At 42.0% G+C, this 72,089-nt stretch overlaps 1 protein-coding gene and 1 pseudogene across 1 annotated transcript; both read left to right on the top strand.

Moving 5' to 3' along the window:
- Window positions 1–27,195: 27,195 nt before the first annotated feature.
- Qrfpr (pyroglutamylated RFamide peptide receptor) lies at window positions 27,196–70,045 on the top strand. The gene is made up of 6 exons (NM_198192.2): window positions 27,196–27,571; window positions 59,861–60,019; window positions 61,254–61,315; window positions 66,782–67,017; window positions 68,429–68,526; window positions 69,176–70,045. Exons 1-6 carry the CDS (start codon window positions 27,232–27,234, stop codon window positions 69,580–69,582), a joined length of 1,302 nt encoding a protein of 433 aa, NP_937835.1. The 5' UTR covers window positions 27,196–27,231; the 3' UTR covers window positions 69,583–70,045.
- Gm18893 (predicted gene, 18893) lies at window positions 34,722–35,659 on the top strand (annotated as a pseudogene).
- Window positions 70,046–72,089: the final 2,044 nt, after the last annotated feature.

The raw sequence follows: 72,089 nt of genomic DNA, 5'->3' as shown, positions 1-72,089 counted from the left end.
CAAATGCTAGTTCTATTTTGTGTTTTTAATTCTGTTTATATGAAAGATAGTCATTATGTAAAAAGCATCTCCCTGTGTTCACATCGTTGCTAACACCCATTGTCTTTTTAAAAAAATAATTGTCTTTCTAACATAGGGCATGTGACACCTTATTATTTGGTTCATTTGTATTTTCCTAATTATTAATCACATTGAACATCTTTTCATACACTTGTTGGACATTCTCATAGTCTTTGCAAAAAAAATTTAAAAAATCATTTGCTTATTTTTAAGAAGATATTGTATTGTTAAAATGTTGAGATTTTAGTATATTCAAGTTATAAGCCTATGAGATATATAATTTTCAAATAATTCTCCTCTTACACAGTTTGTCTTCCTTTGACTGGATTCTTTGATACAGAGAAGTTTTAAGCTTTTAGGTACTCTAATTTACCCATTTCAGACATTATTACCAGTACTTTTAGTATTGTAAGACTCTGATGAGCCTAAGCTACCAAGGACCCCCGCAACCCCCCTCCCCCGAGTGAAACACACGGAGCCAGAGATTGATGCAAAAGCAGGAGGAGTTTATTATTCCAGTGCACTGGGGCTGTCCTGCACCCAAAGAAGAGGCAGCGACCCTGGGCAGCTCGATCTGGCAAGGTTTTATACAGTTTCTAGGGGCCAGATAGAGCAACAGCAACCAGGCACAATATGATTGGCAGAGCAGTGTGACCTTTAAACTGAGGTAGTAAGGGCTTCCCATATCTGCAGGTGGCTTTCAGTCTGTCTGCCCTTAGGTTTTTCTGAGGAATGTAAACAACCTCTCCCTTCCAGGAAGGGAGGGGTGCCTATGTGTTCCATCCACCTCTCCCTTCCAGGAAGGGAGGGGCCTGTCCTTGCCCTGAGCTAGGTCCTCTCCCTGGGAGCCAGGCCACTTTGACTAGGGTTTGGAGGTAAGATGTATGGAAATGTGGAGTGGTGGCAAGGAGAGCCTATAGTTCGGTGACTGTTTAGGTGCTGAGGCCATAGGGGAGAGGGTAGGGTCTACCCTGCTTTAATCCCTTCAGGGTCAATTACATAGAAGCTGCTTATAATACTAGTATAGCTCTGTGGCCCTTTGCTCAGTCACTGAGGTTTGATTTCTCATCCTCTTTCCCCATCATCACACTCTTCCCAGGAATTAGCAAGAGGGGTGAAATCTTTCTTAATCATGGTAAAGTATTAGCCTTCCATCTCCTCCCTTAGGTTCTGCCCCTGTCCCCCTTTCTTAAAGCCTCTACATTTTACGTCACTGATTGCCTTGTGTCCTTCTAAGACTTTTTTTTAATTAGCTCTCATCCTCCAGCTGTGGGCCCTTATAGACACTAACCATCATACCCTAAGGATAGGAGGAAACACCCTGAGTTCAGTGGTTCTTTGCCATTGGACTTTAACTCGAAGGTATCAGTAGAGTGGGGATCAAACCAGTACAATCTAGCTTCCTCTAGACCTTGAGGCACTACAAGCAGTCATTCTTGAATGGTGTCTTACTCCACAGCTACCTGAAATGGGTGGATTAGTGGCAAGGCTGGGGTAAAATTAGGAGACAGAAGTCCTTATTTGTCAGTTTTATTTTGTCAGTAGACCACAGCATCTGAACTCCCTCCATTGCTGAATAAGTATTTTTCCTGCATTATGAGATAAACGTATGGTAGACATTTCTTTTTAAAGACCCCGAGATAAATGTTTTCCTGCCTTGGTTACCTTTCCTTTCCCCTTTAAAAGGAATTAGCTATAGAACTGCTTTGTAATGATGCTTCTTGATATTTTACTCTTGTTCCTTCCCCCAACCATTCCAACTTCCCCTTTTTTCTAGAAGGCATAACCCTTCTCTCCACAGCCCCTATCCCACTCATCCTAGGCTCCCTTCCTTTCCATCAAGATCTTCATTAGCTTATGATATTTGCTGCCGAGATGTTATAACAAGGACTCATTCATGCATATAAGTTATTTCTTGATCCATTTAAAAGGAATTGTACATTGTGTAGAAAAAAAAAAATGAAAAGGAGAGGAAAAAAGCCCTAGCCATGGATATTGTGAATAGATAGATAGATAGATAGATAGATAGATAGATAGATAAGATAGATATTACCCTGAAGGCCCACAGGAGTTTAGAAAAAGAGACTCAAAGGCATCATGGAGTCCAGAGTGCCGAGCAGAGGTGTAACTTGTCTTCAAAATTGTCTGGATTATTCCTTCCAGTGGTACTGTCAGCTGTCAGGGTCGTGCCTTTGGCTGATGGAGGAGGGAATTGTTCATCAATCCTTGTGCCCCTGGGGTCCTGGTGGAATTTTCCAAAGCCCTGATCTGACCTCTTCAGTATCATATTAAAGAGACCATTTTTATATCCAATCACATAAATATTTTTCCAGTTTTTTTTTCTTTTAAGAACTTTATGATTTTATTTTAGATGGTTTGGATTTTTTTTTTCAATCCAATTTTCTTGTATGACTGAGAGGCTAAACCTACTCCATCTTGGAACTGGCCTCCATCTTAGAGAAAGAAAAAGAAAAGCCTGAGAACTTGACCTGCAGGAAGAACCCCATAGTTAGTACCTAGCAACAGTTAATCAGAGATTCGTCTGATTTTTTTCAGACATGCTTTCAGACCATTAGTGACTGTACATAGTCTTGCTTCAGATCACTCACCTGTTGGTATACAATAGACATTCAGTTAAATGCTTGCCAGGCTAGACACCCCATCACTTGCTCCCAGTTTCCTAGAAAACCCTGTCCCAATGAAAAGTCAGGGCTGCTTCACCAAACTGTCCTGTGGATTAGCAGTGGGTAAGCCCAAACTCAAGACTGTAATAAAAGGAAACAAAACTTTACATTGAGTCACCTCCTTGGTGGTCTTTTGGGGTCCACAAATGCCTCCTGGCACAACATGACTTCAATATATTTTTTTTACAAGTAGGTATCTAGCTTCCCACAAACACATCAAAATACTGCCCTTATTCTGTTAAATGGTCCTGGCATCCTCACAAAAGTCACTTGATGACATATATGTGGCTTTATTTCCGGGGTTAAATTTTATTCTGTTTGTATCTGTCTGTCTTTGTGAATATGCCATGTTATTTTGATTATTGTTTCTGTAATACATTTTTTAAAAATAAGACAATGTTAGCTATCCAATTTTGTTCTTCTTCATAGAATTATTTTGGCTTCAAGAGCCTTGGGAATTCCATACAAATTTTTATTTGTGTGTATGTGTGCATACATGTTCATATTTGTGCAGGCATGTGTGCATGTGTGTGTGGGGGGGTGTGCGCCTGTACACATGGAAGCTAGAGGTCGATGTCACCTGTCATTAACAGATAACTTCTCTACCCTTCTTCTTTTAAGTCTTGTATTGAAGTTGGAACACATCAGATTAGCTAGACTGGCTGGGTTGGGAGTCCCATGAAATTTGCTTCTACCACTCCAGCACTGGGTCATAGCTGGGTGCTGCCAGGCCTGGCTCCTATCTGGGGCCTGGGGCTCCAAACGCAGGCCCTCATTCTTGCACAGTACTCAGTTCACTGAGTGATCACCCTCCCCTCAGACTGAGGTTCCATGTAGATTTTAAGACAGCATTTTCTAATTCCTGAATAGAACAGCAATGGCTTGTGCTGTAAGATTGAGAATTGACAAATGGGATATCATGAAACTGCAAAGCTTCTGCAAGGCAAAAGACACCGTCAATAAGACAAAAAGACCACCAACAGATTGGGAAAGGATCTTTACCTATCCTAAATCAGATAGGGGACTAATATCCAATATATATAAAGAACTCAAGAAGGTGGACTCCAGAAAAACAAATAACCCCATTAAAAAATGAGGCTCAGAGCTAAATAAAGAATTCTCACCTGAGGAATACTGAATGGCTGAGAAGCACCTGAAAAAATGTTCAGCATCCTTAATCATCAGAGAAATGCAAATCAAAACAACCCTGAGATTCCATCTCACACCAGTCAAAATGGCTAAGATCAAAAATTCAGGTGACAGCAGATGCTGGCGAGGATGTGGAGAAAGAGGAACACTCCCTCATTGTTGGTGGGATTGCAAGCTTGTACAACCACTCTGGAAATCAGTCTGGCGGTTCCTCAGAAAATTGGACATAGTACTACCGGAGGATCCCGCAATACCTCTCCTGGGCATATATCCAGAAGATGTCCCAACCGGTAAGAAGGACACATACTCCACTATGTTCATAGCAGCCTTATTTATAATAGCCAGAAGCTGGAAAGAACCCAGATGCCCCTCAACAGAGGAATGGATACAAAAAAATGTGGTACATTTACACAATGGAGTACTACTCAGCTATTAAAAAGAATGAATTTATGAAATTCCTAGGCAAATGGTTGGACCTGGAGGGCATCATCCTGAGTGAGGTAACACAATCACAAAAGAACTCAAATGATATGTACTAACTGATAAGTGGATATTAGCCCAGAAACTTAGTATACCCAAGATATAAGAGACAATTTATAAAACACATGAAACTGAAGAAGAACGAAGACCAAAGTGTGGACACTTTGCCCCTTCTTAGAATTGGAAACAATCACCCATGGACGGAGTTACAGAGACAAAGTTTGGAGCTGAGACAAAAGGATAGACCATCTAGAGACTGCCATATCCAGGGTTCCATCCCATAATTAGCCTCCAAACGATGACACCATTGCATACACTAGCAAGCGTTTGCTGAAAGGACCCTGATATAGCTGTCTCTTGTGAGTCTAGGCCGGGGCCTAGCAAACACAGAAGTGGATGCTCACAGTCAGCTATTGGATGGATCACAGGGCCCCCAATGGAAGAGCTAGAGAAAGTATCCAAGGAGCTAAAGAGATCTGTAACCCTGCAGGTGCAACAACATTATGAACTAATCAGTACCCCGGAGCTCTTGACTCTAGCTGCATATGTATCAAAAGATGGCCTAGTAGGCCATCACTGGAAAGAGAGGCCCATTGGACACGCAAACTTTATATGCCCCAGTACAGGGGAATGCCAGGGCCAAAAAGGGGGAATGGGTGGGTAGGGGAGTGCGGGGGAGGGTATGGGGGACTTTTGGGATAGCATTGGAAATGTAATTGAGGAAAATACATAATAAAAAAAATTTTAATTAAAAAAAAAAGACAGCATTTTCTAATTCTGGAAAAGGCTGCAACGATTTTGACAAGGATCCCCTTAAGTCTATAGCTCATTTTGAATATTATTCACGTCTCAACAATATTACATTGTCTAATTTATAAATACACTATGTCATCTCATTTTTTTGTCTTCTTGTAACTTTCTCAAACAAAATTTTTAGTTGCCTCTACATTTTCCCCTTCTTGGTAAACTATACTATTGTGTATCTTCCTCCTCCTCCTCCTCCTCCTCCCCCCTCCTTCTTCTTCCTCCTCCTCCTCTTCCTCCTCCTCTTCATCTTCATCTTCCTCCTCCTCCTCCTCCTCCTCCTCCTCCTCCTCCTCCTCCTCCTCCTCCTCCTCCTCCTCTTCTTCTTCTTCTTCTTCTTCTTCTTCTTCTTCTTCTTCTTCTTCTTCTTCTTCTTCTTCTTCTTCTTCTTCTTCTTCTATATTCTTGTATTATTATAATATATTATGTTGTGTCCGGCCAGCAGACCACAACCTGGGTTCTAGCCTGGAAAGGCATTTTGGAAACCTGGAAGAGAAGAGGGGCTAGGTGGCGAGAGAAAAGAATGTAGCCAAGACAGTTACTCTGATCAAGGCTCAAATTTTATTGTTGTGACACTAGTTATGAAGGAAGGGGGAGGGGACCCGATTCCCGCCGAATAATCTCTGGTCCAGTAGAAAGGTGCACGTGTGTGGCTCCGCAGGTTCCAGCAGTGGGCGTGGCAGAACGAATGAGCAGGAAGCTCCACCCCTGAGCAAGCAGGTTTCAGGCTAGGGGAGGGGAGACTACAATATTATTTCAATATTCTTGTATCTGTTCAAGCCTGTTTTTGTGACCAATTATATGGTTAATTATATAGCACAATGAGATGCTGAGAAGAAGGCATACTCTTTTGTTTTAAGAGATATATGTTAAATCCATTTGGTTCATAACTTCAGTTAGTTTCACTCTGTGTTTAGTTTCAATATCCATCATCTCTCACTTGTTGAGTGGGAGGTTGAAGTCTCCCACTATGATTGCTCTCCTCCTCCTCCTCCTCCTCCTCCTCCTCCTCCTCCTCCTCCTCCTCCTCCTCCTCCTCTTCCTCCTCCTCCTCCTTCTCGTCCTCCTGCTTCTCCTTCTCCTCCTGCCCCTCTCTTCTTTTTATTTATTTTTTAATTAGGTATTTTCTTCATTTACATTTCCAATGCTATCCCAAAAGTTCCCCATACCCTCCCCCCTCTCCCCTACCCACCTACTCCCACTTCTTGGCCCTGGCATTTCCCCTGTACTGAGGCATATAAAGTTTGCAAGACCAAGGGGCCTCTCTTCCCAATGATGGCCGACTACACCATCTTCTGCTACATATGCAGCTAGAGACATGAGCTCCGAGAGTACTGGTTAGTTCATATTGTTGTTCTACCTATAGGGCTGCAGACCCCTTTAGCTCCTTGGGTGCTTTCTCTAGCTCCTCCAGTGGGGGCCCTGTGATCCATCCAATAGCTCACTGTGAGCATCCACTTCTGTGTTTGCCAGGCCCCAGCATAGCCTCACAAGAGACAGCTATATCACAGGATCCTTTCAGCAAAATCTTGCTGGTGTACGCAATGGTGTCAGCATTTGGAGGTTGATTATGGGATGAATCCCTGGGTATGGCAATCTCTAGATGGTGCATCTTTTCATCTCAGCTCCAAACTTTGTCTCTGTAACTCCTTCCATGGGTGTTCTGTTCCCAATTCTAAGAAGGGGCAAAGTGTCCACACTTTGGTCTTCGTTCTTCAGTTTCATGTGTTTTGCAAATTGTATCTTGTATCTTGGGTATTCTAAGTTTCTGGGCTAATATCCACTTATCAGTGAGTACATATTGTGTGAGTTCTTTTGTGATTGGGTTACCTCACTCAGGATGATGTCCTCCAGGTCCGTCCATTTGCCTAGGAATTTCATAAATTCATTCTTTTTAATAGCTGAGTAGTACCCCGTTGTGTAAATGTACCACATTTTCTGTATCCATTCCTCTGTTGATGGACATCTGGGTTCTTTTCAGCTTCTAGCTATTATAAATAAGGCTGCTATGAACATAGTGGAGCATGTGTCCTTCTTACCAGTTGGGGCATCTTCTGGATATATGCCCAGGAGAGGTATTACTGGATCTTCCGGTAGTACTATGTCCAATTTTCTGAGGAACCGCCAGACTGATTTCCAGAGTGGTTGTACAAGCTTGCAATCCCACCAACAATGGAGGAGTGTTCCTCTTTCTCCACAACCTCACCAGCATCTGCTGTCACCTGAATTTTTGATCTTAGCCGTTCTGACTTGTGTGAGGTGGAATCTCAGGGCTGTTTTGATTTGCATTTCCCTCATGATTAATGATGCTGAACATTTTTTCAGGTGCTTCTCAGCCATTCGGTATTCCTCAGGGGAGAATTCTTTGTTTAGCTCTGAGCCCCATTTTTTAATGTGCCCCCCTCTTCTTCATTTTATTTACTTAATGTATGAGTGTTCTGCTGCATATACATTCTCAGGCCAGAAGAAGGCATCAGATCCCCCTTATAAATGGCTGAGAGCCACCATGTGGTTGCTCAAAATTGAGCTCAGGACCTCTGGGAGACCAGTCAGTGTGCTCTTAACTGCTGAGACATCTCACTTGTCCTGTGTGTATTGTGTTTCTGATGCTATTGTAAATGGAACTACTATCCAAATATTCCTTTTTGGTTAATGTTTTATCCTGCAACTTTGCTGGATTCATTTATTAATTCTAACATACAGCTTTTAGGTATGATAATTTTAAGGATACATTAGTTCCAAACATCTCATATGGATATTAGTAGGGATATAAAATCTTTTAAACAAGTACATAATCCTCTCTTTGTGGATGCACTTTTCACAGAAATTTTGTAGTCCATCCTGAAGCCACTACGCTGCCATGTGCCCGTATCTGTTCATGTGTAAGTGTGACTTTTCTAGAATTAAATGAGCATCCTGTATCTATGTATTTACACAGCGACTGAGGCTGCTCCCTTTGCTCCACTTCCTGATGATACTCTGGTGGTACACTGTCAGAAGCTTAACTCGTACAGCTCACTGCCATCTTATGTAGGCACCTGTTTTAGAGACTCTAGACATAAAACAATGTGTCTATTTTTCTAACCATCATTGCCTTGGCTTCCAGAAGCTTCTTATCTGAGGATGTGTGAAACGACCAGTGCTTCCCCACCTGGAGATGGCAGCAGAATCTTCTCAGACGCTCTTCAGTCCCATCTCCCCAGCCCTTTCCACATTACCCACAGTTCAGAACAGAGAGCTAATTCTCCCAAGCCCTTACATTTTCTTATACACAGTTCCAATCAAACGTTGCTTCAACACAGCACTATTTCAACAAACAGTTTCTGCTTTGGCACCATGGGCCTCTTCAGATGTTCCAGGCTCCTAGAGTAGCTCTCTGCTTCTCCCCCCTCCCTGGTTCCCTGGGCCAGTTTTGAAGAGGTTTGAGTGTACAGGTTCCATGTGTTGACTTCAGCACTCCTCTGTCCACTGTGTCTACGAAGCACGAGTGGATAGTGCCCATTCTACATTGAGCTGGCCTTTAGGAAAGACCTAAATGTTCTATAAGACATCTTCTGTCAATAAGAAACAAAATTCTCCCCCCCCCCCTCCGCATCCCCATGGAATAAGAGATAATTTGTTTTAAGCCAGATATGAGTAATGAGAGCTTGAGGACATGCATTCAGGTTGTCTCAAAGACTTTTTTTTTAACTTGGGGGGGGGGTAAGTTACATGATATTTAATTAGGTGCAAAAATAAAGTTATTAATCAAGGTATTTATCAAATACAACAAAGGGGGTGGGGCATGTTGGAAAGGTGGCCCCATGGTTCAGAGCAAAAGCTGCTCTTGCAGAGGACTCAAGTTTCATTCCCAGCACCCATGTCGGGCCCCTCACCACTGCCTATGCCTTCAGCTCCTCAGGGGTCCTACACTTCTGCCGCCCTGGGCACCTGAGGATGTGTTTTTGTAAATAAGACATTGGGGACATGCACGTAGGCGATTGGAGCAAAGCAAGGGAACCTGTGCTATAGACCTCAGGGACTATCTGATAAAATTCTTAGCAATCGTGGAATCTCGTGGTCTCTAAAACATTAAAGCCCAGAGCCTCTAAATCAACTGTGTAAAGATCACATGGACTCACAGAAACTGAAGCAGCAAGCACGGGGCCTACATGGGTCTGCACCAGGTCCTCAGCATATATGTTACATCTTTCATGTTAGTATTCTTATGGGACTCCTGAATGTGCAAAAGGGAGGGTCTCTTATTCTTGTGCTTAGCTGTTGTCTCTTAAAAGAGAGACAGAGAGAGAGAGTGAATCCCAGAGGGGTGGGGAAGTGAGGAGGTAGAGGAAAGAAGAGCCAAAACGGGGATATGGTGTATGAGAAAAAAAAGTCTATCTTTCAATAAAAAGGGGGGAGCTATACTCCCAGTACTCAGAAGTAGAGAAAGGAAGAACAAGAATCGAAGGGCATCCTCAGCTATATAATGAATTCAAGGCTAGTCTAAGCTACAGGGCTCATGAATTATACACACACATACTCACATACAAATACACACACACATCACACATTAAGGGATGTACCCTATAATCACAAGATATCAGGTTAAATATATGGGTAGACAAAAAATGCTTATTTAGTGGATTAAAGATTGTTTAAAATAATTTGACTATTAACCTGCAACATTTTAAGTCCCCACAATTAAATTTTTTAATCAGTCATTCAGCCTTGTATAGTTGTCTGCCTCTGTGTGTGTGTGTGTGTGTGTATGTTCTGAAAAGTTTAATTAGCAATTCACTCACCCTGATGTCCATCGTCATATTTTGTGCATGTAATTGCCTAATGTTGTTTTGTGTCCTATAGAACTAGGAATACTCATTTCTTACTTTCTTTTTTTTTCCATTTTTTTATTAGGTATTTATTTCATTTACATTTCCAATGCTATCCCAAAAGGCCCCCACACGCTCCCCCACCCACTCCCCCACCCACCCACTCCTACTTCTTGGCCCGGGCGTTCCCCTGTACTGGGGCATATAAAGTTTGTACGACCAATGGGCCTCTCTTTCCACTGATGGCCGGCTAGGCCATCTTCTGATACATATGCAGCTAGAGACATGAGCTCCGGGGGGTACTGGGTAGTTCATGTAGTTGTTCCACCTATAGGGTTGCAGATCTCCCCAGCTCCTTGGGTATTTTCTCTAGCTCCTCCATTGGGGGCCCTGTGATCCATCCAATAGCTCACTGTGAGCATCCACTTCTGTGTTTGCTAGGCCCATAGTCTCACAAGAGACAGCTATATCTGAGTCCTTTCAGCAAAATCTTGCTAGTGTATGCAATGGTGTCAGCGATTGGAAGCTGATTATGGGATGGATCCCTGGATATGGCAATCACTAGATGGTCCATCCTTTCGACAAAGCTCCAAACTTTGTCTCTGTAACTCCTTCCATGGGTGTTCTGTTCCCAGTTCTACGAAGGGGCAAAGTGTCCACACTTTGGTCTTCTCTTCTTGAGTTTCATGTGTTTTGCAAATTGTATCTTATATCTTGGGTATTCTAAGTTTCTGAGCTAATATCCACTTATCAGTGAGTACATATTGTGTGAGTTCTTTTGTGATTGGGTTACCTCACTCAGGATGATGTCCTTCAGGTCCATCCATTTGCCTAGGAATTTCATAAATTCATTCTTTTTAATAGCTGAGTAGTACCCCGTTATGTAAATGTACCACATTTTCTGTATCCATTCCTCTGTTGAGGGACATCTGGGTTCTTTCCAGCTTCTGGCTATTATAAATAAGGCTGCTATGAACATAGTGGAGCATGGGTCCTTCTTACCAGTTGGAACATCTTCTGGGTATATGCCCAGGAGAGGTATTGCGGGATCCTCCGGTAGTACTATGTCCAATTTTCTGAGGAACCACCAGACTGATTTCCAGAGTGGAGTTACATGCTTGCAATTCCACCAACAATGGAGGAGTGTTCCTCTTTCTCCACAACCTCGCCAGCATCTGCTGTCACCTGAATTTTTGATCTTAGCCATTCTGACTGGTGTGAGGTGGAATCTCAGGGTTGTTTTGATTTGCATTTCCCTCATGATTAATGATGCTGAACATTTTTTTCAGGTGCTTCTCAGCCATTCGGTATTCCTCAGGTGAAAATTCTTTGTTTAGCTCTGAGCCCCATTTTTTAATGGGATTATTTGATTTTCTGGAGTGTACCTTCTTGGGTTCTTTATACATATTGGATATTAGTCCCCATCTGATTTAGGATAGGTAAAGATCCTTTCCCAATCTGTTGGTAGCCTTTTTGTCTTATTGACGGTGTCTTTTGCCTTACAGAAGCTTTGCAATTTTATGAGGTCCCATTTGTCGATTCTCAATCTTACAGCACAAGCCATTGCTGTTCTATTCAGGAATTTTTTCCCCTGTGCCTATATCTTCGAGGCTTTTCCCCACTTTCTCCTCTATAAGTTTCAGTGTCTCTGGTTTTATGTGGAGTTCCTTAATCCACTTAGATTTGACCTTAGTACAAGGAGATAGGAATGGATCAATTCACATTCTTCCACATGACAACCACCAGTTGTGCCAGCACCATTTGTTGAAAATGCTGTCTTTTTTCCACTGGATAGTTTTAGCTCCCTTGTTGAAGATCAAGTGACCATAGGTGTGTGGGTTCATTTCTGGGTCTTCAATTCTATTCCATTGGTCTACTTGTCTGTCACTATCCCAGTACCATGCAGTTTTGATCACAATTGCTCTGTAGTACAGCTTTAGGTCAGGCATGGTGATTCCACCAGAGGTTTTTTTTTTTTATCCTTGAGAAGAGTTTTTGCTATCCTAAGTTTTTGTTATTGCAGATGAATTTGCAGATTGCCCTTTCTATTTGGATGAAGAATTGAGTTGGAATTTTGATTGGGATTGCATTGCATCTGTAGATTGCTTTTGGCAAGATAGCCATTTTTACTATATTGATCCTGCCAATCCATGAGCATGGGAGATCTGTCCATCTTCTCAGATCTTCTTTAATTTCTTTCTTCAGAGATTTGAAGTTCTTATCATACAGATCTTTCACTTCCTTAGTTAGAGTCACACCAAGGTATTTTATATTATTTGTGACTATTGAGAAGGGTGTTGTTTCCCTAATTTCTTTCTCAGACTGTTTATCCTTTGTGTACAGAAAGGCCATTGACTTGTTTGAGTTAATTTTATATCCAGCTACTTCATTGAAGCTGTTTATCAGGTTTAGGAGTTCTCTTGTGGAATTTTTAGGGTCACTTATATATACTATCATATCATCTGCAAAAAGTGATATTTTGACTTCTTCATTTCCAATTTGTATTCCCTTGATCTCCTTTTGTTGTCGAATTGCTCTGGCTAGGACTTCGAGTACAATGTTGAATAGGTAGGAAGAAAGTGGGCAGCCTTGTCTAGTCCCTGATTTTAGTGGGATTGCTTCCAGCTTCTCACCATTTACTTTGATGTTGGCTACTGCTTTGCTGTAAATTGCTTTTATCATGTTTAGGTATGGGCCTTGAATTCCTGATCTTTCCAAGACTTTTATCATGAATGGGTGTTGGATTTTGTCAAATGCTTTCTCTACATCTAACGAGATGATCATGTGGTTTTTGTCTTTGAGTTTGTTTATATAGTGGATTATGTTGATGGATTTCCATATATTAAACCATCCCTGTATCCCTGGAATGAAACCTACTTGATCATGATGGATGATTGTTTTGATGTGTTCTTGGATTCAGTTTGTGAGAATTTTATTGAGTATTTTTGCATCAATATTCATAAGGGAAATTGGTCTGAAGTTCTCTATCTTTGTTGGGTCTTTCTGTGGTTTAGGTATCAGAGTAATTGTGGCTTCATAGAATGAGTTGGCTAAGATACCTTCTCCTTCTGTTTTGTGGAATAGTTTGTGAAGAACTGGAATTAGATCTTCTTTGAAGGTCTGATAGAACTCTGCACTAAACCCATTTAGTACTGGGATTTTTTTGGTTAGGAGACTATTAATGACTGCTTCTATTTCCTTAGGGGATATAGGACTGTTTAGATCATTAACCTGATCCTGATTTAGAAACGTGTACCTGGTATCTGTCTAGAAACGTGTCCTTTTCATCCAGGTTCTCCAGTTTTGTTGAGTATAGCCTTTTGTAGAAGGATCTGATGGTGTTTTGGATTTCTTCAGGATCTGTTGTTATGTCTCCCTTTCCATTTCTGATTTTATTAATTAGGATGCTGTCCCTGTGCCCTCTAGTGAATCTGGCTAAGGGTTTATCTATCTTGTTGATTTTCTCAAAGAACCAGCTCCTCTTTTGGTTGATTCTTTGAATAGTTCTTCTTGTTTCCACTTGGTTGATTTCGCCCTTGAGTTTATTTCCTGCCATCTACTCCTCTTGGGTGAATTTGCTTCCTTTTATTCTAGAGCTTTTAGGTGTGTTGTCAAGCTGCTAGTGTGTGCTCTCTCTAATTTCTTTTTGCAGGCACTCAGAGCTATGAGTTTTCCTCTTCGAAATGCTTTCATTGTGTCCCATAGGTTTGAGTATGTTCTGGCTTCATTTTCATTAAACTCTAAAAAGTCTTTAATTTCTTTCTTTATCCCTTCCTTGACCAAGGTATCATTGAGAAGGGTGTTGTTACGTTTCCACATGAATGTTGGCTTTCTATTATTTATGTTGTTATTGAAGATCAGCCTTAGTCCATGGTGTTATGACAGGGTGCATGGGACAATTTCAATATTTTTGTATCTGTTGAGGCCTGTTTTGTGACCAGTTATATGGTCAATTTTGGAGAAGGTACCATGAGGTGCTGGGAAGAAGGTATATCCTTTCATTTTAGGATAAAATGTTCTGTAGATATCTGTTAAGCCCATTTCTTTCATAACTTCTGTTAGTTTCACTGTGTCCCTGTTTGGTTTCTGTTTCCATGATCTGTCCATTGATGAAAGTGGTGTGTTGAAGTCTCCCACTATTATTGTGTGAGGTGCAATGTGTGCTTTGAGCTTTACTAAAGTCTTTTTAATGAATGTGGCTGCCCTTGCATTTGGAGCATAGATATTCAGAATTGAGAGTTCCTCTTGGAAGATTTTACCTTTGATGAGTATGAAGTGTCCCTCCTTGTCTTTTCTGATGACTTTGGGTTGGAAGTCGATTTATTTGATATTAGAATGGCTACTCCAGCTTGTTTCTTCAGACCACTTGCTTGGAAAATTGTTTTCCAGCCTTTCATTCTGAGGTAGTGTCTGTCTTTTTCCCTGAGATGGGTTTTCTGTAAGCAGCAGAATGTTGGGTCCTGTTTGTGTAGTGAGTCTGTTAGTCTATGTCTTTTTATTGGGGAGTTGAGTCCATTGATATTAAGAGATATTAAGGAAAAGTAATTGTTGCTTCCTATTAATTTTGTTGTTAAAGTTGGCATTCTGTTCTTGTGGCTGTCGTCTTTTAGATTTGTTGAAGGATTACTTTCTTGCTTTTTCTAGTACATTTTTTCAGTCCTTGTATTGTTTTTTTCTGTTATTATCCTTTGAAGGGCTGGATTTGTGGAAAGATAATGTGTGAATTTGGTTTTGTCGTGGAATACTTTGGTTTCTCCATCTACGGTAATTGAAAGTTTGGCTGAGTATAGTAGCCTGGGCTGGCATTTGTGTTCTCTTAGTGTCTGTATAACATCTGTCCAGGCTCTTCTGGCTTTCATAGTCTCTGGTGAAAAGTCTGGTGTAATTCTGATAGGTCTACCTTTATATGTTACTTGACCTTTTTCCCTTACTGCTTTTAGTATTCTATCTTTATTTAGTGCATTTGTTGTTCTGATTATTATGTGTTGGGAGGAATTTCTTTTCTGGTCCAGTCTATTTAGAGTTCTGTAGGCTTCTTGTATGTTCATGGGCATCTCTTTCTTTATGTTTGGGAAGTTTTCTTCTATTATTTTGTTGAAGATCTTAGCTGGCCCTTTAAGTTGAAAATCTTCATTCTCATCCACTCCTATTATCCGTAGGTTTGGTCTTCTCATTGTGTCCTGGATTTCCTGGATATTTTGAGTTAGGATCTTTTTGCATTTTGCATTTTCTTTGATTGTTGTGCTGATGTTCTCTATGGAATCTTCTGCACCTGAGATTCTCTCTTCCATCTCTTGTATTCTGTTGCTGATGCTCGCATCTATGGTTCCAGATTTCTTTCCTAGGGTTTCTATCTCCAGCGTTGCCTCACTTTGGGTTTTCTTTATTGTGTCTACTTCCCTTTTTAGGTCTAGTATGGTTTTGTTCATTTCCATCACCTGTTTGGATGTGTTTTCCTGTTTTTCTTTAAGGACGTCTACCCATTTGTTTGTGTTTTCCTGTTTTTCTTTAAGGACTTGTAACTCTTTAGCAGTGTTCTCCTGTATTTCTTTAAGTGAGTTATTAAACTCCTTCTTGATGTCTTCTACCATCATCAAGAGATATGCCTTTAAATCCGGGTCTAACATTTCGGGTGTGTTGGGGTGCCAGGACTGGCTGAGTTGGGAGTGCTGGGTTCTGATGATGGTGAGTGGTCTTGGTTTCTGTTAGTAAGATTCTTATGTCTGCCTTTCGTTATCTGGTAATCTCTGGGGTCAGTTGTTATAGTTGTCTCTAGTTAGAGCTTGTTCCTCTCGTGATTCTGTTATTCTCTACCAGCAGACCTGGGAGACTAGCTCTCTCCTGAGTTTCAGTGGTCAGAGCACTCTCTGCAGGCAAGCTCTCCTCTTTCAGGGAAGGTGCACAGATATCTGGCTTTCGGCATTGCCTCCTGGCAGAAGATGAAGGCCCAAAACAGGGCCTGTCCCAGAAGTTGTTAGCTTCTGTAGTCCACACTCTCACCTGTGAAGACTAGTCTCAGCAGGATCCAGGAACCAAGATGTCTCCCGCAGTTGCTCCTACAACTCCCTCCTGTGCTGGGGGGACACCTCTCCTCTGGCAGGGAAGGTTCCTTTATGTCTGGAGCCCAAAACAGGGACTGTCTCAGAAGCTCTGTGGCTCCCGCCTGTCCCAGAAGGTGTTCGCTTCTGTAGTCCACACTCTCACCTGTGGAGACTAGTCTTGGTGGAATCCGGGAACTAAGATGTCTCCCACAGATTGGAATACTTATTTCTAGCATCTGATAAAGATGGGGCTGCTGTAGGCAGAAATGATTGTTTGGTCTTTAAGGCTGAAGTCCCCCCTCATCATGTCTCTGTGACTAGTCTTCATGATGTAGATTCTGCTTGTTTATCCTTTGTAGCTGGCATCACATTTTATATGCAGCATGGAGCATCACCAGAGGAATGTCATCTCTGAGTTACCAAGAACTCTGCCTTAAAGCAAAGATCAAGGGTGAAAGGGGAGAGACTGACTGAGAACTCTGCCCTAAAGCAAAGGTCGAGGGTACAAGGGAGGGGCCGGAGCAGGGTCATCTGCATGTCATCAGCTCCCTCACCAGGCTGCCTGTGACCTTCTGCTCCGTGTCTGCAGTCACTGTACTCTATGAAATAGTTTATTTGATGCTTGGAGTGTTTGGAATAATTTATTGATATTTTAATTTTAGAGACTTTTGACTGTTTTGTAGTCATGATTTCACGAGGGGTGGCTCGTTCTGGTTTAGAAATCTTTATTCGTAGCTAATATTTTCACGTTGTTTGTTACCTAGGTGTTCCATCAGATTCTAGTACAGGGAGACAGTTGGATAGTCACACTACAGAAGAAATCAAATAAATATGTGGTATCGTTTTGAATGTCTTTTTAATAAAATTGCCCTTTTGCCAAATATTATTAGTGGCAGCTATAGAAACACAGGGCCACATTTATGATAAATCAGGATTCACTCCATTTCTAGAGCCTAACTAAATCTTTCTTCACATTAAGAAAGGAAAATGTGACTCACTGGAAATACTGATCCCCTATTTGCCACTGTCAAGATTCAAATGTGACATTTAGACCACTGCTGTGTAGCAATTTCTTAGTTGAACAATTCTCTCCTAGAGGGAGGACCACAGCAAGGGGGACTCTGGAAGTAAACAAACTAACCTTAACGGGTTCTCGGGACCCTTCTCTCCCCCAGGCCTAGATAAGCAATGGGAACTGCTGGGGGAGAGATTCCTCACCTTGACCTGTCATGTCGCCTGTAAGGGTGCAGGGGGAGGTGGGCTTTTCAGTGATGCCGCTGCCTGAGCTTGTACAAAGCAGACTGTGGTCTGTCGCTGGTGTCTGACATGGGGTGAATAAAGGTTCGTTACAATTTTCTCCAGGAAAAGTCACACAAAGCTCCAGTAACTGTACTTTCTGATACCTCAGAGAAGGTTTAATTTGTAAATGAGTTATTAGGGTATAGTCTCTTAGGCTACAAGTTACCTTTTTTGAAATAGCATTATCTGAGTATTCTATTATGGTTCACTTTTTAAGGGACTTTTAAAATTACTTTTGAAGAGCTAGAGAGCTTCAAATTCTTATTCTAGTACTTAAACCTATAGAAAAGCCTCTTCTGCTCCGGTGTTTGGGAAATTTTGATAAAAAGCACTATGTGCGTTGTCATTGGAGACTGATTGCTTTTATGTAATTTATTTAAAAGAGTCCTCTGTAGAGTCAGAGTTACTCCAAGCTAGACTGAAGTCTGAGTAGCTCACAAGAATTCTCAGAGCCTTTTCAGCCTGATGGCGGTACCTCATTGTAACTTTTTTAGTTTAAAATAGAAAATAATTTGTGTGAGTGTTTTGCATGCATGTGAATCTGTGCCTCAGGTGCATGAAATGTTCACAGAAGCCAGAAAAAGCACATCAGAACCCCTGCGTAGAAGACAGGTATGAGCCATCGCATGCGTGCTGGGAATTGAGCCCAGGTCCTTGCAACCTTTGAGCCATCTCTCTGGCCTAGCAGCACAGTAAACTAACTGGTTGTACTGGGGCATTATATTTTTAGTAGATGTTATATTGGTTTTTGGCTGTAGGAATTTAGATCTGAGATAAAGGGACTCCCCAAATGAGTTCCTTTTTGGGAGATTAAAAAATAGTACTCGGCTAGTCTAAATTCTGGAGTTTTTATCTAATATACTGAACAATAAGATCATTTTATGAGAGCAATGAAAAAATGCAACTTTCTAATCAAGATGCCTCAGTTTAGGTAAAATAGAAGGTCTAGCCTACATGTGTCATCCTAACTACAGCATGGAGGACCTGAGTTGGTTTCCAGCTCCCACATGGTAGCTCACAACCATTCCTAACTCCAGCTCCAGCAGATCTGGTACCCTTTTTCTGCTCCCCTTAGGCACTATAAATGCACAGTGCACATACGTACACCCAGGCAAAACACCCATACACATTAAACAAATAAGTAAGTGAAATAAAATGTTTTAAATTTAAAGAGTGACTAATGAGAGGATGCAGTGTCACCTGCATTTGCACTTTGGATGGGTGGAGACTTGTATTCTGTTAAGAATGCATTTTAAAGGTTTTACTTTGTGGCCACAGGATGCTAAATCAGACACAAGGGTGGGCGACACATGACTGTTAAGAGGATCAGAAATAGCTCATGATAATTGACCTGTGGGCCATTAACATTCCAAATCTCTACAATTATAAACTTCTAGTGTGTCATTTAATCTTATATAATCTTTAATACTGGTGTCCTGGCTAGTTCTGTGCCAACTTGAATAAAACCTAGAGTCATCTGAAAGGAGGGAACCTCACTTGAGAAGATGCTTTCATAAGACCCAGCAGTAAGGCATTTATCTTAACTAGTGATGGATGAAAAATGGCCCACCCTATTGTGGGTGGTGTCATCCCTGGACTGGCAGTCCTGGAAAGCAGGCTGAGTAAGCCATGGGAAGCAAGCCAGTAAGCAGAACCCATCCATGGCTGTGTATCAGGTCCTGCGTCCAGGTTCCTGCCCTGTTTGAGTTCCTGCCCTGGCTTTCTTCTATGATGATCAGTGCTGTGGCAATGTAGTGCAAATAAATCCTTTCTTCTTCAACTTGCTTTTTGGTCATGGTGTTTTGTTGCAGCAATAGAAACCCTAAGACAACTAGGATGCTGTTTATCCCACTGAGAACTTTAGCTAGAACTTCTCTGTGTCACTAATGGATAGGATTGGGCTTGAAGCTACACTACTTGTCTTTCTTGATCCCAACACAAGGGCCAGAGAGAGGGGGGAGGAAGCATTCTTTCCAGACTTCCTGTGCCATTTGACAGCTGATCTCTCAGACCCAAACCTTCCATCCCAGCCAGAGAACCGAGGTCACAATTGTGAGTCATCACTCCTATAAGGGAGAAAGGCTGGGCTACATCCATCAGGGCTTCAGCTTCCTTCAATCGTTATAATATCTTTTATTTATTTTTTCTCCTTTAGAAAGTCAGAGAGTGCTTTAAATAATGAAAACCTGCATTTCCATATGAGGAGATTTTATCATGTTTTATAATAACATGTGATTACATGTAGGGGTTGGGTGTAGATAAATCCATTTTTATGCCGCATGTGGATGTCAGAAATAGATTTCAGAAATATTTAAATTCTATGCATAAGTAATATAACATTTGTAGTTTCCAACTCATATATTATCTGAAAAAGTAAATGAAAACAAGATGTATGGGTCTAGAGGATTAATTAATCAAAGAAGGGATTGGAGCAAACTTATAAACCTGTGGCTACGTTCGTCCGCTTGGACAACCATAACAAAGCGCTGTGCTTGATGGGTTAAACCATAGGCACTTTCTCAGAGTTCTGCCAGTGAGAGGTTCAAGACCAGTGTTCCCAGTGGCTTGCATGCTGGCTTGCCCTCCCATGGCTGCTTCTCCATGGCTTGCCTGTGGCTGCTTCTCCGTGTGTCTCCTTTGCCCTTTCCCTGGTGCAGGGAGAGAAATAAGGAGGGAGGAAGAAGAAAGATTTCTGCGGAGTTCTAAAACTAGTCTTAATGCATTCCAACCCACCCTTAAAACTTACTCGGTTTATCCAGCAGGGGTGGTGCTCGCTTTTGATCACTGCACTCAAGAGTCAAAACTGTGAGTTCTAGACCAGGATGTAGATCTGACATAGTTCCAAGACAGCCAAGGCTACACAGACAAACCCTGTCTTGAAAAACAAAACAAAACAAAACAAAACAAAACAACAACAACAAAACCCTCCCTCCTCTTTTCCTTGGAGAGCCCCCTCCAAGACGGTCCTGTGGGAGTTGCACTTCCTATATGAACCCCGAGACACAGAATAGTCCTATCAATCATACGGCAGTGATAATGGTGACAGGGCCGTGAATAGGATGTGAATAATTTTATATGAAATTTCATTTTTCTCTTTCCAAGTATCTGGAGACATCACCTTGAAATGGAAAAGAAAAAACAAACAAACACACTTCTATCGAAATAGGCAAAGGCGTAAACTGCGAACCTCTGATGTTGCTAGGCTTCTCCTCATCTAACAGCAACTCGCGTTGTCCTTTCTTCCCCAGCTAGGCAGCCGTGGGAGTAAGAAAAGTCACAAGAACCAAATTAGTTCAAAGTAAACTCAGACCCTAAGACTTCAGATTCCCAAAAAATGTAGCAAAATGAACCACACTTAGAGAGAAATTGGGGATGTGTCCTAAGTGTTGTCCAAGGTCTGTTGCCTTGACATAGATACCTAGGGCCACGTGATCAAACCTCCGCACATTTTGTTTCACTCGCTTCTCATGATGTACCCACACTAGCCTTGAACGTCTGTTCTTCCTGCCTCATCTTCTTCAACATTTGTTTACTGGTGCGTATCACAGCCATGTAAACTTGCAGTTGATTTGACAGAAAATGCTTTGCATCTTTGTCTCTTTCTTCCATGAAGCATCGCGCTTGACTGGCCCTTTGGAACTGAACGGTTTGTTTGTATGGCAAAAGTTTAGTTTCAACCCAAAGCATTTCATGCTTGTAGTTCTTTTAAACCGTTGTGTAGCAACCAACACTGTCATCTAGTGTTTTTTATTTAATTATTGTTATTTCTCTTGTTAAGTTCTCTTGTAAAAAGACTGTTTATTCTGTGTGGAGTGTGTTCCCAAACCTTTGCTTGGGGAAGAACTTGAGTAAAGGCATTTGTAAAGCACTGCCATCTCGTTCATATGTCTGTTCTTCTGATGGATTAATAACCTGGCTTTTCAAATAAAAAAATAAACGAGTGATAATAAACATATTTTAAATATACCAGACAGAAAGTCCTAGTTTAAAAAAAAAATAGAGGCTATAAAGAAAAACCAAGGGGTTCGTGGCATAGCAAGGTAGTAGGACACTAGTTCAGCATATACAGAGCCCTGGGGTTGATTCTCAGCATGGAGAAAAACAAACAAGCAAGCAAGCAAACAAACAAACAAACAAACAAACCAACTTTAACCAGGCAGCCTGCACACTCACAATCTTATCACTTGGAAAGATGAGGTAGGAAGACTGTAATTTCAAGACCAGGATGGGTTACACAGTAAATTCCACCCCGGCCTAAGCTACATCGTGAGATACATCGGAGAACAAAAAGAAACTCTTGAGTTGAAAATACAATAACCAAAATGTACAACTCAATAAATGGCGTCAACACCAGGAAGTAGAAAACAGGAAAGAATCAGTGAACCATTTGAGTATAGAATTATTCAATCTAAGTAAAAGAAGGAAAATTGACCCTATACTCTCAAAATGGACAGAGAGACTTGAGTACCTGGGTAACCATATCGAAACAGCTGACCTTCGTGTTGTCCTGAGTCTGAGCAGGCAGAAAGTTAGACCTGAGAGAAAGAACCAAGAGACTGTACTGTACCTATGTGTTGGTAATTCTGTCTCCTGAAGGTAGACTGCTGCCCCTTAGTGGATAAACACCCTTGAAGCTGGAATTAGATCACTTCCAGTCTATCATAAAACCAGGCAACAAGCCAGCTTTCCCAATTGCCACACAAACACACTAATGAACATCTTGTCTTAGTCATCGTTGTATTGCTGTGAGGAGACCTCATGACCAAAGCAACTCTTACAAAAGGAAGCATTTCATTGCTTACAGTTTCAGAAGTTAGTCTATTATCATCATGCCAAAAAGCATGTCAGTATGAGGGCAGGCATGGGGCAGGAGAAGTAGCTGAGAGTTTTACATCCTGATATTCAGGTGGAGGGGGTGGGGTGGGGATGAATGGAGGGTTGGGAAGAGAGAGTGGGATGGAGAGGGAGGGGAGAGTGGGAGGGGAGAGTGGGAGGGGAGAGGGAGAGGGAGAGGGAGAGGGAGAGGGAGAGGGAGAGGGAGAGGGAGAGGGAGAGGGAGAGGGAGAGGGAGAGGGAGAGTCTGGGCCTAGCATGGGTTTTTCAAACCTTAAAATCCACCCTCCCCCTTAGTGACATACTTCCTCCAACAAGGCCACGCCCCCTTATTTTTCTAATCCTTCCAAAGAGTTCCTCTCCCTGGTGCCTATGGAGTCAACTCTCATTCAAAACACCGGAAGTCTGCATCTTCAGAATGCCTCAACTTCACTAAAATATCTTTTTTTTTTTTCTGGTGGTCTTGACCACTCCTTCTATGGGCTCTTCATTATCATGGCTAAAAGTACTCATCATGACCTGGGAAAGACCAAGGGTCACCTTACTTCCATGAATAACCACCTACCTCGTACCTCGTGAAGATTCATAAAAATTATTACACACACACACACACACGCCATCCTACTCTGAGTCAGCTTACTCCAAGACCTCTGGAGTGTGCTGTTGTTGGGCTAAATAAACTTCTGCTCAAACTGTCTGCATCTCTTAGACGAATTCCTTCCCTCAAGAAGACAAGAGGGGAAATTTGTAGTCTTATAACAACTAAGATGCCAGAGGAGAGGAGAAGGGAGGCAGGATTAAACCTCCGTGAGAAGAAATAAAGATTGGAACATTTCCAAGGTGTGTAGAAGACAAGGCCGAGAATTCAAGATGCTCAGGAAAACCCAAAGGATAAGCCAAAAATATCAACCCAAAGACTCATTATAGCAAATTTGCAAAATCAAAGATAACAAAGAAACCACCACCACCACCACCATCAGCATCAGCATCATCATCATCATCATCATCATCATCATGATGAAGAAACTATTTGAATGGTGATAGACTTCACATTAGAGACCATGGAAGACAAAATAAAGTTGTGGCACACTTAATAAACAACGAAAAACAAATAACAAAATCCAACAAATCTTTCAAATCAGAATTTGATAACCAAGTGAAAATGTTCTGCAGTGATAAAGGGGAAATCAAGACATTTTCTGGAAAAGAAAAAAAAATGACTTCATTGGCTGTATCTCAGAAAGGAGATAAAATCCTTATAAATCAAATAGAACTATCAGAAAAGGAAGTATCAAGAAGAAGCATCAGTAAAAAAAAGAACAGTAGGGAGAGTAATATATAAGTAAATACACCAGACTTTCCTTCAAACCGTCGAAGATAAAGTTATAGCAATGAGCGTTACTATTCCAAATGCAGAGGCAATGTTTACGGGAATAAATTTAGACAAGATTAAAGGAGCACAAAAGGAGGTAAGCTATCTACACTCCTCTCAACCTGGTAAATACTGACCCCAGTAGACTGTGGTAAGTTATGTACAGATAAGATAAGAAGCATACAAAGCAAGCTACTAAAGATAAACCCAGAAGAATTGTTACAATGTTTATATAATGTTAAAATGTTTATATAACTCAAAGGAAGACGTGAAAAGAAATCAGGTAAATTAATAACAGAACAAAGAGAAAACAAAGGCATCCTGAAATCCTAATTTAGCAGTAATTAAAATGTAACTTAAATATATTATTAAAAGACAGAGACTTGAGGGTTAGAATCAAAATAAACAAACCAATCATGACCCAAAGCTACGCTGTATATCATAAAGTCACTTAAAACTATATTTCTGTTGGAAGTAAAATGTGGAGAGGACATGCCAGGAAAACACTGATCCAAAGAAGTCAGGACTCTTATGTTGTTTGGAGAGCAATCCTTAAAACAAGTGAATCATTGGCACACAGAGAGGCACAATACCACTTCAATGTGTGCATTCATAAAGCAAATTCTACAGACGATATGGAGCAAATGCTCACAGAGTTGAAAGTAGGTAGATCTCCATTTAGAGTCGAATACCCCAATATTAGAAGCAGCTTGATGAATACTCAGGAGCTTTTGAAAGTACAAAGATAGGTCCTCTAACTTAAAGATCTCAGCGTTGTGGTTGCTCCTACACACCCAACACACTTGGGAGACACTCATAAAAGGCTTTGGGGAGCACCAAGATTGCCATTTTAGGTAAAAGAGTATTAAGTTTGTACTCAAAGTCTTAGCTGGACCACAAAGACAAGAGAAAGAAAGAAAATGGATGCAAGTGAGAAAGGTAGAAGCCAAAGTACTTTTGCAGATGACAGGATCCTTAAAAGTGCCTTAACAGATCTCTAGAAAACTTAGTCTGATATACACTTTCAACAAAGTAGCAGGATGCAAAACTGACCTACAAAAATCTGCGGCCTTTCCATATGCTAACCTTGAACTCATTGAGAAAGAAGTTAATGGATGGGGGAAACCTCCAGAAAATAGAACCAATCTAGATGACCATTGATCGATGAATGGACAAGGAAAAATGTGTCTTTCGTTGGAAGAAATACACAAGTGGAGTTTTCCTAGCTATCAAGATAAAAGAAAAAGAATATGTCAGGAAAACAAGCATAACTGGAGGTCTTGCTAAATGAAATAAACCAGACTCAGAAATACTGCATGATTTCCTCCATTCACAGGAGTGTGTGTGTTTGTGCATATGTGTGTGTGGTATGAGTGTGTGTTTGTGTGTGTATAGTATGCGTGGTATATGTGTATGTGTGTGGTGTGGTGTGGTGTGTGTGTGTGTGGTGTGAGTGTGTTTGTGTGTGTATAGTATGCGTGGTATATGTGTATGTGTGTGGTGTGGTGTGGTGTGTGTGTGTGTGGTGTGAGTGTGTGTTTGTGTGTGTGTAGTGTGTGTAGTATGTCTGGTATGTGTGTATGTCTGTGGTGTGGTGTGAGTGTGTATATGTGTGGTGTGGTGTGTGTGTGGTGTGTGAGTGTGTGTTTGTGTGTGTATAGTATGTGTGGTATTTGTGTATGTGTGTGGTGTGTTGTGTGTGTGTGGGTGTGAGTGTGTATGTGGGTGGTGTGGCGTGTGTGTGTACTGAGGGTCATGAAAGGGGGCAGCAGAGGTCTTCAGGAGAAAGAAAATAGAATACATGTGACATAGAAGCAAAGGGGATCTGTCTGTGCACAGGAAGAAGCGAAATATGAAGGAGTAAGGAGAGCAGGGGTGGGGGGCAGCGATGGAGGGGAACGAGTAAGAAAAACCATAAAGACACATGCTATGAAAATGAAACCCATTGTTTGATATGCCAAAGCTAAAAATTCATCAGTAAGAAAGCAAAGAACAAAATTAATGGCTAGTTATGAACTACAGAATTTAATGCAAAGTCAACGCAATCAACATTTAAAATATATTCTGGGGCTGGTTTAAAAAAAAAAAAAAACAACTGAGCTGCAAACTGTAAGAAAATTACTTGCAAATTACCTCCTTGATAAAGAACTTGAGTGTATAACCTAAATGAGCCCCTAAACACATATAAAGTGAATAGTTCAATTAGAAAATGGGCAAATCATGTAGAAACATTTCAGTGGAGGAGAAACTGGGCCAGTGGAGTAAGCACAAGAGAATTCATTGTCATTGGGCCTTTGGAAAGTCCAGCGACCCCACTGAGATCACCACAGGTCCATTAGCACCGCTAGGGTTTTAACTAGATGGGCTGTGTGGGTAAGACAGCTTCATTTGCAATCAAGAGGGTCAGGGTTAACCAAAGAATCTACATAAGAAGCAAGCCATGCCTCTGTCCAACACCCCTCCCCTACACTGTGCTTAAAGACAAACCACTCCTTGGGATCTCAAGGGCTGGATGGACTGCCAGCCTGGGAAACACAGCAGCCTAGGGGCCAGTGAGAGAGTCTATCTCAACCCAGTAAGTTGAAAAGTGATAGGAAAATACGTTACTTTTGCTTTGGCCTCTTTATACATGCACACTCATGTGCAAGCACCACACACGCGTGCAAACACACACAAATAATAACAATAAACACTAACAAAATCAAATGCTGGCAAAGCTGAGAGGAAAATTCAGGCTCATGCATTGTCACTAGAAATATAAAATGAAACCTTGGAAAATAACTCGGGGATCTCCTTACAAATTAAATATACAATCATCTGTAGCAACTTCTTAAGTAATCTAACAAAATATCCAGCAATTGGCCAGTGGTTACATAAACAGGTAGGGCTCAGCAGAGTGTGACTTCAAATGGGAAGAAAATGGTCGCTAGGGCTAACACACACACACACACACACACACACACACACACACACACACACCACACGCACGCACGCACACGTACACGCACGCACACAGACACACACACACACACACATGCACGTGCGCGCACATACACACACACTGAGACAGAAAGACAGAGAGAGACAGAGACAGAGAGAGACAGAGACAGAGAGACAGAGAGACAGAGAGACAGAGAGACAGAGAGACAGAGAGACAGAGAGACAGAGAGAGAGTCAAGTCCCTGGATCTGTGTTGCTGCATATTTAAGATACAATGGAGCTAAGCGGAGTGAGGGGTACAAGGGACCACTGAGCTATAATTGCAAGTTCCTCTTGTGTGGTTTTATTTTAAATTCCGTTGGGTAGCCGTGGCTCACATTATTTCTCAAGAGGAGACTCGATGAGAAATGGAAAACTCAATCACAGTTTCAACCTAACAAGACCATGGGCTAAGAGAAGCTGATAGCAGGTGGGTGGCTGCTCTGCCCCAATCCTCACCAGCCTTAGGCGGCTCTCCAGACTTAAGGATGCAACTGTACGCCCAGAGAGGACAGAGTCAGAAGCACTGGGGCTCAGATGTTCCCACCTATAGCAGAACTTTTGAGAACTTCAAACATTTGTTGAGAGAGATCTCCTGGCCCCGCCTCCTGCAGGCAAGTTAAATCTGGGCGCCGCCTCGCTTCTCCTGAGCTCTGCACTGTCACCAGAGCCTTAGACTTGGAACAGCCAGAGCAGGAGGCTGGCAGGACTCTGCGCACAGCATGCAGGCGCTCAACATCACCGCGGAGCAGTTTTCCCGGCTGCTGAGCGCGCACAACCTGACTCGGGAACAGTTCATTCATCGCTATGGGCTGCGACCGCTGGTCTACACTCCGGAGCTGCCCGCGCGCGCTAAACTGGCCTTTGCGCTGGCTGGAGCACTCATTTTTGCCCTGGCGCTCTTTGGCAACTCTCTGGTCATCTATGTGGTGACCCGCAGCAAGGCCATGCGCACCGTCACCAACATCTTCATCTGCTCTCTGGCACTCAGTGATCTGCTCATTGCCTTCTTCTGCATCCCCGTCACGATGCTCCAGAACATCTCCGACAAGTGGCTGGGTGGTAAGACAGCGATTACGCGTGCACACTCACGGACACGCACACACACAAATGTGTTTACACTTCTGATCCTCTCTCTCTCTCTCTCTCTCTCTCTCTCTCTCTCTCTCTCTCTCTGTCGAATTGAATCCTGTGCCCTTCTTGAAAATGCCCTACCTGGTAACCCTGTAGACAAAAACTGTGGTGGGGGATGGGGGTTTGCCCTTACAGTTCAGTCACTTCATGGGTTGAAGTGAGAAGAATAATAGTTCAGGGAGCCTGTGCCTCCAACTGATTTCAACCCTTTCCCATAATTACAAGGTAAGAGTTGCCTTTATTTTTAATGAAATAATAATAACAATAACCCAGCTAAAAATCTTTTTTCATTTTCCAACTTCCAGATTTGCGTACCAGTTACTTGTGTTGCTTCCAGATAAGAGCTTGTAATATAAGTACTTGTAATAAATGTTTTCTCTCTCTCTCTTTAACAACAAATAACATATTTGCAACAAAAAAGTACCCTGGACAAGTCCTTTGTAGAAACTGTAATAACAGAGTCATGTAGAGAGGGCAGCAGATAGCGCTTCACCTCTTGACTTCTAAGAAGGAGATGAGACCTGCCCCCACCTCCTTTGAAGAGGGTTAGAAACACGAAGAAACCCTGGAGAGGGTCCGTAAGCTTGGAACAGTGTGTGCACACTGGAAGTTAGACTTTCTAGTCTTCTCCCAGACACACAGCTAGTGTCTGTGGACTTGTGTGCTGTGCTCTTCCCACTGGTTCATGGCCCTTCGGGAGGGTGTGCAACCTCTCTGTGTTTTCATAAAGAAGTGTGTTCTTGTGACCACATTTTAAAGAAGTGATTTTAAGTAAGGGAGGTGGCTTTTTCTGCTGTGATGGGCTGTCATCTCCACCCTCCTACTGGTGTCGTTCTAACGCATGAGTGATGTTTTTTCCCAGCCTGCCATTGCCCACTGTGTATCGCTAGTTTATTGCTCCACCACTGCTGTTTCCCACGGATTTGTCCTGAGTTTATTTCAGCGAGTGAGTCTGCTAAGCTGTTGGCTCTCATCTCATCTATCATGCATTTCTAAGGCATGAGAAGCTACTGGGCATGTGTCATTGACCTGTTGGTAGTGATGTCACAGTTCACAGATGACACTTTCTCACACTGCCGAGTGAAATCACTGCAGTTGAGATTCAAGAGTCACCCACAGGTCTTAAGAGCTTACTACATCTGAATGTTTAGATTTAGAAAGCAATTGTATTCCACTTTAAAGGGGACATATGCAATGTGGGATCATTGGAGTAGTCCAAAGACTAGATTGCCCCTGAGCTCTAACACAAGCTAATTGGGTATGCTTGGGCTTCAGTTTTTCAATAAAGTATTGAGGAGTAGAGAAGAGGAATAGAAAAGATCATTTGCCCCCAGCCAGAGGGAGGTGTGGTTCCCAGGGAGGTCCGGGCACCTGCAGAGAACATAGGTAAGGACGGCCAAGGTTGGCTTCATGCTTCCTGCCTCCTTTCTCCTTTGCATCCTGCTTTACAAGGGATATTTCACTTTAGCTTCTAAATGCTAAAAAGAGAGGGAAATATGCTACAGGATTAGTGTGAGAAAACGTAAAGGTGTTTTAAGAAATGATTCTATCAGGCATGGTCACATATCTGTAATCTAGTATGTTAGTAGCAGGAGGATGGCAAGTTTTTGTCAGACCTGGGCTACATTGTGAGTTTACATAAGGAGAGCCTGTATCACAGAAACAAAATGGGGGTAGGGTGTTCATGCCATGAACATATATGGCTAACTCTATTCATAGCTGTTTGTTAGGTTGGAGGTGGCTTATATTTATACAGGACTAGATGGTTTATAAGTTGAGTTTACAACAGCAAAATTAGTTAAGATGAGAAGAAAAAGCCCAAGGAAGACCTGCAGATAGGTATAGGGAGAATTAACTTGCAGGCTGTAAGTAGGATAATAACCATGATATATTATCAAAGGGGAGCTCATGAGAATGTAAAAGATGAGAAAGAATTCATTAGTTACTTGACAAACCTATTGAAAAATCTTCTATGTGACAAATTATCACCTTGGGAAGACAAAAAGTAAAAAAACAAAAAACAAACAAACAAACAAACAAAAAAACACCCTGAAGTCTTTGAGGGATCTCAGAGAATGCAAGAAGTCCCAAAATAAAAAAAATTAAAATGTGGTAGATGAGGGCCCTCTCTGTCGCTGGAACACTCCAAGAAAGTGGTGTCCAAGAACACTTGCCACTCTAAGTTTGGAGAGAGAAAAAATGCTGTAATTTGGAAGACTGTATAAAGCATTTCAATCGATTTTATCAAACAGAGAATGATGGGAAGAGACAGAAAAGCAGGTCACTGCAACTAAAGAAGGAAATGTGTTGTGTAAAAGCCAAAAATAAGGAGACCTGTGATCAGGGTTGGGGAGGAATACAAAGCGTCCCTGTGGAGTTCAGCAGGAGGGAATGCTGGCCCAAACTAGCTGCTTCCCGGACGGATGGACGGGCAGGATGGCTGCCTGGATTGTCACATCCTCTTCTGTTGCGACTGCTACTGCTGTTCCCCAAGAGAAACCAAGAATGTGGATTTTATGACTTTGACATGTAACTCAAATTAAAAAGCAAAACACAATGGGGTAAAAAACAAAAACAAACAAACAAAAAACCCACATCTCTATGGCTCAGGTCATAAATAATTCACACTTCTAGTTAGTGAGCTTTCTAACAAGCCACTGTCCCAAATATTCCAGGTAGTAGGAGGTGAGCAACTGCTTTTTCTTTCAATCCACTGCTTCCCCTGAGAAGGACCAGCATCACCTACTAAATCAGCACATTCATTTTAACAAGGTCCCCAGATGATAAATATTGCAAATTAAAATCTGGTGATCAGTGGTTCTCAAACACCCCCCACTCCAGCATACGTGCGCACACACACACACACCCCACAACCCTTCCAAAGGGCTCTGAGAAATGGCCTTAGACAGTCTGGAGTCCAGTGACAGGACTCGCTGGGACTAGGAGTCCCCTGCAAGTGCCAGATGGAGTCCATGGTCCTCACTTCCATCCAGGGCTGGCTTCAGAGATGTCACGCTGTTAGTTTGTAATATGTTCTAGGGTGGCACTACAGAAATCAACAGCAACAATTGATGCCTGGAAAGCAAACAGGTCATTTTGTCTTTCCAGAGCACCACAGAGCAGATGACTACTTCTTCTTCTTCTTCTTCTTCTTCTTCTTCTTCTTCTTCTTCTTCTTCTTCTTCTTCTTCTTCTTCTTCTTCTTCTTCTTCTCCTTTTTCTTCTTCTTCTTCCTCCTCCTCCTCCTCATTGACCTCCTCCTCCTCTTCTTCTTCTTTCCCCTCCCCTTTCCCTTCCCCTTCTCTCCTTCTCCTCCCTCTCCCTCTCCTTCTCCTTCTTTTCTGATATCTTACTTTTCTATTACTGTGATAAAACACAGTGACCAAGGCAATTTATGAAAGAAAGCATTCAGTTTGGCTTATGGCTTAGGAAGCTTAGAACTGGTGATCTTGTAGTGAAGGGTCACATGCTGAGACACAGCCATGTGGCAGAGAACACACCGGGAATCCCACAAGCCACATGAAGCCTTAATGACCACCCTCAGTGACGCAGTTCCTTCAACAAGGCCATGTTTCCTAAATAGCTTCCCAAACTGCTCCAACCAACTGAGGACTAAGTATTCAAATATGTGAGCCTCTGGGAGCCATTCCCATTTGAATCTCCATATCCCATAAAAGACGGGTAAAAAAAATATATCCACAGACACTGAATTTATTTACTCAACTACACTCCAGTCAGTACATTATTCTGTACATACATTAATCTGTAGCATCTACAAGTTGCCCAGGAGATGGCAAGTTAATATGGAGGCTTTTTATCCCTCTCTCTTCCTGTCTTACTTACTTTTCTATTGCTGTGAAGAGACACTATGACCGAAACAACTTATAAAAAAACACAAGCATTTAATTGAGGGCTTGATTATAGTGTCAGAGAGAGCTCATGACCACCATGGTGAAGACCATGGCAGTAGGCAGACAGGCAAGGTGCTGGAGCAGTAGCTGAGAAATTACAACTGATCCAGAAGCCCAAGGCATGTGTGTGTGTGTGTGTGTGTGTGTGTGTGTGTGTGTGTGCGCGTGTGCGTGCGTGTGTGTGTGTGTGTGTGTGTGTGTGTGTGTGTGTGTTTCAAACCACCACACTTGCCTTCCTTTTTGTCAGGTTTCCTTTCTTTTAAAATTTTCCTTCCCCCACCCCCCCCCATTTTCAGTTATTGTCCAAAGTAACAGGTTTAATTTTGATATCTTCATACATCTATAAAATGTTGAAATTTGATCAGATTCACCCTTCATATCCTTTTTCTTTCTTCCCCCCACCTCATGCTGGACCCCTTTTTTCTCTCAAATATTCCATGGTCTGTTTTCATGTCTTATTTTATGTATCTATATATTCCACATAGGAGGGAAAATGTGTAACATTTTCTCATTCCTTCTGTTAACCCTTTCTCCTCATTCCCTTTCCCCTCTCTCTGCATTCCTTCTCTCCCCCTTCAACATCCATTTCAGAGAAAATATGAAATGTTTGTCTTTCTTACTTGTCTTCTTGAGTCTGAATTATTTTGTATAATATTACCACCTCCAGCCTGCACATAACAATCTTATCATTCTTTATAGCTGAATAGAAGTGTGTGTGTCTGTGTGTGCATGTACATCTCTGTGTGTGTCTCTGTGCGTACATCTGTGTTTATGTGTCTGTGTTTGCATGCATAAGTTTGTGTGTTTGCATCTGTATGTATGTATCTGTATGTGTCTATGTCTTTGTGTGTGTGTTGTGCATGTCTGTCTGTGTGTGTCTGTGTGTATATGTGCATCTGTGTGTGTCTGTGTGTGTACTCTCGAGAATGTCTGTTTGTGAGTCACACATTTTCTTTATGAACTTAATCTATTGATGGTCACCTAGGCTGGTTCCATATTTTAAGCTATTGTGATTGGTATAGCATTAAACATAGATATGTAAATATCTCTTTGGTTTGTTGACCTAGAATCCTTCAGTTATAGACCCAAGTATAGTTCAGCTGGATCATGTAGGACATGTATTTTCGTTTTTGAATGTCCCTCCATACTGATTTCTGAGGTGGCTATATATACCAGTTTGCATCTCTTCAGAAGTAATGATGTAATGATGTCTCTTGCCCCACATCCCTTACCTGGTCAGGGATGGAATCCCAAAGCACTTTCAAATTATATTCCCTGATGGCTAATGCTATTGAACTCTTCCCCACTCCCACCCCGCCCCCACCCCGCCCCCCTCCACCCCGCCCCATCCCACCCCAACCCCCAGGTATCTGTTGGCCATTGGTATCTTCAGCTTTTCTTTGACTCACATCTAGGAATTCTCGGGTGCAGGAGCGGGAATTCTCACTGAGTATGCGCTTAGGACTTCTCTTTTCCTGGTGCAGGGTCGCTGTAGCTTTCAGAAACGGGACCTGCGAGCTCTGTCTCTGTCCTCCCCTCTGATTTCTCTGTCCTCCCCTCTGATTTGTTTTGCGAAATGTCAACATTGACTTGCCTTTTGCTGTCCTGCAGTCATTGAATTTACCTGTCCTGGTGGACAGTTTTCTCATTTTGCCTGTTTCTTCCTCTTTTTAACTTTTTCTGATGTCTAAAAGCCTCCTCTGAATTCCCCGACCGTGCTGTTTCTAGGTAATTCAGAACAGCTGATTTTTCTCCAATCAAGAGCAATGTTCTCTCTTCTCCAGGCTCCCTTTTTCTTCATATACCTCTTTAAATCTTTTGTACTTTGGTGGTTATTACACTTCTCTCACTTTGTAAAGTCTTTTCTTTCGTTGTTCATTTCTGCATCGAGAGACTGTGGTCAGAACTTTCATGTTTGATGGATGGGTGACCTCGAACTTTAATTATAGTCTGAAGACACGGTCTTTCACCTGACCCGAAGACTATGCAGCATAGCAGTGTAATACTTTTTATTTTTCTATTACTCCTCATAAATCCCCATATATAAAAACTGATGTGAAATCTTAACGATATCCACTGATCTCTAATCTCTCATCATATCTTGCCTCCTACCCAAGGTCTAAATTGTGGTCAATAGTGCTATCACAGACCGACCAATCATGGCTGTAGTCAGCATTTCCTGGATAACTTGTCAGGTATTAAGATTTCACAGGTGTTGAGAATGTTGTGTCCTTATAGAGTAGCTGGTTTATAGTTAAATCAAGAAGGGAAGGAAGTATTCAGCAAAATGATAGAGCATGCAGGGGTGTGGGGGGGGATTTGTAACTGTAGGGGGTTCCAGAATATACTGTGAAGTATGAAGAGCTTGGGTATGGATGGGGGACAGGTGAGGATTCTGGGGTGCCTAAGAGACAGTGGGACTTGGGTGACTGAATGGAAACTTAGGGCATAGAATCTGAAGATCCAGAAGGAAATAATAAATTCTAATTCTACCCTCCTTTATGATTCTAATCATTGGTAAACTAAAATGGAAGTGTTTCTAGCAGTGGTTCTCACCTTCCTAATGCTATGATCCTCTAATACAGTTCCTCATGTTTTGGTGACTTCCAGCCATAAAATTATTTTTGTTGTGACCTCATAACCATAATTTTGCTACTGTTAAGAATCATAATGTAAATGTCTGTGTTTTCTGATGGTCATAGGAGACAACCCACCCTCCCTCCCCCCGTGAAAGAGTTGTTTGACACAAAGGGGTCGCGACCCTCAGGTTGAGAACCATAGCCCGTAGCAGCTTTGCTGGGAGATCCCCAAACTGCCTATTTTTCGTCCTGCTAGGGGTACAGGCTCTGCCTTGGAAAGAGAGTCTCCTCTAGTTCTCATTCGCAATCCTGTGATGGGCAGTGAGAAGAATGTTTTACTGGTGAATAGCAAAATGACTAAGAGCAATTCCCAGGAAAAGCTCCCAGAGTATCTCAAGTAATGACAGTGTCTTCAAGAAAAGTGCATATCTACACACACTCACTATTCTTGAAAAACATTTACCCAGCAAGAAGATGGAGAAAATTAATTTTTCCATAGTTGATATAAAAAATACTTCTGTATCCCCCTAGGTGAACCCTGCTTCCATCAGGCCCGAGCTTGGCGTGCCTGTCTTCCCCACAGTGGTACATCTAGCTTGAGACTTTGCCCTCTCATCCCCACCATGAGTGAGGATGGGTCAGGAGGGCTGGAGCTAGGCTGGTGGACCCTCAGACCTGACTTAGCATCCAAGACCCTCCTAGTGGGCCAACCAAGGCTCAGAGATCTTGGGGATTTCCCAATGTCCCCTGTTGTATGAGAGCTGTGGACTAGTGGCATACTGTGGATTTCAGGCTGGAGTGGATCTAAAGCCACAATTTGGCCAGGAGAGTTTATAGCCTAAGGGCCAGGCAGGAGCTGGAGTAAAGAGTAACTTGGAAGCGGCCTCTCCTGGGCCCAGAGTCGAGACAGTGGAGAAGAGGGAATAAGTCCAGAGGACTCCCAAGACATGAAAAGCCTGCAGAAAGGACTAGCTCAGACAGCAGAGAATCCCGGGCAATGCGGGGCTCGTCTTGGGCATTCTCTTCGGAAAGGTTCAGCTAGCTGACCATTTGCAACTTGGAGGACCTGCAGCTCAGTTTCAAGAGCATGTGTAAGCCGTGGCTTCTGCTGCAGAAGTGTTGGGGAAGCTGACAACAACCTTCAGGAGATATTCAGAGCAGAGACCCTGATGCAGACCCAGAAAAGAAACAAGAGGAGAACGGAGCTTGAGAGGGAGTACGGAGAACTTATTTCTGCAGTGCTCAAAGTCCACCCCGGGGCAGATCAGCATCATCGCAGAGCAGCTTGAGCTGGGGAAGGGTGTGGTCCCAGCATGGTTATGTAACCATAGCCAGAAGGGCAAACAATTAAGTATTGATGATTTCAAACAAGAGGGTTGCAGCATCTCCCTTCCCAGGGGCAGCCGGGCTGTATCTTTTCCTCTGCCCCAGACCCCGTTTTGTTGCCCAGGGCTGTAAAAGCCCCCACTTCACCCCTTTCCTGAGGGTGAACTTTTCACTCGGTACCTGTAACTGCTCTGGGCTCTCTGACCAGGGATGGGGAAAGCCAAGGGAACGGGAAGGAGGTAGACCAAGAGAACCTGGAGCCTGTGTCAGCAGGGCTTTGGGATTAAGTTCTTCGCTTACTGAGGAGGGGTTGCCAGCATAAAGGGTTGGGCCAGAGAAGCGATGAAGATCAAGTGTTCAGTGATGCTGTTGATTGTGAGCCCATCACATCATTTTGTTCTCAAAGAAGCCTTAGACCAGAGAGAAGACACACGGGGATCGGAGCACTTGGGGAGTATAACAAATGCTTGGTTCCACACTAAGTCATTCTGGTTTTGTTGGTCTGCGTGTCATAACTTGTTTCATATTTTCAAAAGTTTCGCATGTTAGGAATTATTATAATTTCTTGCCAAAGTTGAAACCCACCGTGTGGTATAAACGCTGACCAATGCTGACCGCGCATGGGGGTGGGGGTGGGGGAGTAAGCTTGTTATGAAGGCCAAAATTTAAAAAATGATTAAGACAGAGTTTTTAAAAACACAGTGCCTTCCACATATGCAATCCCAGTGGAGCTATTATGTTTTTTTTTTAATGTGAAAAAGAGTCAGAAATGCTTAGGAAATGCAGTGCAACGTTGTGCAAAATGCAGCCACAGTGTGACAAGGACTCGAGATAGCTGTCCCTTTGTAAGCAGTCCGCTGAAACGTTACTGAGGGAGGCCCTTGACCTCTCTGGAGTCTTTCAAATAAATTTGTAAGGAAGTAAATAAATAAATAAATATGATTAAAAAAATAGGTTAGAGTACAAAACATACAAACAAAAAACTACAAGTATTCTCTTGAAAACTCCAACTCTAGGTATGAGTTAGCACAGCTCACAGGGGTTTTCCGTTCTGTTTGCCAGAGCTTCAAGGACTGGCTGTGTGGAGGAACCAGGAAGTATGACTCTCGGGCTTTATCAAAACAACACCTATCACTTTTTAACAAATACAACTTTGCCTATGATTTTATATAAAAAAATAAGAATATATTTCATTGAATGGATTGGAGAGGGGAGGAAGACCAAAAGAAGAAGAAGAAGAAGAAGAAGAAGAAGAAGAAGAAGAAGAAGAAGAAGAAGAAGAAGAAGAAGAAGAAGAAGAAGAAGAAGTGCTTTGCATGCTGCTTTGAACATTTGAACAGTTGGCGAATTCTTAGAGATTACAAACTGGTAAATGGAGAGAAAGGCTAAAGGAAGTTGTTGAACTTTATTTTATTGAAAAGATATTAATTTATGGGACCAGTTCAGATCAGAGGGCTTACATGGAGCTTTATTTTATTATAGAAATTTCAATATGGGCAAATTGATTGTGAAATTAAGAGTCCCATGGGATGGGTTTCAAAAATCTATTAATGGTAGCCATGACAGCTAGTAATAGTCTTGTGGGAGAGGAAGGAGAAGTACAGGCTTTTAAAGAAAAATATTCAAGAGATATACAGCACAGGGGCTGGAGATGTGGCTCAGTGGTTAAGAGCACTGGCTGCTCTTCCAGAGGTTCTGAGTTCAATTCCCAGCAACCACATAGTGGCTCACAACTATCTGTAATAGGATCCAATGCCCTCTTCTGGTGTATCTGAAGACAGCTACAGTGTTCTCAATTACACAAAATAAATAAACGAGTCTTCAAAAAGTGAGAGCTACAGAAACAGTTATTTGGAAGAAAACTCAGAAATTGTGCCACAGGACTAATCTGAATGTTTTTTTTTTTTTAATTAGCTTTGTGCACATTTTGAGAGAGAGAAGAAAACCTAGTGCCTATTCTGTTACTGCAAGTCAAGGGAAATCCCTAAATTTTCATAGAAAGTGAAGAGGGAATTAGCAGCCACAGGAGTTTCTGTAGAAGATCTTCTCTCTGTAGGGCAATGAGAATAAGGACAGAAAAGGATATCTGTATTAAAAATTGATCTTCACCTCAGAGGATTAAGAAGGATACTTCTTGGCTTATCTGGAAATTTCTGAAAGTGTCCTAGGCAGATGAGACTCACTCGTACAGGAAACAGTTATTGTGAACAAGGCTGTGGGATCCTCTGCTCAAGCCTTCCCCAGGCCCTGTGATGGAGGTGGGTCAGGGTCATTCCCACTTGAAAAGCTTACAGAGAGTAGATTCACTCTGGGGAAATTCAGGATGAGGTTCACACGGTTCCCCGGTACCCTTGCATGTTTCCCATGAGGCCACGCAGGCAGGACTTTACCACCATCTGAGCTGATTCTTGGAGGGATGCTTGCACATATCTCATAGAGCAACACACACTGCACGATACTTATTTCTCATCCATCTCCCGTGTTTCGTTCCAGCTGAGCTCAGGGTTTCCCGCCTAGCCACGGGCTGCACCGTCTGAGAGCTCCTTTGCAGTTTGTCCCCACCCTAGCAGAGTGAGCCATTGCATCTGCTGTTAGTCATAATTGACATTCAGGTTGAATGTCTTTCTTTCCGTGGGACTGGAGGCATGAGGAGCTCATCTGTTCTGCGTTGTCTACATAATAAACTCCCTGAGTGTGTGTGGATTCTCAGGGGTTCATGCATATGTGCTCACTGATTCCTTGCTGGTTACAGGTATGAAAGTTTAGCCAGCAAGCTCAGAGCTTCGACAATGACAGCTGTGATCCTGTTAGCCACCAAGCTCCTCCAGAATGTTTGGCCCCAGGCCAGGAGTTCCGAAGAAGGCATACATCATAGAGTTGGCTATATGTGACTGTAGGCCTGAGTCCATCCAATAGTCAGCAAGCCCAGTGACACATATCTTTTGCCTTTGAATTCTTTGACATCCTCCCCTGTAACTTGGTCAGTCAGTCCCTGCATGAGGCTTTGAGGTTGAGCCTAACCAGCATTATGAAGCTGTTCTATGTCCACCTTTCCTGGGCTGGCTGATCTGAAAAGACACAGGAACTGTGGAAAAAACCACAAATCCCACATCAGCTTCAATAGTGTCTGCACCACCACTATATCCTCCATGGGGTGTGTCAGCTGTTTCTGTAGATCATGAAAGCAGAACCATTGTCTGCCTTCAAGCTTACACTTTATGGCAGACCAACTCCTATATTGCCAGTTCCCCAATTGTTTTCTTCTGCTGCTGAGGAATCCCAGATAGGTCTGAGAGCAAAACTGGAGAACTTTCTCCTAGCCTGTGGCATCGAGGAAGGTTCAGCAGATGTTGTATTTGTTTCCCTTTATATCTGAGAGTGATGGGCTCCTAATGATTAATCCTGCAACAGCTAGGGAAATGCTTACTGTTTTTATTTGATTTTGTGAAACAAAAACGAAAAGCATTCGTTAGGCAGTGAGCCAGTACGGATCACAGAAATCTTAAAAGACAGCTTGTTCTCACCTCCTGGGAGAGACGAGCCTATGCGGTGCGTTACTGTGTACATTGAGGCTTTAATATTAGCTGGGTTGTGTATCATATTGCATGCTATCATCAGAAGACCAGAACAGCTTAAAAATAATATCTGATGCTGCCATCTGGTGGCAGATGGCACCACAGAAACTATTACAAGATCAGAGGCTTAAAAAAAAAAATGAGTGTTTTATGTTTATACCCATAGACCGATGCTATTCCCTGCCCTGCCCAAAAAAGCTTCCCTTTGTGATAAATGGTCTGTAGTGAATGCAGAGGCTCATGGCTGCTTAGGGTGCTGAGAGGAAGTGACAATTAGTGTCAACTCTCAATAGCAACTATACCTCCCCTTCTAAGGTTCAGGGAACATCGCCAAGGAGACAAAAAGGATGTAAGAGCTGGAAGATAGATAGGGAAGGGGACTGTGAGATGCTCCATTTTAGGCAAGGCATGGCTATAAGCAATAATGTCACGGCATCTGCCGTTGCTTCCATTGGCTGGGCCTGGCATCAGTCAAGGCTGGAAAAAGACTCATGGGACCTCATCCCATCCTGATGAAATGCTGACTACTGGTGGATTCTAGGGGAAAAGCAGCCGTTGTCTTCACTTGTGTGTTCACAGGTGAGCCTGCTAGGCTCCAAGGAATAGTTCAAAACCCAGGTTCTGGGTTTGAGCACCACAGCTCTGGCCAAACCCAGTGGGTCATAAAACAAAATGCAAAGACATGAATATGAGAAAGGGACTTATGAGGGGTAAAGAGGCAGGTGGAGGGAGGGTGTGGACAGAGTTAGAAGGGAGATAGGAGGGGGATGGGTGAAAATAGCCATGATTATTTTATATATATATATATATATATATATATATATGAAACTGTCAAGTGAGAAAATTAATCAAAGTTAGATATAAAAGAACCAATGCACATCGGTCCTTATGGATTCCGATTTGGCTTCAGAATGAAGTAAGCACTATGTACATATTTTTGCCCATAAAGTATTACTCGGAAATCTCTTCTAATACTGCACAAAAAGACAGCAACATTATTTTAAAGACATTTTTTCCCCAGTGGAATTACAATGCATATAAAAACTCTCTGAGTGGTATAAGGAAGCAGAGGCTAGCAGTTGATGTCAAAGCAATCACTAAAACACTCGCTGTGATGTCTTCGTTTGTAAGCCTGACAGAACACATCAACCTGCCACAGGGTTACTGTGAGAATGACCGATTCTATGAGCAAAGGGGCTGGAAACTTAGGGCCCTCTGCAGGTGCAGTTGTTGTTCATAGATTGAGTGGTAGTGTTCTGAATGTGTTTGCTTGTGTGTAGAATAAGCTTGTGTCAAGTAACTCTGATTAAATGCTATTAAAAAAAAGTGCACTTAGTATCTCAAATATATACAACAAGAATTTATTCAAAATGGTGCCAGTCATATAAACTTGTAGCCTATTTGTATTAGATATTGAACAAGCGACATGAAAAATCATTTCTGTTCTTAAACTATAAGGGTTCAAACTGATCACTTGTGCTTAGCAGGCAGAAAGAAGATAGTACTGGTTTTATTTATTGCCAAAGCGGTGACGTAGCCCTAGAAGAGGCCGGAGAGGACACTGCTATAGCTGCTCCAGAGTTGCGGTTAATTGCAAGGCTCCAGAGTGTTTCCAGGCCACCCAGCTTTGTAGCACAGTTCTGTCACATTTCCTTCTCACACAGAGATGCTGCCAGGCCTCATTCTCACCTGGGATTTAAGACAACCCCATGAGTCCAACTTGCTGTCCCTTGCTCTGAACCTCCCTTTAAATAGCCATGTTGTCTAATTCATACTGCTGGGGGCACTTCACGTTGCCCCACTCCCCACCTCGCCCCGCCAGGCGCTGTGAAACACTTCCGCATGGTGCCGACCCTGTTCTGCTTGCATCCAGCAGAGCTGAGTACCAGGCCTCGCTGTGCCCTGCAGGGAGGTTGAAAGAGCCCCCACTGAAATGAATACCCAGTCTTAACACTAGACTGACCTAGTACCAAGAATTCTCATTTTACAGGTGAGAAGCAGAGGCCCGCATCAGTTGTCTATTCTACATAATAAAGCAGTCACAAGAGGAGTAACCAAGGAAATCATTGTTCACAATCCCACAATCCAGAGGCATCGCTCTGGGATTGATACACTCGAGGGGTTCTTAGGCTAGATTCACCGGAGTCACCGGTGAGTCTAGGTTAAGCTGGTGAACTGCCAGGGGACTCACTGTATGAGGTCTCAGGAAGAGGCAGGCCATCTCCGTCCTAACATTTTCCTGTATCGGGGTAGCCCAGGCTTCTTCACACAGAGTTGTTGTGTGACAAGCAAAAACTGAAGCTTGGAAGCCTCTGCGGACTTAGGACAGGATGTTGCTCGGGCACTCGGCATTCACGTGATAAAGGAACGCTGCTCCAGCTTTAGAGAGTAGGGAAGCATTTCTCCACGTGAGGAGGGAGTCCAAAGGGCTTGAGGTCTGTGATGGAGGAGATTTGTAGCCTTTGTCCTCCTGTCTCACAATTTCTTACAGCAAGCGAATTGTCTAAGCTTCCTTAGGAAGAGTCGGTCGACAGGCTTGAGCCTGAGGAATCGGCCTCTGTCTGGATTGTTGTTGTTTTTGTTGTTGTTGTTGTTGTTGTTGTTTCAGCAGTGGCTACAGTGGAAAAGGAAAGTTTCTTTCTTCAGTGACTCCTGCTTCCGTCCCACTTCGTCACCATGGTACCCTGTGACCACAGTAGTTTGCCCATATGCTCAGATGGCTAATTTGTAACTTAATGGAAATCTGATAGGACCATTGCCTTAGAAACCCTCATGAAAATCCATTCCTGTTAACTTACTCTCCTCGGCCCTGCTCAGGGAGCTGCCATTTACCAAACTCTACAGTGATTCAGACGCGTGGGTAACTACAGCCCATTCAGCGACACTGAATTAGTTAAAAACCTTCCCTTATTGCGGTGTCTAGGAACAATCACGGATTTGCTCTTTATGAGGCGGAATTTCGTTTTGTCAAAAGCTAATCTAAGTGTCACAATGAGTCTGAGCCACGGATTGGTTTTCTTACCAGGTTCTGAGAAACACTGGTAATAAACACACGGGACACTAGCTTGAGGCTGTCATTAAAGACAGGGAGCAAGCCTTGAAAGTTAGTGCTGACCAGCTTCTGATAACAAATTAAGCCAGGATCTAATGAAATAAAAAGAGTTGAGCAAGATGTTAAAAGTTTTGTTAAAAGTTTAAATTACCCACAACGGAATTACTAAGTGTCATGTGCTTGCAGGATGCTAAATCTGTTGGTTAATACAGTGAACACAATTTTTTCAAAATTCAAGTTACATTTTCACTATTGAAAAACAAGATATCTGAATTTTGCATCTAAAGACACATTTTATTATAAACCCAACACTGTTTTCAGCATAGAAGGTTGTCACTAACAGATAGGAAATTCTATAAAAAATGTTTCAAATGAATCAATGAGTATCAATCATCTTGTTACCATAAAAATATTTGGCAATGTTTAGAAATTAGCTATATTTAGCTTTATGGTGTACATAAGAACGGGGTTTCATCTTGTCTTTGTTACTTTTCTATCGCTATAAAGAGACACAGTGACAAAGACAACTAATAGAAGAAAGCTATAAAGGATTTATAGTTTCACCGGGTGAGTCCAGGAAGGGAGTGTGGCAGCAGAAAGACAGGCTTGCTCCTGGAGCAACTGAGAGCGTACTACATCTTGAAACACAACCATGAGGCAGAAAGAGAGTTAACAGTCCCATACCTCTTTTTTTTTTTGGGGGGGGGGGGCGGGGCGTTCTCTGTGTAGCCCTGGATGACCTGGAACTCACTCTGTAGACCAGGCTGGCCTCGAACTCAGAAATCTGCCTGCCTCTGCCTCCCAAGTCCTGGGATTAAAGGCGTGCGCCACCACCGCCCAGCCACATGCCTCTTTTGATGGTGCTCTATCTCCTAATCCTTCCAATATAATTCTACTGGGTACCAACATGTCGCATCCACCCCGACCAGCAGGAAAGACGCAACACCACGTTGTTCTTCTACAAGCAGGTTTATTCAGGAACACTTAGCATTGCAATGCAGGAACAGGAATCCCCCCCCCCCCAACATCCCCCCCACCACCTCGAACACGCCTTAAATGCCCTACTGACGCCTCCCAATCACCCCAGTCACATAAAGGCAGTCCATAGGCTCACAGCAAGTGACGACACCTCAGGCGAGCTGACGAGGCATGGCATCTGCGCAGTGCAGGCGGCTGGGATGTGGCTAAGTCTGAGATAATAAGGAAGTCAGGCACAGGTCATGAGACCTGACAGCCATCCCGGACACCGTCTTGGGACGGCGGCCGCACCCGCTCCTCACACCAACATTTCAGTATCAGAGCCTATGAAGGCTACTCTCATTCAAACAACCATATTCCACACTCCTGTTGGCTTATAGCCACATTATAAAACAAAACTTCAAAAGTCCCCAGAGTCTTTCAATCTGAACACAGATTTTTATTTTTTAGTTAATTAAGTTATTTATTTACTTTACATTCCGATGATCACAGCTTCCCCTCCCTCCTCTCCTCCCAGTCACTCCGTCTCACCCCCCCCCCATCCACCTTTCCTCCCCTTCTCCTTAGAAAAGGGGAGGCCTCCCACAGATAACATTCAGGTATCAAGATATTCTTCCTCCTTGGATTTCCCAAGTTCTGCCTAATATTTGGCTGTGGGTCTTTGCATTTGTTTCCATCAGTTGCTGGGTGAAGCTGATATGTTTTGTAAAGCACATAATGGTGCAGTGGGAGGGGGTACCCTAGTGCCCCCCCCCAAGGTATCAGTCGTACGACAGCTCTGGTATGAAATAGAGTTTATTTGGGAGCATGGGAAGGGAGATTGAGAAGGTAGTAGAGGCCGAGAAAGAGAGGGGACAAGAAGGGCACACAGAGAGAAATTGAGAGACAGACAGACAGACAGAGACAAGAGAGACAGAAAGACAGAGAGAGAGGCAGAGAGACAGAGACAGAGACAGAGGAAGAAGAGGCTGGCTAGGAACACTGGGGACAGAGGAGAGGCCAGAGACAGGTCTGGGTCCGGGTAACTTTACTCAGAATATTTTCTAGTTCCATCCATTTGCCTACAAATTTCATGGTGTCCTTGTTTTTAATAGCTGAGTAGCATCTCATTGTGTAAATGAATCACATTTTCTTTAACCATTCTTCAGTTGAGGGACATGCAGATTGTTTCCAGTCTCTGGCTATTATGAAGAAAGCTGCTATGAACATAATGGAGCAAGTGCCCTCGTGGTTTGGTGAGGCATCTTTTGGACCAGCTTGGTTTTGAGGTAGAACTATTCCCAGTTTCTGAGAAACTGCCAAATTGATTTTCAAAGTGGTTGCATGAGTTTATTTGCCCACCAGTACTGGAGGAATGTCCCCTTGCTCCACATTCTTGCCGGCATGAGCTGTCACTTGAGTTTTTGATCTTAGCCAGTCTGGTGGCTGTAAGATGAAATCTCAGAGTCTTTGATTTGAATTACCCCGATGACTAAGGATATTGAACATTTCTTTAAGTGCATCTCAGCCATTCCTTTGCTGAGAATTCTCTGTTTAACAATGTACCCCAATTTTTAATTGGATTATTTCATTTGTTGATGTCTATTTTCTTGAGTTCTTGGTATATTTTGGGTATCAGCCCTCTGTCAAATGTAGGGTTAGCAAAGAGCTTCCCCATTCTGCAAACTGCCATTTTGTCCCTTTGAAAGTGCTCTTTGCCCTTTAGAAGCCTTTTGGTTTCATGAGGTCCCATTAATTAACTGTTGATCTAAGCCTGAATTGCTCAACACAGTTTTGAAGCCCTATGCGCCCACTGCCGTTCAAACCTCCACATCTATTCTTGATACACATTGTATCTGTGCTTGTCTGCTTCCCAAGAACAAAGACTTGATTTACCTCAAATAAAACCAGGTGTGATGGCTGATGCCCGTGTTTCTCACACTCAGTAGGCAGAGGTGGAGGCATGACCATAGGTCAGCCTAGGCTTCAGAGTGAGACTCGAGACAAGTCTTGTAGAATCCAAAGCTGCAGCAATGAAGCTCAGCAGGAAGAAAGCTGGCATTGTGACTGTGCTCTCCATACAAGGTCTCATCCCTACACAACAAACTACAGGCAATTGAAGGAAACTGGGAGCAGGAGAGGTGGTCTTCTCCGGGGAAGCACACACTAACTGGTTACCCAGTGCAAAGCAATCAGCCCTGAAAACATACATACAGTTAACATACAGAGTGCACATTATATTTAGCAACATATATGTATATACATGCAATAACAATCAGTGAAAAAAGAGGTCATAAATTTGATGGAGAGTTAGAAGCAGTATATGGGAGGGATTAGAGGGCGAAAAAGGAAGAGAGACATATAATTAAATTATAATCTCAAAAATATAAATATAAAAATCTAAACCTGACTTTTTAATGATATGCTTAATCTTTTTCTTTAATCTGTATTTTTAGGATTTTGTGCCCCATTCTTTACTATTGGGAGGGAGAGTAAACCCAGCCCTCCCTGTGGCCAAGGCGTAATGAGTAAATGTAAACTCACATTCGAGTTCCATTGCTGTGAGACTTAGAATCATAGCAAGCCTCTCTTCTCAGGTTCCAGGGGTTGTTCCGACATAAAGCTAAGCATGGGGACCAGTGCCTTGGCCCTGGACTGGGGCAAGGTATCAAACTCCTCAGTGCTTTCCTGATGCTAGAAGAGAGCTTAACTACCTGCTACCAAAGCGAAGAGTGACTTCACGCCTTCAGACACCGGCTAGTCTGAAGTCTGGGGTGTGACTTTTAAAAGTTCCAGTTAACCTTTTTCCTCTTTCAAAATGCTTCATTTCCCTTCTCCTCTCTTTCTCGTTCTTTCTCTGCTCTCAGATTCTCAGTGCTAAATTTACAGTGGGTTGTCATTACCATTTGGGTAAAGATTCTCATTTTGTTCTCTCTCTCTCTGTCTGTCTCTCTCTGCTTCTCTCTGTCTGTCTGTCTCCATTTCTGTCTTTCTCAGCCTCTGTTTACCTCTCTGTCTCTGTCTCTTTTTGTCTCTGTCTCCTGTCTGCCTCTGTCTCTGTCTTTCTGTCTTTCTCTGTCTCTCTCTCTCTCCTACCTGTCTCCTCTCATAGGCTGCTGTAGTAGTGTGTTTCGTATATAGTCTTAAATGTGCATGTGTCTTTCCTATAGCCCTGTGAAACGGCCTGCCCTCTATTTCGTCACAGATCTATGGTGCTCCTTTATCCTCCTCCAGTCTTCCAGCGCTCTGATTTGAAACGCTGTCTCATTGGCTAATCCCATAACAGTGTTGACTGCAAAAATCATCAGCTGTTCTAAATATTGCACAGAATAAGTTTTCCCCTCCTCTGGGCATCTTTCCCAGAGTTGATTTAGTTACGTAAGGGGAACTTTAGTTTTCTGTGCTCATTAACACTAACACTTTTAACTTTAAACAAATATGCCTGGTATTTTGCCTGATGTTGCCCTAAATTTAAACCTTGCTTTGGATAACGCTGGTCACTTTTCAGTGTAGCTAAAAATGTTAAATGATTGTGTTGATAGTGGTTCTTTAAAGACTTCCATTTCTCAGTTGCTACAATCTATGATTACACTGCTTTCCACTGTAAAAGAAACTTTGCCAATGTTGTTTGAGTTAAAGATCTACCAAGGAGCCGAGCATGGTGGCGCACGCCTTTAATCGCAGCACTAGGGAGGCAGAGGCAGGCGAATTTCTGAGTTTGAGGCCAGCCTGGTCTACAGAGTGAGTTCCAGGACAGCCAGGATGACACAGAGAAACCCTGTCTCAAAACAAACAAACAAACAAAAATAAATAAATAATTAAATAAAATAAAATAAATAGATAAATAAAATAAAAAATAAATAAAGATCTACCAAGGAGGTTGCCCTAGATAGTCTCAAATGTCTCGTGTAACTAACAAATACTACCTTGAAAGGAAGACAGGAGGGTCACAAGCAGACAAGGAGATATAAAAATTGTCTCAGAAGAAAGGCAGGATGGTGTGGGTGGCAAACCAAGAAATGTAAGCTGAAACAGGCCCAGAGTTAACTTCTTGCCTAGGGCTTCCAGAAGGCAGGCAGCCCTGTTGCCTTCAGCTGAATGTTACCACACTCTAACATTCTGCCTCTGAAATTTGCTGATGTTGGTATAATAGATTTTCTTTATTATTTGACTAAATAGGATTGAATGTTCATTTTTTGTACTGGATTTCTATTTCTAACTCATACATATATATGTATATATCCTATTTCCAATTAGTATATAGAAAAAATAAGCCCAGAAAGAACATAAGTTATTCCAACAGCCAAAATTACCACAATCCTCTTATTTTATTGCTTTTGGTATATTTAGTCTTCTCCTAAAAATAGAGCTCTTCGTATACTGCCTTAGGATGTTGTGGCATCTTTAAAGTTCCAGTAAGTTAGCTTGCACAGTGGGGTCCAGCAAATGCAATCACATTTAGCTTGTGTGATGGAGTCCAGCACATGACGCTAGCTAGGTACAGCAGAACCTCTGCTACTGAAGCAAGTCTAGAGTAAGGTGCCTCCATGCAGGTCTGACCTCTTCCTACACCGCCTGCAAAGGTGCTTCCCCGGGATCCTACAGAGATGGAAACTCAGCATCTGGATGGTCTCAGGAGGTGCTCAGTTTGGGTCTCCTGTGGATTTCTGCCATGCTTGTATAACAGTTCTAACTTGGACTGTATTTGATTTGTTCTTTATTCTGCTTCTGGTGGAATGGGATAAAATGGGGTTCACAACTGGCAAAGTTACTCATTAATAGCAGCCTAAGGACCATATTAGGTAAAACTAGAAATGCACAGGCTATAGGGGACAAAGGCTTGAATACAGCTTGCTTGGGTGATATAGTAAATTAATTGCATGCCTAGTTGTGTTATAATCTGTCAGACTCTTGTTTCAAATGCTAGAGATGTACAGCCCTCTTTCCTTAATAAGCTGCAAATGCCTGTCCATGTGGTTTCTGCTAACAAAAGAGAAAATTCATTGCTGAGCCATTATCACCATCTTGCTTTCATCCACCTATGATGATGTATTACACCAATTTTTCAATTATTAAAGGAATGTTTTTAATCTTTTGTACAAATGAATAGTCATGAAATTCCTGCCCTTTCCACATGTCCTGAAGTCATTGTTACAGTCTGGCAAATACAGACTATTTTCGATTTTCAAGCATTACGTTGTCAAGTAAGGTGGTTTCTATTTAAATCACTGAGGCTGCTGTGTGTGGTGGGTCAAGAGGTGGGGTGAGTGGGTAGGATACTGGCACGATTCCCGTTGAGAAAAAGAGGTCCGTGCTGTGAGAAAGAGCTAAAGAGTGTGCACGAGCTAAGGGGGGTGGGAAGCAGTGGGTAATAGGAAAAAGAGTTTGTTCCTTAGCCAGTAGGATGTGAGCTATTGCATGTCATGCCAGAGTCAGACACAGTAGAAAGGAAGTAGAAATGATGGGCAACTGAAGCAGTGGGGTCTGGATTATCGTGAAGTTAATAGGACAGAGAAAGAACTTCAACCTTATTGCGCTACATCACAGCAAAGCTACTTTCAGAAGAAAAGCATAGTGAGTAAAATCACTTGTTTACAAGCAGCAAGTAAGTAGCTTAGGAGAATATAAAAAATGGAGGCTGCAGGCCCACAGGCTCAGTATGAAGCTGGCACGGGGAACTTCACATAGGTAGCAGCAGTATTAAACGAGCGTCCGTGAACATTTGCGGCCTGGTACCATCTAGCCACCACCTCAGACCCCTTCCACCTGTGTTACTCTCTCAGAATAATGGAGGATCCCACATAGGCCTGCCTTACCTTCCTCACTTGCTCTATAACCCAAGCTTCCCAAAGTGAGAAGAGTGAATGTTTTAGAAAGAAACCTGGTTTCCATTAGAAGAAATGCAGACAGGTGCTAGATAACCAAGAGTGGAGACACATCCATTAAAGAGAGGCTTTAATAAAAAAGCTCTGATATAAAAATCAGACAGTGGTGTCTAATAGAAGGAGCTTGGGGTCATTTCAGTTTGAAAAAGCTATTTACAACTCCAGCCAGGGAATCAGGTAGGCTGACAGCAAGCCCTCACCTCTCCTTCTGCCTCTCCAAATACAATCCCAGAGTCTCATCTTCAGCACTGCAACATAACACCTGTGCATCCCCTCCCCCATCTCCAGTGGCCCCCACAGAGCTTCCCCTCCTACCCTCCTTTCCCCCACTGGTTGCTATGTTCCTCCTCCAACTCCAGCAGGCACTCCCTGGCAGCAGCCAAAGAAGTAGGTCAGTTAATTGCAGATCTTCACCTCTCCTCTTGCTCCAATGAAATTACCCACTAGTTTCATCTCAGCTCTGCAGCAGACACCTGCTGAGCCCTCCCTTCCTGCACCCATCTCCAGTGGATCACACAGACTTCGCCTCTGACATCCCTTTCCTCCCTCCTGCTTTCCGCCAGCCTCCAGCTCCACGGGCCACTCTGACCAGGTCTACTCCAGATCTGTATCTCTCCCTCCATTCCTCCAAATCCAACCACCTAGTCTCATTCCCAAATCTGTAGAAGACCTTTTTCTGTGGCCTCACCTCATTCTCTGCCCCCATTGGCAGGGGACAAACTAAATGTAACACTCTGCTTTCTTCCCTCTTGTGAAATTCCTCTACTGCCCCCAGCCCATCCCCATTCCTAGGTCTCAGGTTCCAATACCTAGAAACACATTTTTCCTGGAACTCCCAGTGCCCACGCTTTTTGGGTCTCCAGAAGATTTTCTCAAGGGAAACACAGGCACCACACTTTCCTGAGAACAAGAGAGAAAAACAAACCAATAAGTAAATATCCATCCAACAAAGACAAGACCAAATATCTGTATCTCAAATTATAAGCTACCTAACCTTAGATGCCCATACACCAGGAAAAGAAATCACAATCAATAATGGCCAGGACAATGTATCTTCCCAAGAGTCCAGAAATCCTATCACAGCAGGCCCTGAGTATTCCAATCTTGAAACATAAATAAAATACCTTAAAACAGTCCTTGTGCTAGATAGAAATACATAAAGAGGAAACAAATAAATCCCTTAAGAAATATATGAAGACACAAATAAACAGTGGTAGGAAATTAATAAAACCATTCCAAACACAGAAGTAGAAATAACATCAACAAAGAAAATTCAAACAGAGGGAAATTTGGAAATAAAAAAATTTAGAAACTTGACAAGAATCATAGAGACAAATCTTGGTCACTGAAGACATGATAAAAGAAATGAATACCTTGGTAAAAAAAAAAAAAAGTTAAAACTTAAAAACTATTGGCAGCCGGGCGTGGTGGCACACGCCTTTAATCCCAGCACTCAGGAGGCAAAGGCAGGTGGATTTCTGAGTTCAAGGCCAGCCTGGTCTACAGAGTCATTTCCAGGACAGCCAGGGCTACACAGAGAAACCCTGTCTCGAAAAACCAATAATAATAATAATAATAATAATAATAATAATAATAATAATAATAAAATAAAATAAATAAAAATTAAAAAATAAAATAAAAATTATTGGCACAAAAATCTAAGAGGAAGCCTGTGACAATATGAAAAGACCAACCCCAAGAATAAAAGGAGAAAAAGGAAAAGAAACACAGTGGCCAAAGAAACTATCTTCAACAAAATCATATATGAAAATTTCCCTAACCTAAAAAAAGAGATGCCTACCAAAGTATAAGAAGCATGCAGGTCACCAAACATATTGGACCAGAAAAGAAAATCCCCTTGGCACATAATCAGAACAATAAACATACAGAACACAGAAGGAATAATAAAATCTGCAAGAGGAAAAGACCAAGCAATATATAAAAGAAGACCAATTACACCTGACTTCTCAATGGAGACTCTAAAAGCTAGAAGGGCCTCAGCAGAGGTGCTGCAGACTCTAAGAGACCACAGATGCCAGTCCAGACTACTTTACACAGCAAAACCATAGAAATAAATCTCTATAGAAAATAAAACATTCCATGATAAAATCAAATTTAAGAAATATCTATCTACAAATCTAGCCCTTACAGAAGTTGCTAGAAGTTAAACTCCAACCTAAAGACATTAACCACATCCAAAAAAACCACAGGGGATAGATAATTCCAGGACAGCAAAATCAAAAGGAAGAAAGCAGGTGTATACCTCACCACCACCACCACCACCACCACCACAACAACAACAACAACGATAATAACAACAAAATAATAGGAATTAACAATCATTAGTCGTTGATCATTCTCAATACCAATGGTCTCAATTCCCGAAACAAAGGATAAAGACTAACAGAATGGATGTACAAATAGGATCCATCCTTCAGCTGCATCCAAGATACACCACACCTCAACATCAAAGATAGACATCAACTCGGGGTAAAGGGTTGGAAAAAGATATTTCAAGTAAATGGACCTAAGAAGCAAGTTATATAGACATTTTAAATTGGAAAGGAAGAAGTGAAAATATCTCTATTAGCAGTATAATGTCACTTATGTGGTAGTATACATAAGTGACCCTAAAAATTCCACAGAAGAGGTCCTACACCTGATAAACACCTTCAGCAAGGTAACTAGATACAAAATTAACTCACAAAACCCAGTAGCCTTCCTATATATAATCATCAAATGGTCTGAGAAAGAAATCAGAGGAAACAACACCTTTCCCAAGAGCCTCAAATAATATAAAATATTTTTGAGTTATCTCTAACCAAGCAAATGAAAGAGTTGTATGATAAAAATTTCAAGTCATTGAAGAAAGAAATTGAAGAAGCTATCAGAAGGTAGAAAGATCTGCCTTGATCATGAATCAGTAGTATTAACATAATAAAAATCGCCATTCTACTAAAAGCAATCTACAGATTCATTGCAATCCCCATCAAAATTCTAACACAATTCCTCATAGATCTTGAAAGGACAATATTCAACTTCATATGGAAACATTAAAGGACCAGGATATCTAAAACAATCCTGAACAATAAAAAAAAAAAACTGCTGAAGATACACTATTTCCAATTTCAAGCTGCACTAAAACGCTATAGTAATAATAAAAAAAAACATGGTATTGGCATAAAAATAGGCATGCTGATTAATGGAATTGAATTGAGGGCTCATACATAAATAAGTCCACATACCTATAGACTCCTAATTTTTTTGATAAAAAGGCCAGAAATACACACTACACAAAAGACAGCATTTTCAACAAATGATGCTGGTCAAACTGGATGTCCACATGCAGAAGTATCCAGATAGACCCATAGTTGTCAAAACTGCACAAAACTCAACTCCAAATGGATCAAAGACCTCAGCATAAAGCCAGATACATTGATGCTGACAGAGGAGAAAGTGGGGAATACCCTCGAACTCATTGGCATGGGAAAAGACTTTCTGAACAGAACATTATTAGTTCAGGAATTACAACCAACAATGTAGACATGGGGCTTAATGAGACTGAGAAGCTTATGTAAGGCAAAACACCATCTTTAGGACAAAGCCACAGCCTATGGAGTGGGAAAAAATTTTCACCAACCACACATCTTACAGAGAGCTAAAATCCAATCTATAGAAAGGACTCAAGAAACTAGACATCAAGAAAACAACCAATTTAAAATGCAGTGCAGATCTAAACAGAGAATTCTCAATAGAGGAAACTCAAATGGCTAAGAAACACTTAAAGAAATGTTCAACATCTTTAGCCATCAGAAAAATACAAATCAAAACTACTTTGAGATTTAATATTAGATTTGTAAGAATGACTAATGTCAACAGAACAAATGACAGATCTTGTTGGCAATGATGTGGAGTTAAGGGAACTCACTCATTGCTGGTAGGAGTGCAAATCCATACAACTACTGTGGAAATCCATGCAGAGGTTCCTCAGGAAGATGGAAATCAATCTATCTCAAAATCCAGCAGTGCCACTCTTGGACATAAAGGATGCTTCATCCTACCACAGAGACATTTGCACATACATGTTCATTGCTGCTGTGTTCATAATAGCCAGAAGTTGGAAACAACCTAGATATCCCTCAATAGAAGAATAAAGAAGATGGGGTACATTTATCTAATGTAATATTACTAAGCCATTTAAAAAAAATGACACCAAGAAATCTGCAGGCAAATGGATGGAACTGGAAAAAAATCATCCTGAGGGAGGTATCCCAGACATAGAAAGACAAATACAGTATGTATTCACTTACATGTAGATATTATCTGTGAAGGGAATGATAACCAAGCTATAATCCATAGAATCAAAGAAAGTAGGTATAGAGTAAGGACTAGAGGGAACAGATATATAGAACTCATTAGGAAAAGGGAAATTATATAGATAAGACTGGGCTTGGAGGGTCAAGTGGGAAGAAGATAAAGGAGGAATTGTGGGAGGGAATACAGGGAGAGACAGCTAAAATAAAGAGGTATTGAGGGGCTGTATGGAAAACCTAATACTGGTCTTCAAATATATACATATATGAAGGCAATCTAAATGAAATCACCAGATAATGGGGAAGACGGAGTCCCAACTCAACATATCTTGTTACCAAATGAAGCTTCCAGTACCGGGATTGGGTTACATACAATTGAGTTGTTGTTCAAAGAGGGTCCCATGGGAACCCCCAAACAAGCTAGGGAGTTTCCAAGACAATAATAGGTTGTTCTCCACAAACTGACAGCAATGCCCTATGGCTGAATACAAATGCATATTGAATGGACATGTTAAGCTGGTGCCTACATAGAGCCTTTATCTATTTGTTCCAGCATCTTTGGTATTGGAAGGTATTCTGTATGCTACCAAAAGAAGTGGCATAAATACAGAGCCAGCCACACCCTTTAGCTAAAATATTATACTTATTCCATGGTGTGTTGGGGCAATGGTGGCACAAAGCTTGTGCCTACTTAAGTAGCACCAACTAAGACCCAATTTGACTTAAGACCCATCCGTGAGATGTAGCTCATACCCAGCACAGTTTGGGTGACCAAGAACCTGAGACTAGTTAGCCCGGGGACCTAGGGTAAATCCAAATATTACTGATCTAAAAGAAGAAGAAAAAAAGTCGTGATAAAATGACTCCTAACGATATTCTGCTATACTTATAGATCAGTGCCTTGTTCGGCCACTCTAGGACCCACTTCCTCATCCAGCAGATGGGAACAATCACAGAGACCCACAGACAGACATTACACAGTGAGAGACCTCATAACACTCAGCCATGGGTGATATGGGGATGTAAATGGGATGTCCCTATCAAATTCTTCTCCCTCAGAGCTCAGGAAACCCTGTGGAAGAGAAGGCAGAAAGAGTGTAAGAGACAGAATGGGGAAGGGACACCAAGAAAACAAGACCCCTCTAACTCAACTGAGCAAAGCTCATATGAACTCAGAGACTGAATCAACATGTTCACGATCTGTGCCGGGTCCTCTACATATGTATTACCGCTTACAGATCAGTGTGTCTATGAGACTCCTGAGTGAGTGAACACGTGGGTCTCTGATTCTTGTGCCTTCTTTTGGGCTCTTTTCCTCCTGTTGGTTTGTCTAGTCCAACTCCTAAGTGATAGTTTCTGTTTTATCTTATTATACTTTAGTTCATTATACTTTTAAAAAATGAATGAATGAATGAATTGAACTGTCATCTATACCTGCTTGGAATGGGACTATCAGCTTTTCTCCAATACACAGGGTATATCACTCCAGGACAACAGGCCTTGTACTCAGGAGTAGCTGACCAACACATAATAAATTCTACAGGGTTTTTGTGTGCTTTTATTTGGTTGCAGTTTGGTGGATTTTGTTTTTGGTATTGTTTGTTTGTTTATTTGTTTGTTTTTCTTTGGGGGCATGGATTTATTTTGGTTTTTTTTTTGGTTTTGGGGAGTTTTAATGCTGAATTGGGTTTTTGTTTGTCTTTCAAGAAAAACTTAAAAGTTGGGAGGAGGGGAGGATCTGGAAGGACTGTGGAAGGGAAAGAATATAAAATAAAAATAATGGAATAAAAAGACTGTATTAAATAAATTAATTTCCTATGTTTAAAAAAAGAAGTAGCTATTTACAATTATTTAAATATGCATGGGGAAGGATAGAGTGGGCTAACAGAAGAGCCTCCAGCCTCAGGGATGCTCAGATCAAGGAAATGAGTAGTGAAGGCTGGGCTGTAACGAAGGCTTAATGAAGGAAAGAGGAAAAGTAGAACTCTCTTTTCTTTTCCTTATGGAGTTGCTGAAGATGAGCCAGAGGCTTGTTACGCCATGCAAGCAGGCTACCACCAAGCTACCAGCCAGGCTACCACAGCTCAAGATCACCAACACTAAAGTCTATTCTGTTTCAGTCATATCAACTGAAAAAGGTCAAAATAACTAAGTAGGCAAGCAAAGGGTACACTCCATACTTAAAAAAAAATAACATAGTTACAGTCTACCAAATTATACATCACACACACACACACACACACACACACACACACATACACGGAAGCAACTTGCCAATGTGATCAAGGATCTACTGTCAAGAATTTTTACAAAGTTCATGAAACAATGTCAGAAGTTGAGACAGAGCTTCCTGGATATATTAAAAGTGCATAGTTGTTAGGTGGCGGTGGCTCAGGCCTTTAATCCTAGCACTCAAGAGGCAGAGACAGGTAGATCTTTGTAAGTTCAAGGCCAGCTGGGACTATAGAACTTGTTCCGTGACAGCCAGGGCTACACAGAAAACCCTGTCTTGAAAAACAAAATCAAAATCGAAAGTGCACACTGGCAGTCCTAGAACTGAGGCTAGATGCAAAATTCCAAGTTGCTTATTAAAGAAATGGCATGTCAAACTGTAAGCAGAAAAGTGACACATAGCTTGGCTACACAAAAGTAAGCAACGTTGTAAATGAAGAAAGCTTGGCTCCATGTCCTCATTCTGTCTGTAAATAGCCAAGTGAATGTGCCACAGTGGTTAAGTCCTATGAATTACAGTATTTTTTCCTCTGGGAAATGAGGCTGTCAATTCAGAGCTTCTTTGATGTTAGCCAAAAAGAATGTATCAGCCCAATAGTCCATTGGATCCCCAGTTCTTTCAGCCTCGATGTCCCCAAGTGGAAAGGCTGCCATTCATTAAGAAGTAAGTCATGTATTAGGTACTTACATCATTAGGAAATACACTGGGCCTATGATGAGGAATACTAACAATCTATTTTTATAATGGGTGAATCTGAGGCTTGGAGTCTCTGATTCAATCAGTAAGGATCGGGGTGCATCCTGAAGTCTGGAATTCAGGTGATATGTGCCCCGTCTGATAATGATGGTTTTATATATATATAACACTGCAATGAATACTGTGATGAAAACTGTCTAACTTCTGGATAGTTCAAACATAGTGTAAAACAGGATGGCTAGGTGACAAAAGCACTTGCTACCCAAGCCTGATTGCCTGACTTTGGTCCCTGAAGCCCACGGATAAAAGGCAGATGTCATGGCATGACATGCGTCTGTGATCCCAGAATCATAAGGAAGCTCACGGCCAGCTGCCAGGAAGTACAAAGCATGGCAGAAACAGCAGAAGAGGTCCTGCCCCAGCAAGGAGGGAGAAAAGATACAGCCAAACACTGTCCTCTGGCCACGTGTGCACCATGTCACGGACACACATACGCACAGAGCGATGATAATGATAAAAATTAGTAATGAGAGGAATAATTTTTAAAATATACTGATCATGCCCATCTCATTAAAATTTTCTTCTGATATATTTTATAAACTATCTCACTGAAAGAATAGAAAACAATTCTGACTAAAATTTTAACACTCTAAGGACTAGATGTAATATTTTACTCAAAGATTATGCTTTATTAAAACGTCACATCCATACAAGATGGGCTGTAGCTGATTCACTACAACATAGTAAGTATTCAAACAGTGAAATGTGTAAAGGCTGGTGCTAATTCTTGGTACATTTGCAGAAGAGGTGGTCAGATGTAGGGAAGTTGCAGAGTCCTAGTGTTTACCTCGGCCAATCTACAATGTCAGTGTGGTCCAGGGAACTGAAGGGCGAAAACCCATCAAATGAGCAGTTGTAGCAATTGACAAGAGAAGCCTTAGGGAGACAAATACACAGAGAGTCAAACACATGAGGGTTGAAAGAACTGTTGGCTAGTGGACTCACTGACTGGGTTTCAGCTTTGTGACCACTCTGGGGTTCTAGGTCAGACTTGACTTGGTCTTAAAAGCAAACAGTGTGTGAGGTGGCTGATGGGCAGTGGGCAGGCAAGAGGCCTGGCTCTGGGAGTCCCTAGCTGAGATTCTGGGTTGGGTCCCCTCAATTCCAGAGTTGAGTAATGGGTGTGGTGCATGATTCACAGCAGGAAGACTGGCTCTGGAGGTCCCAACCTGGAATTCTGGTTCAAAATTCACAGACCCAGGTTGGCATAGAGGATTGAATGGCCAATTGGCAGGTAAATGGCTCTACAGGTTCCATTCAGGCTCCAAATGATCTGTAGACAAGGGATGGGTGGGATGTCAGGTAGGCTGGTGGCTAGAAGGTCTGGGGATCTCTACCTGGGGTTCTAGACCAATGTCTACATTGTCCCAGAGCCAAGCACTAGGTGGAGTGGCTGATAGGTAGTTCTCGGTGTTTCTTTAGTTAAAATACAAGGAAGCCTTTTTCTGGCCATCACTTTGAGACTTTTAAGTAGAAAACTAAAGGAAGTTAAAATTGTAATGCATGCCCAGCAATAGATGGCCAACACAAAACTGTCGCAATAACATCTTTTGAAATTCTTTGTCTCCTAATGTTGAGTCAGGGGGAAGGGGATTGTTTTTGTTTGTGTTTTTTACTTTAAAAGTTCTTTGTATATAGATTACGGTTTCTGATTTTGTGTTTTTACGGATTCCTATATATGCAAATGCAAGTGTCTCTATGTCTGTATGCAATTTTTGTGCTTTTTCTTTGGCTCTTCTGTTTGTTTATTGTGTGCTATTATAACTTATTTGTTTCATTTTTTATTTCATTTTCGTTATTTCTTAAATGCCTATTTGTTTTCTAATGAGAGACAGAAAATGGGTGGATCCAGATGGGATGGGAGGAACTGTGAGGACTAGAAGAGTTTGCTAAACGCATGAAACTCAAGAAGAACGAAGAACAAAATGTGGACACTTTGCCCCTTCTTAGAACTGGGAACAAAACACCCATGGAAGGAGTTACAGAGACAAAGTTTGGAGCTGAGACAAAAGGATGGACCATCTAGAGACTGCCATATCCGGGGATCCATCCCATAATCAGCTTCCAAACACTGACACCATTGCACACACTAGCAAGATTTTGCTGAAAGGACCGTGATATAGCTATCTCTTGTGAGACTACGCCGGGCCTAGCAAATACAGAAGTGGATGCTCACAGTCAGCTATTGGATGGATCACAGGGCCCCCAATGGAGGATCTAGAGAAAGTACCCAAGGAGCTAAAGGGAACTGCAACCCTATAGGTGGAACAACATTATGAACTAACCAGTACCCTGGAGCTCTTGACTCTAGCTGCATATGTATCAAAAGATGGCCTAGTCGGCCATCACTGGAAAGAGAGGCCCATTGGACACGCAAACTTTATATGCCCCAGTACAGGGGAATGCCAGGGCCAAAAAGTGGGAGTGGGTGGGTAGGGGAGTGGGGTGGGGGTATGGGGGACTTTTGGGATAGCATTGGAAACGTAAATGAGGAAAATACCTAATAAAAATATTTAAAAAAACATAATCTCAATACTGTATGAAAAAATATATTTTCAATTATAAAAAAAACTATAAGAAAGACAGCCTTGTATAGAACTAAAAGTCGTTATAATGGCCAATGGTTTAATGTATATATCAAGTTGGATAGATAACTAAGAAAAATAAATATGAAAGAAGAAACCTGTGTATTGGACTGGTGAGAGGGCTCAGTGGGTACAGAACTTGCTGCACAAGTGTGAGACCTTGGTTTGAATCCCCAAAACCCATAAGCCAGAATTCAGTGACAATAGCCTGATACTCTTATGGGAAAATGGGAGATACGGAGAGAAGAATCCCAGGAGCCTGTGTGCCAAGCAGAATAACATAAACAGTGGTGAGCAATGAAGAGACCCTACCTCAAGGTGGACTTCAGGAGCCAGCACCCAAAGCTGTCCTCTGACCTCTGCATGGACTCCATGACCCATGTGCATCCATATCCACACATGGAAACACGCATGCTTGTGCATCATACACACACACACAGACACACACACACACACACAGAGAGAGAGAGAGAGAGAGAGAGAGAGAGAGAGAGAGAGAGAGAGACTTGCACAGAGGGGGGAAAGATTAATAACCTGAATTTTGATGAGAATTACTCCTTTGTTATGACTTCACATAAAGCCAAATGAAAAGAAAGATCAAAGGTTATTTTGTAGATTATTTTCCAGTTGACCACTTCATTCCAACTTTGCTCTTCAGAAAATATTAGTCTCACAGCCTTTTCTGTTAATGGCTTTTGAGTCATGGTTTTGCTATGTGTCCCACACTGGTTTCAGATTCTCTAGACAGTCCTGCCCCAGTCTCCTATGCACTAGAACTAGGGATGTGTGCCACTTTACACATACACTGTCTTACCCTCCCTGGTACCGATTTGTATCTCCCATTATCTTATGTTCAATGCCCCTGAGAGCATAAAACTAGTTGGAGAGACTAGAGTTCGTTCACTAGTTTGCATCTATGGCATGGTTATCATCAGAAAGCTTCTGAGCAGCAGCTCACAGTTAATGATTTGTAACTCTTACAAAGATTCAGGTAAGACTTTTACAATGTAGCTTTTGTATGATGTAGTTTGCTCCCTCACCCCAGGTGCCTTCATCTGCAAGATGGTGCCCTTCGTCCAGTCCACTGCTGTTGTGACGGAAATCCTCACCATGACTTGCATCGCTGTTGAGAGGCACCAAGGACTCATCCATCCTTTTAAAATGAAGTGGCAGTACACTACCCGAAGGGCTTTCACAATCTTGGGTACGTGAGTCACTATTTGTCACTCGACAAAAATATCTGGTACTGACAATTTGGAAGGACAAGGATTAGTGTTTGCATATGACTTCAGAGATTGCAGTCTGTGGCCACTTGGCTGTTACTTCCGGGCCTTTGGGCAAGAAAGCAGAACACTGTGACATGACCATTGGTAGAGCAGTGGCTTGCCTCATTGCAGGTCACACGCATGTACACAGACAGAAGCTATCTGGGGAAAGTCCTATGCCAGTAACCTACTTCTCCCAATCGTGCTCCATTTCCTAGTAGTCCATTCATCTACAAATTCATCAGTGGACAAAGCCCAGAGACTATTGTTCAAGACTGTGAAGGCATTTAATACTCTAATTGTAACACTAGGTGAGGCTTCTCAGTGTGCCCTCCTGCAGTATTAATGGCATTCTTCAGTATAGGGCAATATCATATTTGTACAGCTGAAGTATAGTTTGGCCTTTATGTGTAAGCATTCCTGTATAACTTGAGTTTGGTCCTCTCTGTATTTACCCTATATCACATCTCCTTTGGTTCTACCCTAACACTTAAATATATTATTGTGGGTAATGTATTCCACAGTTTACGTCTTCAACATTTAGCTAGTGAGTGGTACCTACCTATGGCATTTCCACACTAACATTCATCTGACCCTGAGATGAGAAGGCTCTGAGTGTACAAGAGCAAGAAAATCCTGATACAGAGCAGCAACTGTGCTTTGAGGGAAGCCGAGAGCAAGAGTGTTGTGCTGAGGTGGGCTCCCAATCATTCGCATAGAGCTTGCACGTGCCTGAGAGCACACTCCACTCTCTTCAGGCAGTTCTAGATGCTTAGCTTGCCATCACTGTCCCCTACTCGTAAGACATGATGAATACAACATATCTCAAAACAAAATGGTAAATTTGAAGCACGACCCTAACATCTAGCATGGTAATAGATTAATCATCTTTTTTTTTTTTTTTTAGTAATTATCATTGAGTCCTCAGAATCTTAAGATGCTTCACAATGGTCTGAATTTCTAAAAATCCAATGTATAGTGTACAGCTCATAGGATCATCAAAGGTATCAAATTTAACTAATATGCCATGTGAAATAACATAAACAGCACTTCTGTTATAAAATTTTATCTGGTATTGTATCATAAGGAACACTGAAGATGGAGAACCACTTCAGTGGTAGGTGAAGCATGTCTCCACTGTACCGCATTCTGATGATTATTGCATTTTTACAGGTGTGGTCTGGTTGGCAGCCATCATCGTAGGATCACCCATGTGGCACGTACAACGCCTCGAGGTATTCAGGGTTGCGTGGCTTTTTATACTACCGAGATACTTCTCCATACCCCTCAACTGTAATGATCACCCGTCTCAAGAGCACTTCAACAAGTCTATGTGACCTCACTTCCTTCACTGGAAATCTTTCAAATGAGATAAAATTGCTTTTCCCATTTCATCTAATTCTTCTAGATATTATTTTGCTAAGACCTTGGTGCTTAACATTTTGAAAATTAATCCAAGTTTACTTTATCTATTTTCCTATAAGTAGAACATGCTATTTCACAACTGCTCTAATGTTTTGATATAATTAAGAATCCACTGACCACTCTGTATTTTTTCTTTGATTAAAAATAGATTTTTTTCATGGAATATATAATGATTACAGTTTTTTTCTCCCTCCTCTCCTCTCAGATCCACCCCTTTCTGCCTCATTAGAAATAAGCAGGCATCTAAGGAATAATAATAATAAAATATAAGAAGATAGAACAAAACCCAACAATTCAAAGTAGGACAAAACAGAAAGAAAAGGCACAGGAAACAGATGCAGATGCAAAAACCCACTTGTTCACACATTCGGGAATCTCATAAAAACACAAAAGCAGAAGCCATAATATATAAGCAAAACCTGTATGATATAAATATACATAATACATACATACATACATACATACATACATACATACACACACACACACACACACACACACACACATACACACACACACACACACACACACACACACACACACACACACTGATAGGATGTTATGAGACATGAAACCTCTAAATATGCTATTGAATTGAATTTCTGTCTGCCAACTCCTGCTGGCTGCTCTATCCTTGAGAGTTCTTTGTTTCCCCCAGGGCGACTCCCTTATGGGAAAAACCTAATTTTTCACTTACAAGTGGTTATTAATTGAGCATAGCTTCTGGGTTAGGGGTGGGCATGTATCCACTTCTCCTTTCAGCTCCAGAACACCAAACTGGTCCAGCCCCGCGCAAGCCCTGAACAAGCCTCAGTCTCTGTGAATTCATATGTGTATCTGTCCTGCTGTAGTTTAGAAGGTCTCCTTTCCTTGGTCTTCCACCCCCTCTGGCTCTTATTCTCTTTCTGTTCCCCAACCCACCGGGTTCTCTGAGTCGTGAGGGGAGCGATTTGATGGAGACACGCTGTTTAGAACTGAGTGCTCTGAGGTCTTTTCCTCTCTGCACAATGTCTGGCTGTGGGTCTCGGTATTTGTTCTCATCTGTTGCAGGAGGAAGCTTCTATGATGATCGCTCAGCAATGCACTGAGCTCTGAGCACAGCAGAATGTCATTAAGAGTCATTTTATTGCTCTGTTCCTTTTATAGAACAGTAGCATTTGGTTCCCCCCCCCTCCCCCCCGAGGTTCCCAAGCTATCTAGTCTCAGGTTCTTGGTCACCTAAATAGTGTTGAGTATGGAGTCTGTCTCATAGAGTGGCCTTCTGTCAACACAGATATTAGCTGGTTACTCACACAGGCTTCGTGCCATCATTGCCCTAGTGTATCTTGCAGGCAGGACATCACTGTGGATCAAAAAGCTTGTAGCTGGGTTGGAGTTTCTGTTTCTCCTTTGGTAGCGCATAGAGTAGCTTCTGGTACTAAGAGTCAGTAGGGGTGAAGGCTCTAGGCAGGCACAGCTTGACTTCTCAGTGTTCAGTGGGTTGTGTATATTTTATTTTCGGCAATACAGCCTTGCCATCAATCTGTGGAGAGAAACACAGAGCCTTTGTAACATCCTGAGTTATTTGGAGGTTCCCCTGGGCCCCTTTGGCTAACAATGCGTTTAGATATAGCCCATTCCAAGAACTGGAAGCTTCGTGTGGTGATGAGGGATGTCCAGTTACTGCTGGCTCCCCGTCATTTGGTGATTTCAGTTAGGTCACCTTCATATATGTATATAACTTAAGAAAGCAGCTACTGTGTTGTTCCATACACCCCCTTGAGTAGCCATTCATTTTAGCTGTCTCTGCCCATATTCCTTACCACTCCCTGCACTACCCACTTGATCCTCCTGCACATCCTTAACTATTCTACTTTCCCTTCCTTCTCTATATCTTCTTTTAATGTTAATTCATGCAACAAACTGTAATCGATGAGTTGATTCTCTTTCATAAGGCCTTTCTTGCCAGCCTTGTCTTCATTGCTAAATGGAGATTTGAGCAGGAAACACATTCAGAGAGCATCTTATCCAATCTCTCTCCTTTCTCCACCTTTGTCTGATAGGTTCAGCCATGCGTGAGGATTCACAGTAAAGGAAGATGAGTGTTGGTTTGACCCATCTTCTGTAGTCTAACACATTTTTAAGACAATCTTAAAAAGCAACAGGGCATTGTTCACATAGCCCCTAACCAAATTTATAAAATGATATATTCTTTTCTACTTTTTAATCCTCTAAATATTAATTAATTTTATTTCATTTTCATAGTCATAGGTAATAAAGTTAATAGGACATAAAATGACACCAAAATATTTCTAACTAAAAACAAAGTATACCAAAAGCCTTATTATACTAATTCCTCTGAATTTCTTTGTTAGGAAAATTAATTTTTGATTAATTATTTTATTTATTTACATCCCAAGTGTTGCCTCCTCTCCTGGTCCCCTCTCCCAGAGTTCTTCATCCCATCTCCCACCCCCTGGGCCTCTGAGAGTGGATCCTCCCATCCTCCTTCCCCGAGGCATCACGTCCCTACAGAATTAAGTGCATCCTCTCCCACTGAGGCCAGACAAGGCCGTCCTCTGCTATATATGTGCTGGGGACCATGGACCAGCCTATGTACGCTCTTTGGTTGGTGGCTCAGTCTCTGGGAGCTCCCAGGGGTCGGGATGAGTTGACACTGTTGGTCTTCCTGTGGGATTGTTGTCCCCTTCAGTTCTTTTTTTACTTTTTTTTTTAAACAGAAAAGCAAATATGGAATTTTACTAGGCTTGCCACACCCAGCAGCAAGGAATATCAAGTGAGCCATAAAGTAAAAGTGGATTTTACCAACAGTCTGGTTTCTGTTCAAGGATTTGAGTACTGAGTAAGCTGAACTGTGTGCAAGCAGAGAGCAACTTCATGTGTTACAAACTTACGAAATGCCATGTGAGGATCTCCCACCCGCCACACCAACTCTGCCAGGATTCAGTTCACTAAAGTTCTCTGCTTACTTTCCACACAGAAACAGTCTTACATCTGTTACAAAATGCCCAGTCCCCGGCCTTAGTCTCTTAAGTTCATATAATCGATTTAAAACTTGGCACTTTCCTCAGCTTGAATTGACATCAGCCCTAACAACGTAAAGGGTTATGGCTGTCTTCTGGGTGTCTCTGCCCATCGGTGCAGCTGAGCCTTTCCCTCTGATAAGCAAATGTGGTCTGGAAACAGTGCCTCTGGGTGTCACTCCTGATTGATGCTTCTCTTCTGGGTTTTCCCAAGACACCCAATGCTTCTGGCTGCTTGTCCACTCCTCAGCGCTCTATACACCACAAACATGGCCAGCTCCTTTCTGCTAAGACCACTTTCTCTATCAGCAGGGTGTAGAGCAATGGGCTCTTTCATGAATGACACGTTCCAATAGTGAGGTCTATTTCTTTACCACAGAAAACAAATAGATATGGCAATTAAAAGAAACATTTCTCCAGAGAATACTTTTTAAATATACCTTAAATTCATGGCTCATTGGTAGCAATGTCTATTGTGCATTCTAATTGATGAAACCACGCCCACTGTCTGGTTAGCCAATCACGTTTGCTTCTTGTCGTGTATCAGCATGCATCCCATAGCCACCTCATTCCTAAGCACTATTAATGTGTGCTTGAGCACACAGGGACCTGAGTCTCTCCCTCAGGTGATGGGACTTGAGGCTCGGCCACTGGCATTTCTCAATGCGCTCTTTCTGGTTCCTCGGTTCTCTCGGGTGTGGCTTAATTCTCAGTTCTCAGGGGGATGGAGAAGAAAAGTGATTAAATGAACACTGTCACACTTATGTCCCCTCCCAGAACGTATCATAGTATCATTTCTCCTACACTCGGCCTTTACACTATGCACAAATACATCCAACACTGGGAAAAGCAGAAGGCTTCCCCATGGGTTGTTGCCACATGAATCAAGCGGACTTCACTAGTATCAGTGACAAATTGTCTCTTTCCTTGATGCCCACAGTAAGACTTGTATGGAGAAGAAATGTAACTCATATCTAAGGAGAAACATAGTAGTGATATAGAAGAGGCACCATAGACCCAGAAGACACCCTTCTCAACCCTCGGCCCCATCTTAAACAGTAAAATTGTAGAGAAATGTTTGTTTAGAAATGCAGAATATGTTGCTAGGGATGTACCACATGTGAGAGGTTAGGGAGAGAACCTCTGAATTAGAGTACACCTAGAGATTTGCTCGTCCCCAGAGCTATGTGAACCCATTGGAGACTAGCATGGGGCTTTGTTACTCTGGGACCCCCTATGGTCATTGTAGGGCCTTCTTGTATGGAGTCTTCTTGTATGGCTGTGGTTTTACTGCTCTTCATGGGAAGTGCAGATCTTGAAATAGCTTTCCAGTGGGTTATGTCTCTACCAGTTAGTTTTGTCAGTAGCACCTAGACCATAACTGGGAGTTTCTTGCCTTTTCAATTGCCACTGAAGGTTGTGATGGAATTTGCACATAAGCACATAAACATAAGCGAAGCTATGTTCAAACCTTGGGTAGTCACCTGAAAAGCTCCAGTCTACATGGAGGACAGCATTCCTGGTAAAATCTCACGTTTCCATTCCTGTTGCTGAGAGATGGGACCTTTGGATATGCTTGCTTTCAGGGTGCAGTGCGACCTAGAAATGAGTCACACCACTTACTGTTGTTGCTAATAATGTTTGAGTTTAAAACGGAGTCTGTCAGGAATAGTTCTAATAAATGAGCTAACAAAGGTCACGTGGATTACTTAAGGTTGGCCATAGTTGGGATCTCATTTCCCATTTGCCTTAGAATTTAAAGGCTACCAGTTGCCTTTTTAATGCCTCTATTAGCATCTCATACTTAAAGGAAGTCTGGGGCCTCTCCAAGTCTGTCTTTTTCAACAAATGAGAAAGCAAAATATATTAGTTTAATTAGTATTAAAGCAGATAGCAGAGAGTGTATGGCATTATCAACAGTCAGCGCGATGAGTGAGCTCTTTCAGCTCATTGCCAAGATGTAAGAAGCAGAACTAAAGGTTGAGAAAGGTCAGAAATGAAAGAAGTGTGCACAGACTTATTTCAAAATCTTATTTCAAATATCTTATTTCAAATCTAAAAGCTCAGAGTTCTCAAAAAACCTAAGCAGGTGAGTGGAAAAGCTGCACTTTACTGCAACATAGCAACAAAACAGTGATTCACGTTTGAAGTCGGTGACAGATGTGGAGCCTTCCAAAGGGTGGTCTGCAATGACACTTGCTGCTTCTGGTGTTGACTGCTGGCTTTTGTAACCCACTTATCCTTGCCATAAAGATTAAGTATGACTTCCTCTATGAGAAAGAACATGTCTGCTGTTTGGAAGAGTGGGCCAGCCCCATGCACCAGAGAATCTACACCACCTTCATCCTCGTCATCCTCTTCCTCCTGCCGCTTGTGGTGATGCTTGTCCTCTACAGCAAGATTGGCTATGAACTGTGGATCAAGAAGAGAGTTGGAGACAGTTCAGCACTTCAGACTATCCACGGGAAAGAAATGTCCAAAATAGCCAGGTCTGTTTGCTCACCTCTGTGTAAAATGGCTTAGTCCGTCTTCCTAGAAGGGACAGAGTTGCAAGGATGCCAGAACTCTTGGGTAGTTTAGTCAAAGTAGCCTCAGTTGAGAGTATTTAAACCCTTGAAGCTGTTTGCAATTTAACGTGCGGCAGAAAGTTAGATCAAAATTGTTAGTCCTTAAATCAGAAGTAAAGTTGGGGTTATGAAGAGAATTAAGATAGTGGTTACATTTCCATCTCTATACAAATATAATCTGCAGGAAGAATGGTGAACCAGTGTCACAACTCTGTGGTCTAATGGGGGTCTCTTCTCCCTGTCACTTTGCTGGCCATGTGACACAGATCCGCATCTTTGCTCCCCCCACACACACACCCGTTTCTTCATATATACAAAGTTACATAATGGTTCTTGTAACCAAGTTATTCTTACTATAGCATCCCTACTTCCTGCTACTCAGAGGTGGTGCTAATAATATACATGAGATGGAATGTATAATAAAATCTTTTTAAACCAGAGCATATTTATGTATATTAAATGATTACTGTTGAAAATTTATTTTAACATAACAGCTATCTTTCTGACTTTCTTCATTAGTATACACTTAAAAAAAACACTATATAGAAGATGGATTTTATAGTCTTTATTAAACATTCAAGTAGAAGCGAGTTAATAATGCCTCCAGTTCAGATTTCCAGGGATTTGATGGGGTTTAGTTGAATCACGACTGTGCAGCGCCCTCTAGTGAGCCATTTGTATACAGATGGGCCCCTTTATGAGAGACTTCATCACCATGGGTATTTTTATTAAATTAATTATCCCTTTTGTGGGGGGGGGGGTCGGGGAGGAAAGGAAGCTATTGACTTGAAAAGAGAGGTGCCAGGTATGAACTTGTAAAATATAAAGCAAATATATAGTTCTAGTGTAGTCTACCTTATAAGAAGAATAAAGAAATAAGTTTGAATTCCTGGTAAACTAGATTTTTAATTCCATCCTTGAAGTTTACTGTATTTCATAAATACTGATCTTTTGCTGTCACAGACATGAATGATTTTCAATATACAGTGAATTAAAGTCACTCAATTTAGACTCCTAAATCCAAACCCAAATACATCTGTCTGCCTGCAAATCATGGTACCTTCTCTGTGCCTCCGTCTCTGCATTGGTCCATTGATTTGCTTGAATATTAATGATATAATCCATGCCAGTAACCTAGTGGAACCAGGCCCACAATGTGCACAGGTCACAAGCATGCTTATTGCATGAAGACTGTGAAGATAGGGGTGAAACAAACTAGAAAAGGCGATGCTACTATGTTGGAGTGGGCTAAGCTCAGCTTTTATTCCAGTCTTGCTGTTTAACACATTTCCATGGGAAAGTGAACCAACACAATGCCCTCTTGTGGGTCTAGGAAGAAGAAGCGGGCTGTCGTTATGATGGTGACAGTGGTGGCTCTCTTCGCTGCGTGCTGGGCACCTTTCCATGTTGTTCACATGATGGTTGAGTACAGTGAGTACCTGGCCTTCTCATTTGGCGACTCTCTGGGCCATTTCCTGCTAGAGCAGACAGGCATGACTGTTAACCCCTGCTGTTAATTAAATACCAAGCCTTGAGTCTGGTTCTTTCCTGCTACAGGAGCGCCAACCTTCTGTGTGATGGGTGATTGTGTGTGATAAGAACACTTGGGTAAATAAGCGTAATTTAGTTGCCATACACAATAAAGAAAAGCTCCCACAATCTTACATTATTCCTAAGGGGGGGGGCATGCAATGTGACATCTTTTTACAACCTCGACTCCCACCTTATTAATTAATAATACCTAGGATATCGGTTGGTGCCTCAGGATGGTAAGCTAGGAGTTCACATGGTTTTCCATATGATTGTGTTTTCTGCAATGTGGGTGAATACTTGAAAGGCCACTCCTGCTGCTTCTAGTTTACATGACACTTGAATTATTTAGTTGAAAAGTTGTGGGTCCAGTAACATACACTGGACGCCACACTGTGTAGGTAAGAAAGGTCACCACAAAGTTTGTTTGTTTCTGAATAATCAGATTCCTGCCTCAAATTGTCTTCAGATACTTATATGTCACATGCTAAGTAGTTTTTAATTTTCTTGATAAAGTCAATCAGCATTCTAAAATATCATTCTATTTCAGGTAACTTTGAAAAAGAGTATGATGATGTCACAATCAAGATGGTTTTTGCTGTTGCACAAACAATTGGCTTTTTCAACTCCATCTGTAATCCCTTTGTGTATGCATTTATGAATGAAAACTTCAAAAAGAATTTTTTGTCTGCGGTTTGTTATTGCATAGTAAGAGAAACCTTCTCCCCAGGACAGAAGCCTGGAAATTCTGGGATTTCAATGATGCAAAAGAGAGCAAAGTTATCACGATCACAGCGTCCAGTGGCGGAAGCCAAAGGAGACTTATTCAGCGATGCCAACGTTGATGTCAAATTGTGTGAGCAGCCAGGGGAGAAAAGGCAACTCAAGCGACAGCTTGCCTTCTTTAGTTCTGAACTTTCTGAAAACTCTACTTTCGGCAGTGGACATGAACTGTAATGATATCCTCATAGCTAATATCATTTGTATGGAAAGTTATTTTAAGCAAAGGTCAGGACTATTTTTTTTAAATGACAAGAAGAGAAACAAGACATGTTTTCCATTTAAATGAACATAATACATAACACTGTAACTTTGAAAAATTATTATAACAGCTTTGTAGATGATAAAAGTAGATTTTTGAAAGTCTTCGTACATAATAAAGCAGTGGTTTTGGCAGCAGTTTTATCCATGTAGTCAATGTAATGTGACTTTTATGTATTGCTACACTGGATGAAAATTATTAAAATTGTGTCATCATCCTTGAATATTAAACATCTGAACATCATAATGTAGTTTGTAGTGTGCTGTAAACGTTTGTAAAATCAGCCTTTGGAACTGACATCTGTGCCATAATTAAAAAATCAAGGAGGATGAAGAATCAGGCAAGTGACAACTAATAAAAGTTAAGAGATAAATGTCACATTGAAGCTGTATACTGTCTCTGTGGTGACAAGTGACATCTTTTTAGGTCTCTATTGGTCTGCATGAATGGAGGTTCTATCTTGTTTACATCACAGGGTCGCGGTGAAACAAAGTGTGATGGGACAGGAAGGCACTTCTCACTCTAAAGGGATGAACTCTGAGTCATGGCCCTGCCCTTCCTGTCTCCGGCCCCCTTTTCCTGTCCTGCTTTCCTTGCTAAGATTTATTCCGGTGCTGTCTTACTCTCCTTTCTTCATTGTTTTGTAACGTATTTCCCATCCAAAAAAAAAAAAAAAAGGTTGGGTAACTTCATTTATTGCTAAGACAGACAGAAAGATGGATGGATGGATGGATGGATGGATGGATGGATGGATGGATGGATGGATGGATGGATGGTAGAGAAATAACCGGTGATGGATGGTGATATCTGATGTTTATCTCTTCTTGGCACTTTATTTCCTCTAGTGAGATGAAAGACTTTAAGAGAGGCTCTCTCTGTAGTAGACTAATGTAGAAGTTCTGAACCAATTCAAGCCTGTGAAATATCATTGTGTCCAAGGCAGGCCTCCAAATGGTGGGTCAGGAAGAACAGAGCTCCCCACTAGCTCAGCCCCTCGCTGGTGTGGTCAACATGTCAGGAGTCAAGACGCCACTATGGCTATGGCCTTCCCAACAGTGACACAGCCCCAAGCCCAGACACAGCCTCGCTGCCTAACTTTGTCTCTCTAGCACTCATTGCCTATCTGAAGAACTCAGAATATTTTATAATTTAAGCAATAAGATTTGGAAACCAAAGAGCACAAACTGCTTGGGTTCTCTCAGTTCCAGGCATTTCATGTCATGTGTGTCAATGAAGTGCTATCGAAAAGGAGAAAAGTAAAATAGGGTGTAGAATAAGAAAGAGCAATCGCATCACACAGAAAAAAATTAGCAAAGTGAAGAAAGGGATACTTGTGTTTTATGGATTGCTTTCATAACTTGTCACCTTTCTTGTCTAGTTACATTGTAACAAAACAGTGGTCACTACACTGCTAAATCCTTAAGAATGGACCTAATGTGCTGATTCGGGTTATCTTTATTTAACTGCTAAAAACTCATATGACTTCAATATGACAATGAGAAGTTGTGTGCATATTTATGCATTTATCCATAAATAATAAATTCAAAGGAGAAAGTCACCCCTGATCGCTTCCAGCAGAAGAATGACTGAATGCTACATCAACATGGTCTATATTTTCAAGGAGCGTTGATGGATATGTGTGGTGGGTGAAGCAATTTTAGTAATAGGAAACTACACATTCAAGAACCTCCGGGGGGGGGGGGGCATTGCTCACATGTCTGTACCATGTGCATGTCTGGGGCCCATGGAGGACAGAAGAGGGCATCAGATCCCGAGACTGGATTACAGATGGTAATGAGCTGCCACATGGGGGCAGGGGAAAATACTGTTACATAGGTGCTGCCCTCTGGAAGTGCAGGCAGTGCTCCTGGCCCCTGGGTCATTCTTCCTGATGTTTAATTTGATCTTTACTAACGTCACACCTATAAAATTCCTTTACTTGACATTCCGTTAAGAGTTATTTTTGCACTAATTTAACAACTTTCAGTTTTATCGCCCAAAGTTTACAATGCAGCCACTCAACTTCATTTCCTGTAAGAATAGCAGATTCTTCAGGGAAAAAAAATGGTAAGAAGTCATTGCTGTGAGTAAAAATGGAGGTGCGCGTGCTGCTGCCCTTCATGGGTAGTGTGAGCATGCTGCTGCCCTTCATGGGTAGTGTGAGCATGCTGCTGCCCTTCATGGGTAGTGTGAGCATGCTGCTGCCCTTCATGGGTAGTGTGAGCATGCTGCTGCCCTTCATGGGTAGTGTGAGCATGTTGCTGCCCTTCATGGGTAGTGTGAGCATGCTGCTGCCCTTCATGGGTAGTGTGAGCATGCTGCTGCCCTTCATAGATAGCATTTGAAGGTTTTTATGGGCTATGCTTTAAAAAGGACAGTGTGTGCTATAATTTATTCAGCAATCATTATTTTTCTTAAACTT

This window comes from Mus musculus, chromosome 3 (assembly GCF_000001635.26).
Source record: "Mus musculus strain C57BL/6J chromosome 3, GRCm38.p6 C57BL/6J".
NCBI lineage: Eukaryota > Metazoa > Chordata > Mammalia > Rodentia > Muridae > Mus > Mus musculus.
Note: the sequence above shows the minus strand (reverse complement) of the source record. Positions and strands in the feature narration are given on the sequence as shown.

What these genes read in the sequence shown, in the direction of transcription:
- Qrfpr (NM_198192.2), top strand. Translation starts at nt 27,232, where the DNA reads ATGCAGGCGCTCAACATCACCGCGGAGCAGTTTTCCCGGCTGCTGAGC. An exon ending in GGCACGTACAACGCCTCGAG is followed by an intron (nt 61,316 to 66,781) that starts GTATTCAGGGTT and finishes CTTGCCATAAAG; the next exon opens with ATTAAGTATGACTTCCTCTA. An exon ending in TCACATGATGGTTGAGTACA is followed by an intron (nt 68,527 to 69,175) that starts GTGAGTACCTGG and finishes ATTCTATTTCAG; the next exon opens with GTAACTTTGAAAAAGAGTAT.